Here is a 72,089-nt window from a genome sequence, read left to right as displayed (position 1 = left end):
AAAATGAAACAGTTCTAAAGAGAAGTTTTATTTCATCTGCATATTCACCAAAAGAAAACTAACCTGTATGTATTGTGAATTTAAGTTGGTGTTCTTGACAAAGTGGAGGCTGCTTGTAGTACAGGAGTAATCTCCCTTCTTGGAAGTGACTTCCAGTTATTTGTGTATAGGATGTAAAGAATGTTCTGCTTCCTTGGGCAGTGTTCTCTGTTCAGAATTGTGAGTTACAAGTTCATTGTTTTGTTTGTGATCAACAGGAGTTATGAATTATTCAAAGTTATCACACCTTCCAAGCATTTCAGGGCAGTAACATACAAGAAGAAGAGGCATATTTCCCTAAATGAATACATTTTCATTCAGTGGGTTATTCACTTAACCTGCATTAAGTGTAATCCTCTTTGAATCTCAGTGGTCACCTCCTACTCTTTTCCTGTCAGTCTTCATCTTCTGAAAAAGCATGAATTTAGCCTTCAAAAGAACAGTAGTTTGGCTAAATCATTATGTAGCTTTCTATAAGAAAACAAGAGGGATTCTGTAGAACTAGTGAAAAATAGCTCAAGGTCAGTAGCACCTAATATTTGCATCATAATTAAAGTATTCACATTTTGTTTTCTCTTTCCCTTTCTCTCTTTTTCTTTCTCTTCATCTTTTTCTCTTTCCCTTTACCATTTCCTTTTCCCCTTCCTTTTTCTTCTTTCCTTTTTCTTTTTTATATTTTCTTCTCTCTCTTTTATTCTCTCCTTTTTTTTTTTTTTTTTTTTTTTTTGAATAGGTATTTGTCTCAGTAATATAATATCATCACCTCTTTTTATTCTAATTTTATTTTCAGACAAGGCAGATCACAGTGCTGGCCATTGTGATTTACTGCACACCAGCTTTGCAGAATATAATGGAGCAGGACAGTATTCTTTTTGATGTGGTTAATCTCTGTTATACTTGTGCCTCTCCTGAAAACTGCACTGTGTCAGAGAGTCTTTTGTAGCCAATGGTGACAGGAAGATCAACAGAGAGAGGTTGCTCCATTAACCTCTGAAGTAATGAAGTTGCATTTCAGGCAGTCAACACTCATGCTGCCAATTTATTATCATTTAAGAGGAAGTGAAACTACTTCAAGCCACTCTAGTGTCCACATTTTGATAAATACACAGAACGCTAATGTTCTAATGCTAACAATCAGCCTCAAGGGGACCTCTAATGGCGTAGGATGCTGTGGCTGTGTGTCTTCTTGGTCTTGCAAAATGATCAGTCTTCAGCACCAAGAAAAAAGGCTAAGCCTACCTATTTCCACAGTAAATATGCAGATGTAGTTTTGCTGATAATGCCAGCTTTATCTGTCCGTGTGGAAATTCTGAAAGTAGATAAATAGGTTGATAACAAATCTGTGTAAACTTTCAAGGGAACTGAATTCAGATCTCAGGATTTGCTTTTATTTAATTCTGGTTTCCCAGGGGACACACATTTGTAAGGGGATTACTTTCCATCTTAGAAACAGACAACCAAGATCTTGGGAACACGTTTAAACCTTCAGTTTGTTACAATCTTGCAGGATTGTGTGACCTTATAAGATTTTCATGACCAATAGTCAAATCCTGTGGGAACAGCTTTCTGAGGAAGCAATAACATTGGTCTCCCCCACCTCTGCAGTAAAAGAGGCTTGTAAAAGAAAACACTGCAAAACTGGCATGACCATACCCCCATTCTTCCTGAGTTCTGCTCCTAGGCATGGTCTTTGGCACATACTTTTCCTGTTAAAGGGAGCGTAATTTACATGTCTGGCTTTCCAAAAGCAGTGAAAACACTTTTTATATATATAAATGTCCAGGTGATTTCATAGCCATATCATACATTCCTTTTCTCCCAGGGTGACATAAATAGTTATTTATCCACAGTATTTCAGAGACACAGAATCAAGGTGGTCAGTTAAGTGCAGTATGTTCCTGCTGGTGCCTTGCTGGATTTCTGATGTATTTGTATTTATCCTGTGGGTCAAGCTTTGCCTGAAGATTGGTGTCTGAGTGTTTGCTTCCTGGTTCTAATTTGATGTTACTACACTGAACTAATTTGAACGACATTATCTTCTGCGGGCTTTGGATGGATCCTTTTAGTGTCTTTCATCTGTGAACAAGAAGCACTTAGTAAAGCAGGGGGAATGGTACCTGCATTTTATAAAAGGATATTGTTTATGAGCAGAATACTCAGCCATGGCCTCGTGCCCATTGTGCGAGATGACTGTTTTCTAGCCTCTCCTGTCAATAGCCTGAACTACTTTTCTCTCCTTCCAAGCTGTAACTCTTCTTGCTGTAAAGCAGATTCTCTAGTTTCCTCCTTTTGTCTTGCCTCTGCATGAGAAAGGTGGCTGCCTCTCCTTGGGCTTTTTTTTCTCTTGAGCAATGGTTGCTGGACTATGTAGGCAATCGCTGGTGGTGCAGAGCTCTGCCAAGGGCAGGCGTCCTGGCTGTGGCCAGTACAGTTTCTCACCACTGGCTCCATTCCCAGCAGACAGTGTCCTGAGGTCTGTGTCGGTGCCACAGGATTTAGAGATGTGGTGCATTGCTCTGCTGTTCACCAGAATGTCTTACAAACCTAGTTCCAGAAGGAGCACCACAAGCATCTCCCATGTATGTCCCAAAGCTGTATCAAGAAATGCAGCCTGCAAAGCTTAATGTATTTTCTCCCATGCCCTTTCTCCCTCCTCCCCCCAACACGTTTCTCTGTGTACTGAGACAATAGGTATCTCAAAACTCTCCCTTTTGTGTTTAGGTAGGCGGGTTTGGAAGGGGCCCCCTACCAGGTTAGAGCACAAGGTTGCTGCTGGAGAACCTGAGGTGACACACGGTGGTTGGCTTTTTCAGCTGTTCTCAGCTGGCAGTGGATTAGAGCTCTGCTCCCAGCTGTGCGCAGCTGGTAGGCCTGGCAGGGCACTGCTGGGGAAGCAGTGCCGGGCAGGAGCACGGTGAGGGTTATGGCACTCGACAGCATTCCCAGGAAAATGTTTTGAATATGGGGGAAGAGAGGAGGGAATCTCTGCCACCTGCACAGCCGGTGGTGGCTGCAGAGCACTCAAACTGCCTGTACTGCATGCAGTCTTCAGAGTTTATGCAAGGACATGTCACAGAGGAACTGGAAAAGCTGTCAAGAAATGTGTGGCAATGCTAAAACGAGAGAAACTTGGACAACCCTCTGTGGGCCAGTACTATTTCAACACTCACTCTATCTCCCTTTCCCTCTCAACTCCTTGCTTACTTGATATTATTAGCATTCATAAAGCAAATGAAACACACAGTGTGTGTGTATGTGTATACAAGAAGAGAGCTGGGATACATGTTGTGTGGTATCGCAGAAAAATTTTGTTGGCAACATTATCAGATTTTCAGGCAGTGAAGATGTTTTCATTTAGCACAAAATTAGTTCATATTTCATATGTATTTTCAGAAAGGTGAGATAAGATTAGGCAATACTGCATTATAATTTGTAAATCTACAATTTGTTGTTGGTTCTTGTCTGTAGTCTTTCTATGTGATTTAAATATACAGTTCACTAATCTTAGCTTCTTCCCTACTATGTTTAGCCAAAGTGAACTGTTAAAGAATGTGAAATACATTATTTTATTGGCACTGACTCACGACTGAGTCAGTGAACTCTTTTGCACTTGCAACTAAAATTGGATTCTAACTTTCAAAAATTTATGACAATTGCTCCTTCTTGTGGCTTGAATGTTGACATATAATTAATTTAGGATTTCTTCTTGAGATTTCCTGTCTAGGTTTGTACCTGTCACAAAAATATCCTTGGAAGTTTATCTAACAGCTGGAACACCACCAGAGTCGACTGAAATTTAGCAAAGAGATTTACTGGGGCCAACAGGAAGTGCACAGAGCAGGATGGCATAAATATGCAAAAAGAACCATATTTTTCAGCTGTTTTAAAGGATCCCAGTACAGGCTGATAATGACATAATCCTGAAAAATGCTGGCACTGTGTCAGCAAGCAACACCAGCACAGAAAAGGATTCCACAGGCATGGATGTGGACTTTGTTGCATTATGCACAGAATGGAACTATGTCTGCTGCTTTCCCTCCATCCCAGCTACCCTGCAGGTTTCGGATCATTCTTTTGAGAAACCAGATATATTTCATGTGATTTTCCCACAAAATGGTTTGGAAATCTATTTCGTCCATCTTCAGGATCTCAGGAATTCTGAAAATTGAAAATCTAGGTTGCAGTGACTTAGTGACAGTACTGAGGTACTGGGCACTAAAATGACAGATGAGATTTCCTTTACATAAATGTAAAATGAAACATATGGGAGAAAAGCAATCCCAACTCTACACACCAAATGTCACGATGTAAATCAGCCTTTATTCTTCAGGATGGAGATGTTGGAATTATTGTGCATAGTCCTCCAAAAACCTTACTTGTAGCAGTAGTCAAAAAGGCAAACAATATTATAAATATTTAGGAAAAAAATAGATACCTAAACACAAGGCCATTTTTAGCCCCTGTACCTGTTCAAGGTTTGCCCACATCTTTGCTATTCCACATATTTCTAATGAGCTACTGAGAATAAATAGAGAAAACAGGAAAGACTAGAAAAGAAGGATGATAAGGATGATAGAGATTTAGAAGAGAGACTATTACGATCTGATTCTTCAGCTTGGAAAAGAAGTAGAAGTAAGAGAAATCTCTAAAAACAATCTGGAGGGTGTAAATACTAAAGGATTGGTAAATTTTCCTACAGTGTGCACACAGTGAAATGAGCAGGCAGTGGATTCTAGATATAACACAAGGCAATACTTACTCAAATATCATGCAACTGTTGCCCAGTCTTGCCATACCAACTATGGAGACCACAGTATAAATGAAATTGAAACAGTGCTGAAGCGTTTGTTGAAAGTATTGCTCTGTGGATGGTTGTTAAATGGAATGTTCCAGATTTAGCAGGGAGCCCTGAGCTCTCAGGAATATATGCATTGCAGAGAGCCTGGAGGATGCATTCCCTGGAGGGGAAGGGCAGGATCTGTTTCCTTCTGCGTAGGAGAAGTGGAAGGTGTGAGTTGTTCCTGATGCACACTTCAAACTTCTGAAGAGTGTTCAATTAGAAATTATTACTGGAAGAAGCTTCATTTTCTAGGAGTCTACAAAACCATTTGTGTTCATTATTATGTTGATGCCTAATGGTGGAAGATACATACCTTGGGGAGTTAAAATTAAAATTTCATTGAATGAAACAAAAATAAAGATCCCAAAACATTCTATTGGAAAAAGAAACCTGAAAAGGACATGGTTGATCCTCCTCCTCCTCCTTTTTCATGTCCCATGTTTGTGATCCTGGGACTTGCATGAGAAAATTAGTGCGTTTTGTTGTTGTTGTTTTTCAAATGACTGTTAATTGTTGAGCTCTGTTAAAAAGCTATTCCTGGCTTAACCTATTGCTTTTGATGATCAAACAATTAATAAATTACAGTTAAGGTATACACTACAGAAATTGACTTGTTCAAAAGCACAAATAGCTTAGTCAAATTAATAAAAAGGTAGTTTGATTTGATCTATGCAAATGTTTGTAAAAACAAGGTTTTCTTGTCACAAAAATTGCAGTGAAACTATGTTATTTGACTTAATCCTCACATTTTATATTCTAGCCCTTACAATACAGTACACTAAATTCAAACATGAATGGTCCAGCCATGCTTTTTTGCCGAATTTCCCACATCTTTGTGTCCAACCCTAATATTCTTTATATTGCACAATCTGCTGTGTCTCATATCCAAAGTGTATAAATATCAATGTGGAAGTGTATGTAGCAGTGGTGACCTATATTGTATCTTTAAGTTCAAGTAGAAAATAAGACAAGGCATGCCAATGTGAGGAAAAAATTAAATCCAGAAGATTAAAATTAAATGGGTTGCATGATTTCATTTGTATTTAGAAATTGGGATGTGTTCTCAGATTTGGTTTTCTGTTCTTGAATTAGAGCGTCCAGTAAGAATGAAGTTTCTGGAAAGCAATCCTGATACTCTATTATCTTTCTTGTAACGTGGTTGTTTCAGTGGAGATGATGTTGTTTAAGTACCAGTTTTATTGCTATTCTCTCTAAAATTAATGGAGTAACAAACAAAGTTTGGACTGCCATCATTTTGTTCTTATTTTCCAAGTTGTTTGTATGAATTGAGTTCCACTCTGGGCTTTACTTTTTCCTCAGTGGGTTTGACACATTTGTGCAAGCACAAGAACAGTATCTTCTGGTTTTGTTTTGCTGGTTTTAATTAGCAAATTGTTGACCTCAAATATGCTTCTGTGAATTACTCTTCTCGTGTTTTATCTTGTTCCAACCAAAAGAACTGCAATATGCAGGTAAAGTAGACGGTGATGATATAACACAATTACCAGCTATACTCCAACACCACCACTCAGAAATCAATTGGTAAGAGATGGGTAACAGAGACTGACAGTGGTAAAGCCCTGCTGCAGAGAATGGCATAAAAAAGAGTGCAGAGAAATGAAAGTTAAGCAAGCAGAAAAATAGAGAGATAGAAGAATAGAGAGGATCTGTGCTGTTGGAATGGGAGACTGAGAGGGGAAGAAAATGGGTATAGGGAAAAAATACTATTCAGTGTAAGTTGTGATTAATGTTGAATTGTAGTGATTATTTTTGCTAATAAATATACTAGTCTTATATTGCTAAATACAGTTTAATTACAATGCATCAAATTGTAAATGCATCAAGCAGAAGATGTTGCTCTTGTAATTTTACATGATTTCAGAATGAAGTTCATATTTTTAGTTATATATGTTTACCTGTAATTGGACACTTACACGGAAGGTCTGAGTATCTGCTTTGGAAATCTTGCAATCTAAGACTCTGATCTTGGTAACTGTTATGTACTTGCATGCTTTTGAGTTCATAAACGATTAAAAATACAGTGTTTGGAAATCGGGGGAGCAAGATTTTGCTTAAAAAAGTTGCTTATTGCTATTTTATTATTTTCTTTTAGGCAACAGTGATTTTTATTGGTATGCTGATAACTGTGCATATTGTATGCATGCACTTAGTAAAAGGATAGCCTGTAAGGTCCCTTTCAGGATAGACTCTTAAGCATTCTCTTAATGTTAGGTGCACGTTTAAGTCTCAGAGTGAAAACAAAAACATATACCCGTTTGCTTACCAGAACTGGTCCCTAAGTCTTCTCTATCATGCACTGAGAAATGCGTGGGCAGACCATAATTGTGGAAAAGCTTGTAATATTGGGGCCTAAAGTATAAAAATTATTGCATAATTAGACCACACAAGTTAGATTTCAAATGCTGCATGTTGTTTGGATGGGTATTTAAAAAATAAGTAGCTGTCAAGCATGTATGGTCATGTTCATGCTGCCACACACAGTCATTGTAATGCTTTAGCAGTTTGAGGAGTTTTAAGTGGATCCAGCATTGGTCTTACTTCAAATAGACCCAACCTACTAACACTTTCCTTAGCTGTGTCTCTTTCTTCTTTATGTTAAAAAGTGCAAATCTAAATATCACACTTCACTTTTATAAGTACATTCATATCATGAACGTAAAATAAAAACTATTTAGAATCAGTCGGAGGGGAAGAAGATGAAAGTATATCTCATTTACTGTGAAATAGGCTTTTGGTATATAACAAAACTCTGAGCTATCATTTGGCATATTGATTTCTTTTATATGATTAGTAATATAATAAGTATACCTCACAATGCCCTCCACAGCACAATTAGTATTTAAATATAAATGACAGGATAACTTTAAAGATCATGGGGCTATTAACTAGCAGAGCAAACTAATTAAATGGCATGTTAATAGTTTACCTAAATTATGAAGTATCGTAAATTATGAAGTATAGATAGGGACATACAGCTTTTGGTACAGATGTTCAGATCCACATAGCTCATTAGCTTATTCTCGGCTTTAGAAGATAAGGAATCTAATGTGATTGGAAAAGCAGACACAAGCCATTAGATGCATCTTTATTAATTTTATTATTATTATTATCTAGTTTAAAAAAAAGATAACCCCAGCAAACTTCTGCCAATTTGGTGGAGTCATCTGCCCTAAGGACACCATGCTATGCCCAGCACTTTCCAAGAAGTCTTGTCCTCTCTAGCCAAGAATTCAGTCTTTTCCTAAGGGAAGAAATAGGCCCACACATGAAGTACCTCAAACCTGCACTCAGCCGTCACCACCTCTTCCTCCTGACTCCATCCAGCCTTTGGATACTTCAAAAGAAGGAGTACAGCCCTTGTATGCCTGCTCGTTGGCTGGAATGCTTTTAGATTAAACTTCCTCACCACAACCACCAAATTTATTAGTATTTACTCTAGTAAAACATCTAATAACCAATATGCTTCTAACAACAGAGTGTGGTGACAGCCACAGTACCGAGGGTTATCCAAGCAAAACAACCAGCCAATTTTAGCTATTAAATATTGACTGACTCTGGTAGGATGCATGAGGTGAAAACCAAGTCATGCTCTCTACAACCAGACAAATATGTACGAGATTTTAAGAATTTCCTTCTAGTCCCAAACTAGCAGCAAATCTAAAAAGAGGACAGAAAAAGTAATTCCTACAAATTCTAGATATTCCCCTCATCCATAGATCGGAGCCACAGTTATAGCCTTGCTTGGCTCAGGCAAACTCCTAAGAACAGAAAAGAAATACCCCTTGACCACTAGTGGCCAAGAAAGAACGTGCTTTGCTTTGGATATCATTTTTGTCCCTCTGAAAGGAGTGGCCAGTCATTTCTGTGGATCAGCAAGCCGGAATGTCCTGAGCCCTCAGCGGTGCTGCCAGCAGCAGTGCGCTGGCTGCACCTAAAGGGTGACTACGCCTGAGCAAAACTCTGTTACCTCATCCAGAGAGGAACAGGGTGGGCACCAGGGAAATGCGTGTGGACAGAATGAACTATTGCCAACCCCTTCCCTCCTTCAGTTATGACCCGTCTTTATTGTTCTCTGCACGTTTAACCTCTTACATAAGCAGTAGCTCATTTGGGAATGAGGGCAGTGGCAACACCTCACAGGCTTGAGAGAGAGACAAATGTTGCAGATACACAAGTGTTCAGCCAAGTCATCATTTGCTCCATATGGACAGACTGGTAAGTCCTGGCAGTGATGAATCTGCAGGAACTTACAAAGCATGAGACCACAATGAAGCTTTGAAAGGCAAGCAGAACCTTCAGAGCTCAGAGACCATGAGCATTTGCACCAAAGTGCAAGAGCAACCTTGCACTGTTGCCTGAAAATAATTTAGTCCTTTGGGAGACAGGGTATTCTTCTAGTTTGTATCTCACATTAGAGTTTAAAATTTAAACCTACCCCTCAGTTACATCTGTAATATCTCCTTTCATTAATTTAATTCATCTTTCTTGTCCATTTCACAATCCATTTTTTAAAATCTGAATTAAATATATATATTTTATCTTATGAAAAAATAAGAGCACTGGGGAGTGTCATTTTAAATAAGTGGATGTTCAGATGCTCATAAGTGAAACTTATCCCAGCTGAGATTTTAGTGGGTTCATTTTTTTTTCCTGTTTTCGTTTTGCAATCAATTTCTAGCAACAAAGATTTCTCTATCCAGTGAAAATTCTCAGTCCTCTCTTTTAAGAGAAAACAGCATCTTGAGGCTTCTTTTTTTTTTTTTTTACATTAAACAAAACGTGTAGCAAGTTGCAATTAAATTTCAGTTAACAAATGCAAAAATACACCCAATCTCCATCTGCCAAAAATAAATAGTTTGAAAAGTAATTTCACATCCCTGACAATGACGACTGTGTTTATGACATATTTCTGGTGCCATATTCCACTCTCCTATCACTGCCAGCTTGCATCCAGTATTTAGAAATAAAACAGAAACACATTGAACTTGCTGAACTAGATGTTGCCACACTGCAACTCTAATGGGCTTAGTGACCACAACCTACAGGGGCCAGAATGTGTCAACAGCAAAAGGGCCAACCTCAATCACTGTCTGTGCTTTTACAAAGTTGTTACATGTTTAATTCTTTGCAGCTTAGTTCTCCTGCTGTTTTGGCTGCTCAAAACCAAGGCTCATATATTGCAGCAGCCTTCTCTACCTCATATAATGCCACAAAGGTCCCAGCAGGAGACCTTTCAGTGGAGCAGACAAGCCACAGGCTAGGGCAAACAGGGCATCACAACTTCCTAATAAGATGACTTATTAGATTGGGGGCTTGACACAGCTTTTATTTAACCACTTCTTTTCCTAGCCACCAGAAACACAAACTGTCTGTCTGCTTGGAGCACAGCAAGTGGTATGTGGCTTTTCAGCAAGCACTGCCACTTGCGTTCAGCCCAGTCATTAAGCAGAGCATGATTTCTCATGCCATCTTTATCACTATGCCAATACATTGCTTTTGCTCTTAATGTCAGATTTCCAGCCACATGATTTTTGCATTATGTTAAATCGATGTTTTCCCGCTGGATTGGTCACTGCCTATTCAGGACTTTGAGTGGGCTTGCAGAGGGCTGGCGGTGAACGAGTTAAAGGACTGAAAAGGCAGGATCGGTTTCCTGCCTGCACTTGCAATGGCCTAAGGCAGTGCCTGCTGTTCAGGAGGTAGAGAGAGTGCCTTGCCTTGTCCCAGGTGGCAGACAGGCAAACCGTGTTATTAAGAAGCAGAGATCGCAAAACCTTGATCTTCAAAAAAGGCCCCTAATTAGTCCCTAGCATAAGAATAAATGGCATTCCACATCAGCAAGGATGAAAAAGGCTCCTTCAAATTTCATTAAGTAATCTCTGCTATTGACAGTTTTTAGGATCACGTGGGGAATTCTTGTTGTTTGAACCACTTTACCAGAAAACTCTTCTTTATTTGTCACTTCTGTTTCATAAAAAAAAAAAAAAAAGTAATAATGGTGTCACATGCCACATCTTAAGGAAGTCATAAATGTCTTGACAAAGAGCTCAAGAACTCCATGCCCTGCCCTGCTGAGTCACTGCTGCTCTCAGGTCCACTGGAGTCAATGGAAATTCTTCATCATCTTCACTCTGCTCCAGCTCTGCCCATCAACAAGTGCTACTCTGGAGCCATCCTTAAGGTTTTCCATAACCCTCTTTTAATTCAGTGTGAAAATGACAGATTGAAGAATATGTGCTGAGTTTTCTCATATTTCTGAAGAGCTTTGATTTGGACTAGACCTGTTTGATGAAAAGAAAAGGTTTATTAAAAAAAAAAAATCTGTCTTTCAACTCATATACCACTTGTATAATTTTGATTTATAAACATTCACAGTAGAGAAGGCATCTTTGTCCAAATAGTGTCCAGGTTCATAAACTGAATCTAATTTCAACATATAATTGTACAGTAGTTTGCAAGGACTCTCACTCTCTAGAGGGCTTGAATCCATTTGATTTTATTCATCCCAATGGTATCTGCTTTTATCCCTAACTCAGATTAACAGTTCTGGCATCATTGCAATATGGAAAGTTCATCATATTCATGCAGTGATTCTACTACCAGCTGCAGATCCTTATGAAGTTTACTGTATAATGAATTTAAAACATAAATAGCAACAAATGGGGTAAATAATTTCTTTGCCAGAACTGGAACAAAGTTAATTTTGTCCTTATAAATAACTTCTTATACTGATGTTTCTTCTGAACTATTCAATATTTAATTAAATCACACAGTTTCTGGATCTTTCCTTTAAAGTATATTTTACTCATGTATTTACCATTTTTCAGCTTTATTGTAAGTATACTATAAATCATTGAAAAAATAGAAAAGAAAAATGGTTGTACTTTTACACTGCAGCTAAGAAAATATTTTCTAGCCTCTAAGAAATACACCTCAGAATTGCTTATTCAAAATCAAAACTTGTCATCAGAGATATTTCACTTTATTAGAAAAGAGAGATTTGTTATTAGGATTTTGTAAACTAGATTTGAGATAGTTATTTTCTGAAAGTGGATGAAGAGCAGAGCAGGACACCTTTGCCTAGGTGTACCTGAGTGTTGTCAGACAGTTGCAGATCTCCCAGGTAACATTTTCTTAAGTGGAGTTTTTAAGAATGACGAAAATTTGTTCTCCTCCAAGTAGGGTGTTTACTTTCTGTGTTCAGTGTTCTCCAGATAATGTGCAGTGCTGCACTTGCCGTTCCAACCAAGAAACTTCCTTTAGCATTACTTTAACCTGTGGGCTGTATTGATTTGAGATGTAAGAAATTGTATGCCAAAACTTTGGTTATTTTAACTAGTTCTAAACAAGAAAGACTAACATCAGTTTTGACAACAAACAAAACCAGTTTTTGTTCTATCGGTTATGTTTAAAAGATTCCAATTTCAAACCAAACACAACTTGTGGTTATTCTGTCAGATATTTATATAGCCACTGGGGCGCCATAGTTATGCACCGCATACATCATTGTATTTTTAAAATGTACTTAATGAACATTTTTTCTTTTCTGGTAACTACTTCATTGCCTTAAATGAATGCATTCCAATAGAATTTGTAACAAATGAGCACTTTGTGTTTGCATTAATGCCAAACACGTTTAACAAATTTTTAACAAGGAACACTGGCAAAAAGCCAAACTCCTAGAGGGACACTGAAGGAATGCTATAAACTTAAACTAGATTTTACCTTTTCACTCAGCTCAACAAGTGTCTTAGGTGTCTTTGGCATCTCAGCGTTGAAAGTTTTCTACATAGGTTGGATACAACTTCGTGACTTAATTATTTCTCTTCTTGGCCCTCCTTGCTAAAGATTTTCACATCAATGTAACAGGCTTTGACAGGTTACTGTGTTCTTTAGAAAGTGAGAGGTGGGCTTTCATTCTTTCCATGAGAATTAGGCCAGGAGGAAGTAGCAAAAACAGTATTTATTGTTGGGGTTCTAATGACAGAGAAGTTCAAATAGTACATATCATGCCACTTCCATGTCTTATGTGAAGGGCACATAAGGGACTCCAGCAGATCTGTGCTACCGAATATTGTTTCTTGTGCCAAGTTGCAAATATCTGGATTGTGATCATGTTTGCAACTGCGCTTTAGGGGCAGGGGAAAAGCAGTCCGCAGCACTCCCGCTGCTGTGAGCTCTGGGCTTGCACAGAAGCCACAAACAGATTTTTGGCTGAATCCAACATCTGGGGGAATTCTGCAGTTGTTGAGTTATGCCCACATGGTACATGTCATTACAGACCTTGGGAATCACCTAGTCTGTAATACATGTTCATATTAAAAGTGTTACAAGTAGCTCCACAAACCACATGCTTGCTCTTTACTTGTAACTTAATATATTAATTTAATTTTTACTATGTTATTTCAGTTTTAATCAAATGCAGAAACTGAAAAATAATAATACTTAGCACTCAACCGAGACTATTAAGGCACATTACAAACATTAAGCCTTGCAAATTCCTGTGAGGAGCCTTATGTTATCCCTGCTGTAGCAAAGAGCAACTTAGACACAGAAAAATGATATGACTTTTTCCTTAGTCAGACAATAAGCTAATGGCAGAATTCAGAACAGTACCATGCCAGGACTTTGTCTAAGTTAATTTGTCATTCTTTGCATGGTTTGGACAGACAAAAGAGAAAATTGAGAATGATTTTTTTTCTTCATGTCATATAGATTTTGTTGTTGCAAGAGGCACAGTTGAGTTCTGGGAGGTCACTTGAGGAAGACTTATAGCCTTATTTTTGAATTGCTGCTTTTCAGTCTAGTTATTCATTTCCAGAAAATGAAATAATTTCCCATTGTTTTTTGGTACTCTGTTTGCAGTAATGATGAATGAGTCTAGAGAAGGAAACTGAGGAATTCATCCTGACAGCTTTTAAAAATATGTCACACTATAATGCAGATGCCTTGTCATAGATTAAGGAGCCGAAATAGCCCTTAGAGGTTTTCATTAATTATATCCTTCTCTACTAACATTTGGTCAGATACCAATTCCCTGCAATAAACTGGCTATTCCCTCTCTTTCTGGCTCACTAATTACCATATCAGTTGTTGGCCTTTTATGTAGGTACCATGTGTAACAGGTTAGGAGAGGGCAATTTAAGCCTATGTGAATGGGTATCTGTTTTTGTATCTGGGTGCTTGTTGCAAACATTTGGAAAGCATATGGAGCATAATGGACATGAACCCAGATGTCAAAAATAGCCTGCATTTTACTACTGTTATTAAACAGTTTCCCCTTTAACCCCTTTGTGTTTACCCACCCTCTCCAGCTTGTTTCTGCAAATCACTGCTGAGAGGAAAGGATTGGAGGTAAAAAGTAGTAATCAGGCAGGTGTCTTTATCCAAAGGAAAAGCAATCTGAACAAATATTTGTAGGCTACTACACTTTTATATCTTCACATCCTTCTGCTGTTTTCATTGACTGGTATCTAAAGGACTGTCAGAGATGCCAAACTCGTAAGACATTAATTTCAGCTGGAGCACTGCTGAATCTCAGGCCCAATGTATGTTACTAAGTTTTATTTCTGTTTTAAAGGTTCAGTGACCTATACCAAGTACAGCATTGAAGAAACAAATATAAATTTAATTTACTCAACCTCAGTTGGTATTTGACAGCAATATCCTTTTATATATTTATTTGACTTACTTGAGAAATACTTTGCATTTCCTACCTGTGGTGAACAAGTTTTTGTTACACTTCCAATACATATATAGTTTCCTGATGAATGGGTGGGTTGATTAAAAGGGTGGGGTTTATTTGGGGGTTTCATTCTATGCTAAAACCTCAATTAAAATTTGGGGAGCAAGCTGGAGAGAGATCGTGCTTTGCAATTTGTTGCAGTTCCTCAGATTGGACACTTTATTCTGAGTTCTTATTTTTAAGAACATAAATGAGTGTTAATTACAAAGGAACTTCAGCTTGCAAAATATCAAGTATATTGAAGATTTGCTGTGATTATGTTTTAGCAAACCTGTTAAAAAATACAGACATTTTCGTGCTACAGTTTCTGGAATGTACTCTCCTCGTTAATTTATATGGGTGCTTCCTTTGCCTATATATCTCTTTGAATGATGATTAAGAAATACTCGGCACACAGAAGAATGGAAGCTATGCACAGTTCACAAAACGTAATGCATGCTCTGACTTACAGTTTTCATAAGAAGTTTGCAAAGATTTTATGTGCCAGAACTAGTAACATGATCTACTTTAGGAACTCCCTGGCTTTCCAGCTCTGCAGAAGTCGTTTTTTTCTTCATTCAGGGGCTAGATCCAAAACCTGTTAAAGTCAGTGGGAACGTTTCCACAAGTCAGTGGGCTTTGGATTAGTCCCTAAGTGTTTTAACCAGAAGAATTGTACTAACCTCCCATTGGAAAAGTAAAATTCACCTAAGTTTGTATTATATAAACCATTATATGTACTTGCCACAGAGACATGAACTTGAAAATAGGGATTTAAACTCATTTGCAAGTTTATTCGGTAAAAAGTGTTTCACTTTACTCACAAAATACTCTAGTAAAAATTCGATTCTAGAATTTACAGGGGCATTTTAGCCAACTAGTTTTATTTACAAAACATAACAATTTTTCAGCTATATACAAAAGTATAAGCACTCTATGGCAATTTATTTTTCATAAAATTCAATATTTTGGAAATTTCTAAGGTTACATAAATGCAAGGGCAATAACAGAGAATCCCATATATAATGCATTTGTACTTTTCTAGAAACAAAGTCAGTAGATAAATGAACAATTGCCTCATAAAGGAATCACTTAATTCCTCCCACTCATCTGATACACAGATTACGTGAATAAGACTAATTCACTGTTCAAGAATACTGTGTTGTTTGCTTGCAACAGAGCTAGTGTAACAATAAAAATCATTCAGGTCTTGCTCTGTAGTCACAATCGGACACAGAGCTTCACCCAAAGCCCGTGGAAAGCAGGCAGACTCTTTCCATTGACTGACTCAGACTGGCACCAGTCACCTCTCGCAGTGTCCTTGATTTCAGCACTGCCAGCCAAGCCATGAAGAGCAGCAGTCATTGATTAGTGACCGCATGGCTGAAAAACTTGTAACAGATTGGTGTATATTTTATTTTTCATAACTCCAAGGTTATTGTATGTGTAAAACCTTTCTCCACTGTTTTGTCAGTTAAAGTGGACTTAAAGAGCTTAAAATATAACAGTAAAATGTTTCAGTACCGTTGGTTCTGAAGAGTTGCTAGAGGCCCTAGAGATTCCCACGTGCTGTGGAACTGAATGGAAATAAATGCATGATTCCTTGAGTTGCCAAATAAAAATATTTGGTTTTACCAATAACATGTCCACTTCAAAGCTACTGTGCTTATAGATAAAATAAAAAAACCCCTCACCATTTACAGAATCACAAGCACAACAGAATTTCACATATTTGGAATTTAAAATCTTTCCCATTTAGGGGGAATCTTGTCATACAAATCAGCTGTAAAACTAATTGCCACCCTATGAACATAATAAGTGGGTTCAAATAAAATTTAAATCCTCACTTAATCCATAGTATCCGATGAAGCTTCTATGAGAAGCCTGATTACAGGAGCACTAGGATGTTTTATGTGCTTCAATCATGTTACTAATTGGAATGTTTTGTTCCCTTTTTACAGTTGTCAGAGGAACTAGTGAAAGAGGAAGAAAAAAAAAGTAGCACTGGAAGGTAATGATGATAATCTATTGCATTGGATCTCCAAACATGACCATGATATCCTGGAGAAGATCACAGGTGCAGAAGTGAATGCTAAGGTTGATATCTAATGAAATGCTGCATTAATTGGTATTTTCTCCATTATTTTTTGTAGTCTACCATGAAATTAGATACTTTGGAAAATAATGGAGACTTGAGTAGAAATTAAGAGCCTCAGTTCTGTTCTTAATGGATCTTGCAAGTTGTTCTGTTTTCACAAAGAAACCATCTGTCCAGAATATTATTTTTAATGAAGTTCAGTTAAACAGGTTATTTAACTAAATTTTGGTAAATTGATATTGATTTCAGTAAGTAATTCAGACTCTCTTAGGTGTGGTATCTGCATTTGCTGATTTTACTTAGTCTATTCTGAAGTATCACTTCTGTTGCACTAGATTATCAGAGAGGTCTTAGTAAAATGCTATATACAGGTGTTGGCATTAATCTTACCCCTAGTTAGATGTGGGATTTTCCAAAAAAGTAAAACCCAAGCCTTTACCCTCCTCTGTTTTCTTATATCTACTGATAAAAGAATAATTAAAAAAAAAATCAAAACAAACAAGCAAAAAACATTGATAGTATAACCGGTGTTAAGCTCTGGGCCAGGTTGGAAATGAAATCAATTTTTGGTACTAATAACTGATGACAAAGATTATCTTTATGAAAATATGGTGTGTGTCTCTGACAATGCATAGGACATCTAATTTGAGCATAAATATAAGATTATATACAAGATGTATCTATTACTAGATGGTAAAAGCTTGAGGTGTATATAAATACGTATGTATGTATATATCTGGACATATACACAAGGATGTATCAACCTTTTACCATCCAAACGCATACAGGTTTTCAACAGTAAAAGCTGGGACTCTTTAAAGAAAATAAAATAAAAATAAAAATAAAAATAAAAATAAAAATAAAAATAAAAATAAAAATAAAAATAAAAGATTGCTGTGAATACAGTATATGCACTAGGTCTCCTGTAAGTGAGGAACTGTTTGTTATTGTTTTCTGCATTGAAAAACAGTCTCCAACATGGATCCCAATGAATCTTAGATATTAAAGAAGAAAATACCAATGAACAAATAGCACTAAAAGGCTGTTTGTATCAACAATATGTATCTAGTAAAATGAATTTAAAGCACATGCAAGGAAAAATAAAAATGTGAAGTGATTACATTCAATGAGAGAATATAACTGATAGTCAAATCTCTGCCACTTCTCAAGGAGAGGATCCGTACAACTCCACGAACATTTTCGGTCAGTCTGGCAAACATGTGCAAATGTGTGGCTGTTTTATTGAGGCATCTTTTTGTCCATGGAAGAAATGCTTCCATGCTGATGGGAGTGGGAATAGAATATCTGCATTTTTAAAGGACAAACAATAAATTTAAGCATGGGTGGCCTTAATCCTTAGTAGTTTTTCTTTGCTGCTGTAAAAAAGAGAAATCTAAATGGATACTCCTGAAGTCTTGCACTGAATTTAGAAAAATTATTTTTTGAACCTGTGGTGCAATTAACCCTAAACATCCTACATGAGCCATACATATAGTAACTCCTTTAAAATTGTTGTCTAGAGATGATATTTTATTTATTTGTACCATAATTCTTGGTGCAATCAAAGAGCAATTTATTTGAGCAGGAGTCCTGCTGGATGCTACTGTCTTCAGTAAATAGAGTAAAATGTGTAGAATTAGTATAGCATAGATAATCCCAATTTCATTCATGTTTAAAAAGTTTGTCCTTTAACTATCAATGGCATTTTAGATCTTTGTTTTTGAAACAGCAAAGCTTTTGGGAGTGTATATTTAGCACATATGACAAATGTTGCACTTGGAAACTCAGACAACAAAACTCATGACAAATTTGTTGTCACAGTAGGGGACAATCGTCTGTGTCTCTTACGGTCAGGTCTTTACCTTAACTCTGCAACTGAATACTTGAAGTAGGAAATAAACTGGGGGGGTGGGAAGGGAAATAGGGTCACAGATACAAAGCTGTATAGTTAGATATTTATATGTATGTGCCAATTTTGTCACAGATATTATTTTAGGGGCATTTTTGCTCCACTCATATTGGTGAGAGTATTGATCAAAACTTTTATCAGGGCCTACAAGTTAGCCCCTAAAGAGGAAAATTTTGTCTAACATTGCTTTTTTCTTTCCTTTTTTTTTTTGGTTTCCTTTTCATTTTGTGTGTTACTCTATGATGTTTGGAGAAAATCCTTTCATATGCTAAAATAGAATCTCGGGGTTTACAATAAACACTGTGATGTTGGGAAATATTTTATTTGAGCAATGTTTGGTAGGTTTTTTTCCCCCTCTAAGTGTAAAGAAACAAATCAACTTTTGGTTAACATTTAAGATGATGATTATTATTTTAATGTGAGATCAGTCCTGTACTGCGCATTCTTTCTTTCCTTTAAATGTACAGTATGAATTTTGTATTTAATGAATTTTGTGTATCCAGTATGCACGTACCTGCACATTGACTTTCATTTGAAAGTGGGTTTCAATTTACTTTTTAAACAGTGTTTATGAAAAGACCTCAGATGTGTTGACACAAAGTATACCTGCAGTGTTTTTTTTGTGTGTGTAGGGTGACATTTGAATGTGATGTTCTGCAGCAATGGGTCAGTATTCCCTATTTACCTTAGATCCTCATTTGATAGTGCTGCTTGTAATATTTTTTTCAAGTGAGTGGCATGTTCTGGATTGTGATATTGATATATGGTTAAGGATATTGATATGAAACTAAGGAATTCCTAGAAATTACCAGTGGGCATGTATTAGACAGTCATTGTAATTTAATGTCTAGTAGAAGTGTAAAGTGCCAAGGTATTTAGAGTTCATAACATTGTTATCATGTGTATGGGAAGTATTTAGTGTTGATCAGCTTATTTATATTCATCAAATAAACTTGGTTTCTTTCTGAAATCAGTGTTGTGTCATTAAAAGTAGGTTTAGTGACTGTAAGAAAATGTGAGAGAGATGTTTTCCACATGGTAAATCTATCACACTCCTTATTTCTCTAATTGCTACCATTCAAAGTAATTTATCTTCCTGTTGTTACTATCACATAAACTGTTTAAGAAAGCATAAAAAGGAAAACGTCTCCTACACCATACTCCCAGACATGCTTATGAGCAACTTTACTGAAGTGAAGAACCATTTTCTAGATTGGGCTTTTAGAGAGCGATATGCTTTCGAGTGGCTTTCTAAAACATAATATTTTTGTGTGACCCTGTGTAATTGCATAGAAAATTACATTTTGTTTATGTACTTTACTGACCAAAAGCCGTAAGGTGTGAAATTCTCTGCACAGTCAGCTCCTTTTTCAGCTGCCTGGTAAGTGGTTCCCCGTTTCCATTATGTTCACTTTTTTTAGAAAAGGAACTTTTGTTAAACAGGAATTTCTTACCTCATAGAACTCCCTGGACCAGCTCAGGGCACACACAGCAGGAGAATAAAAGGTAAGTAAGTATGCATTTTACTTAGGTTATTTAAAAACACACAGTCTCTTAGTTTTAAGCTCTATTTCTTTACCTATAAATTAGTTTTCTTGGTAAGAGAGTTCTATGTACTAACATAGGATATTAAGTTTCACTTTTAACTACAGCTAAATATACATTTATTGTGTATTCCACTTACACCTACTTAGCTTTGGGTTGTAATACTATAAATTGAGTAGCAATTGCTTCTATCTTCTTTCTAGACCTGCACAGTTTTTCAGAATGGTCTTGTTCTATATTCAGGCAGTGCCTGTATTAGAGGACTCTCCATCCCCGTCCATTGGAAACATCCATTTTACTCTATTTTCAGCATTAATAACTTCCTGCTTTAAAAACAGCTCCTGCCTCCTTGCACTGTGAAGGGGACAGGATGTGCCAACATGTCTTACTAAGGACATACAGAAAGACAGCAATGCATCTGGGGAAATTGTGAAAGGCTCTTGATGCCCATTTTCTAGAAGATTGTTTTCAGCAAGAACTCCCCTCTTTCCTCTGGAGAAAGGGGTTCTGAGGGCCCTAGGGGAAGGGGTAGGAATGGTGTATTTGTGTTTGTGTCTGCTGGGTGTCACAAGGGCAGGGAGCTCCCTGGAGGGCAGCTCAGGCTGCAGGAACATCTTGCCTCAAATTTGAGTTCATAGAGTCAAGAACTCCTCCAGCCCTATAGAAGACAGCCTGAAAAAGAGTCAACCTCTTCTGAGCTTGAGGTTTCTTCCAAAGAGAGCCTATTTGTTCACTCTGGACTTAAAGCCAAAGTAGCTGGAGGTTTGAGCAAGCAAATGTAGAAGCAGTGAGGGACATTCAGGGGATGAAGCCTGTGTTGGCTTGCATTTCAAGCCAGAGACACTGTGAAATTCCCAGGCAGCTCTGTGCCCACATGAGTTGGATAAAACCAATTGCAGAACACCTACTGCATCTCCAAGTCCAGGATTTGATCCTGAAAGAGCCGCACTAATTATACACACTGTGTCCTGCCCTGTGCAGAAACCTGTCAGAAAGTACCAAACAGAGGGTCAAAGAACAGCATGGCTTGTATTTCACCTGTTGATATGGCTTCTCAAAAAAAACCCCAAACATTCTAATAACTAATGTATTAAATCACAGTGATGTTATTTCATGCTCCTACCTTTTCAAACAAGACATGTCTTTTTCAAATACACATTTTCAAACAAGAGGCAACCTCTGCCTTCACCAGGAGTAGCTTATGGCCCATCACTACAGATTTGGTGTGGCCTAGAGGCACTGATGTAGCAGTGGCCCTGTTGAGAAGCCCGCCCTTGATGGATGCATTTGCCAATCCAAGGACTGACTTGGTTTGATTTTACATTCCTTCCACTTCTTGCTCTTCAAAATTCCTCTACCTTCAGAATGAGACTATTCTAAAACCATATCACCACAGACACAGGGGAAGAGCAGGCAAAACACCAGTACACTCTAAAGACAGCACATGTATCCCTTTGAAATGTGCACTTGAATTTGCATTACAGACAGTTACACCATATATTCCCATGCAGCTACAAGTCTCAGGACAAATCCAAGAACTTTGAACTCGTCCAGTTTCTAATGGAGGCGACTGTCCAACTTTAAAAAGGCCGTGCTTTTGGTACTCACCCCAGCGAGGCCAGGAGACACCAGATGTTCTGGCAGCTGCAGGCTGCCTTGTGCTGGGGGAGCTGGGGCTGGAGGAGAGCAGCCAGCCCCCTCCCAATGGAGCAGGCAGCCCAGAGCTGAGTGGGAGGCTGCACAAGGAAGTTTGATAGGTCCAGATAGCAAAGTACTGATGATGTGTGGCTTCACATCACCTAACCAACTTTTGAGGGGCTGAACAAAAGAAGTAAGCAGCAATCCCCAGTTAACCTGAGTTCAGTAAGAAGTCTTCTTGTCGTGGGAAAATCAATAGAAAGGAAATATCTGTGCAGAATGCATGATAATGTAGCAGGGTAACTATTTTTTATTTGAATGTAATTTGGACAAATGTATTACTCATAAGTGAGTTATCCAGGGCTTGCCAAATATGTGGCTAAACAGTTATTATAGCAAATTACACTATCATCTAAACACCTCTGTTTTGGCTCTTAGTTGTCTTCTTTTGCAATAAGTGGTTTGTTGTTTTTTTTTTTTGTTTTGTTTTGTTTTTTCTTGATTATTGTTGTCCATTATTGCTGTATTTACTGCTTTGGTTACTATAGAAATAAATAATAGCATGAACAACAATGTGTGTACGAGTAAGAGCATTTTCTGAATGTCATGAGGAGAACACCCTTGTTAATGAAGACCTATATGGTTGAGTTAACGTAGTTCTCAAGTCTATTGATTTGTGTCCTCATATGCATTTTATTATGGGCTTTATATTTCATTTTGAACTTCTAAAAATAAAGAAAAACAGCTGAAGTACATTTTTTTAAATGGCCAGATTTTGGTTAGAGGTCAACATGGGCCAAAAGAGAACACAGAACTGCCCTGGAGCTCTTACAGTTTTATTTTGTTTTGTTTTGTTTTAATAAAAAGATCCTTATTACAATCCACTGAGGGTCACAGAAATGCAGTCATTACAGACCAGCTGTATTCCTCGTGCATAACTCTCCCACCCTCTGTACCTTCTCCAGCTTTAGATGAATCAAATGTGTGAAAGCAGGATTGTTGTCAGTGATGATAAGGGTATGCATTAAGGAACCAATCCAAACTTTACTGAAATGAATGGAAAGACTATTGAGTAAAAGTAAGTTTCTGATTGTACCCCACGTGCTTCTTTCTGGAGCAAATGCATACGTTTACAGGAGCATGAGGCCAAAGCATTTCCTCTATATATCAGATTTTGAGCTCAGTTAAATTCAGATGAACAAACTGCTTGACTTTTTGAGTGCTTTATGATAGGAAAATATATCTTAGGTTTCATTACTGAAATTCATTTACAACGTATTTTGTTTATAGTTGTCTTGACTGTTTTTCCAGGTCAGTGCTCTATCCCTACTAACTCTGAAGATTGTGTGTCATTATAGTGTCAGTTATGGTGTTTGTTACAATTAAATAAGTATCTTTCAGTCTATAGGTTAGTTTGCTGTTGCTATAGATAGATTTGCTGTTGCCTTAGGGAGTAACATGCATTATATCTGAGGAATCTGTTTTCTAAAGCAAAATAAATTCTGACCAGGCTTTCAGTTGGGGTTACTGCAGAGAAGAAAAAAAGAAAAAGGGACCACGACAATTGCTAATTCCAAGGGCTGTCCAGGTAGCCAGTTTCTATAGGATTTGTTCCAATTCTGATGCCTTTCAGCATGTCAGAGTTATTCTCACTGAACTGCAGTGTTTTGCACACCCAGTCTCGGTATCTGAAAGCTGAAGGTTGTAAATCTCCCTTGTAAATGTTGCCTGTGACAGACTTGCATAATTACCACTTGTACTTCCTCAGAGAACATGAGCTCAAATCTAAAGCAAGGAGCTTGGTTAATAAAACATCGAGTTCTGAAAACTACAGGAAAAGACCTGTCCAGCTCATAGGATAAGAAATTTTTTCTTGGTCACAAGAACATGAACACTTCAGTGGAAGCCTCTTCTTCAGACCTGATCGTTGTGCAGGTATTCATATTTTTTCTTTAGGATTACCATCGGTTATTGCAATTAAAAGGTAAATGAATTGAAATATCTCACAATCTTCCTTCTATGTGAAGTATACTGCACTAGATATAGTTATTTTGCTAAAATACAGAGAACTGTTTACTATTCTGCCTCTAAATATTATTATATTCATTAGTGTCTTTAAAACAGGTTAAGAATATAAATTCAGAGAGCTGAAGTTACACCGTTTCCATGAGTAATGCTACTGAAGTCAGAAGGAGTTACTCCCAGTCCTTCTCAAGTGAGTAACAAATATCAGTCCTTGGCATTTTTGGCTATAAATGCCCAGATAGCTTATGGAAGAATATTGAGGTGAGCAAATTTTTATAGGACTTAGATCCTGAAATCAATTATAAATGCTTTTTGGGTAATGTGAATGGTCATGGTCATACTGATACCTTTTCATAGCAATCCTTGTCCACATCTGTTCTCTACATACATCACAAGGAATGATTTCAGTTAAGATGTTTATGCTTTGCTACTATTCTGTTTGCTCTTCTCCATTGCAGGCACAGGGGCATATAGGACTGCTTTTTCTACTTTCTGCAGTGTTTTGCACACTTCTTAGCTTTAAATTCCCTCACACAGAAGTGCCATATGCAGTCTTTGAAAACTTCTTTTTGAAGGACCTCTGTGATTCTTCGGCTGTTTTGCCATCTTCACTGGGCATGCACAGAGGACTTTGCATGAGGCAGGAGGCACCTGAGGTAAGAGTGGCTGAAATTAAACTTGTGCTTCAGACTTGGATTACCCATAGGTCCTATTCTGTGCAATATGAAGATGCTCTCCTTCCTTTGCTTGCTGTTGGATTTGACTATAATCAGCATCTTGCACAATAGAGGCTGAAACATAGAAAGCATTATAAAATTTTCCTAATATACATTAGGTTGCCATCATTAGTGTCCCAAAGAAACGGGCGAATCAGGAAATATTAAAATAGGTTGTTTAGAAATACTAGTTTTTCAGAGTTCACTTGTCTAATCAGTTTGGCTCAATGACTATTTTTCCCTCTCAGTTTTGAAATTCCAAATACAAATTGAGACACGTGTACGTTTGTCAAACTCTGAGTGATCATTGAGAAATTGCACTGAAGAGACATTTTCTGAAACTGATTTGTTGGACCTCGACCCCATAATGAGTTCTGAGAAGAATTTAGATTACATGGCAACACAGACATTAAACTGCAGTCTGAAAATAAAGTAAATGAGATATTTGAACTGAGCCATCCATATGAAAGGAATGGTGCTTGATGTGTGATAGCCTAATACATTCAGGAAGGTCAAACACCAGGAGAATGGGATGAATTTAAAAAATCAGATGTTTTTATTTTGTGGAATTTCTTCCTATTTGCATATTCAAAATATTTCAAAGTCGCTGCCTTAAACCATGTTACAAACAAAACGGGAATTGAAGAGAAAGTTTTGATGTTATGCACATCCTACTTGCACCGCAGGAATGAAGATGAAGAGGATCCTTCTTTCAAGTGCCACATCTTAGTAAAGTTTTGTAATTATGCTACATGGACAATATTAACAATTCTTATTAAATACAGGATATAGTCTTAAAATGAATAGCAGATTTTTAGGAAGGGCTTTTTAACAAATATTTTTAAAATCTGATTTCACTTTGAATTAGCTTTCAAAATCTAGTCCAGATATATGTAAAGAATATAAAATGTAAATATATTTTCTAAAGTACTACAGTATGTGAAATTCATAAATTGTTACATGCTTTGCTAATGCAGCTGAGTGAAGCTTAGTCTCAGATCAGATAGAAACTTTTAGATAAATCATTTATGGCTGGATGACTTCTTATCCAAAAGTCAAACATGTGATCATTTACAGAGGTCACTGGCTGTATTCTGCTCTGTGTTCCACAATCAGCTGAAATAAACCCCAGGAGTCCCTCCTGATTGTATACTCACAGGGTCATAGTATCATAAAATGCTGCTCAAATTGTATTTCAGACAAGGAATGCTTTCCCCAAAACTATTCTGGTATCAGGGACAGGACTGTCAATATTCATTCCAGTGCAAATGGCAAGTATAAAGTCCAGCATTTTGAAGGGGAGCACCCTGCCTACCTAGTGGCAAAAAGCCCTGCTGTGACCCATTTAACTATTTAAGAGACTTTTCAATGTATATTCTATACTGCCTTTTTTTTTTTTTTTTTTTTTTTTTTACGGAGTCACACTGGGCCTAATAACTAAGGCACCTTTGTGATAAAGAGGAGAGATGCAAAGAAAATACTGAAAAACCTGGGAATATTTTCCTGAGGAACACAAGCTGTTATTGTGGGATAGTGAAGAAATACTATCAGCTTCTATGGAAACAGAGAATATCCTCATGATATCCTACTCATGACAACGTAGTGCTCACAATAACTTCATACCATGTTGTAAAAAAACAAAACCAACCAACCAACCAAACCCCAACAACCAAACAAAAGCCAAACAAAACACCCACAAACAACCTCCTCTCCCCCCAACCCCAAAAAAAAAAAAACCAAACTAAAACCAAAACAACAACAATAATAAAACCAAAACCATTACAACAACAACAAAAAAACACTCACAGGGTGATAAAAAGGCATGGGAATGCACTTCTGTTTGAAAAGCAGGTACGGTGTTAGCCTCTGGCATTTCCATCATTCTGCAGAAATACATGTAACTGATCTTGAAAATACAATAACTGTTCTGCATAAAAACTTACAGAAATGAATGAGATTTTGTTTTCCTGTGGAGCTCACTACAACCAGCAGTAGATCAGTACCACCTCTTTGCTGGATAAGTTACCCTGTAAGCCTCAGACATTCTGAAAGGAAGTGTTCTATGAAAATATTAGCAAAACAACTGATTAAATAAAGAAAAGTTGCTAAATTGGCAACCTATAATAAAGAGAATTAGATAAACTAAAGTGCAAGGACTATTATCAAGCAATTAAGTAGCTACTTCTATAGCTGTTGCTTTGCTTGGCTGCTTTATTACAAGTGATATCATGGAGTCACCACTGTGCTTTGAATTATAGGTTATTACTGAGTGCTTGGGTGGAAGAAATGCTGAGACCAGGACAGATGCCAATGAGGCAGGGCTGGGCAATTACCATCACTGTTCAAAGCAGCGCACCGGGCAGTAATGAGTACCTGTCATGCTCTCCCAGAAGCAAAAATACAGCTACTTGACAAAGAAGCTTACAGCATTCTGTACTATTATAAAGAACAGAAGACCATCTCCCATCTCCATGGGATTGTCAGCTCCAATAGCACAGTAAGACATTTGGATGGTTTTTATCTGCTTTTGAGTGAAGAAGCAGAACAAGAGGAGTCGCACATACACAAGCTCTGGACTTTGATACCAGAACTCAGGTAGGTCTGATTGCAGCAGAGGCCTCACTGCAGATGCCCTCAGCCACTTCATTGCCAGCTCCTGCCTGGAAGCACAGTAACACTTTCCAACGCAGTGGTCCTTGTTTACTCCAAGATTATGCTATAAGCACTATTTGTCAGGTCACTTTTCAAACAGTGACAGTTTACAGGCTCTAGACAGCAGAAGAGAATGAGAGGTGGTCCACAATAAATAGATTTCCCACTTTTCAAGGCTGGGTTATGATTTTAGCAGGGGAAGCACTTGCTGTAATTGCCAAGTCTACATATGTGGTCATTACACCTACTCTGTATAGAATCTCAGTACATACTACTCAGCCTGGTCCCATGTCTGTGCTATCAGTGTATCCTTGTGTTATTTACTGTGGGCAAACATTTGCACTGTCAGTGCCATTTTCTAAAGTTTTCACAATTTTCATTTAAATTGAGGAAAATAATGTAGAGATAATATGGTACCTTAGTCATTCCATGAAAAAATAAAGCCAATAGTATCACTGGGGCAACAAGTCACAAAGTTTGCCTAATCAAATACTTAAAATGAAGAGTTTGAAATTAATCTAAACCTTAAATATCTTTGTAAAATGAGTAGTCAAACAGTGCCATATTCTAAATAAACTGGTAAGAATCAAGGTCAACTCACAGACTATTAGGGAGCTTGAAAGATAGGGTTAAATTTATCAGATGTGTTGCTCATGATGCGCAGATTGATGGCTATGTTCAGAATTATATTGGCTTTAAGCAGTCATAGACAAATATACATTGGCTTAGCTGTTATGACATATCTTTAGTCCTAAGGAAATGATGAATTAGCTAAGGAGTCTTTAAGATAAGTGTCATATAAGGGCTAACCAAGCTCCTTCCTCTTAAACACACCTTACTGATGACAAGTGTGTGTACATATTTTAAAGAAATGCTTAGTGATATTTCAGGTAGGAGCTTCAGACAGCATCCACCTACATTCCTCCTTGAGCTGTGCAGACTGTGAGTATCTAACATTGCCACAATTATAAACTCAAGCTTAATCTTCTAAAATCTTCTCTGAGGCAACAAATGCTTATTCAGGAGTGGACACAGCCTCAGACAACCATACGTGGTCGATACCATGTCAGGAGTGGGTGTCAGACTGATCCATGCTCATGGGAAATCTGTGGTGCCTTTTCCTCTCTTTCTGCATGTAAATTTACACCCATCCATGGTCTGCTGGTTTGCAATCAGTAAAATCTCCTGAGAGTGCTAGTTACCTGTGGGTCATGAGCATGGCACAGCAATCACACCAACACCATGAAAATATGCCAGGCAAAAAATGGGATAAAAAAAGTTTCCTAAGGTAGGAGTACCATTTCATACAGTCCAAGGAGGATGCCGAAAGAAGAGTGGTGATGTATCACCCAGCACCATACGTGCAGCTCCAAACCACATCTCAGGCTGCCTGGGGTGTGTTAGCAGCATGACCAGAGTGCAATGGCTGTCTTCTTATAGGGGGTATCTGTTTAAAGAGCAGAGATCACCCCAGTGTGGTCCTGTACATCTACAGCTGGTGCTGGCCTGCTTCTGCCCTCTCTCCTGCTGCAGCTGGGAACCTGAAGCACACCCACAAGGCAGAGACCTGCTTGGGAGAACGGGTGTGCCAAAGGACTGATACAGGAGTGATACAGGTAGGCTGGGGGAAAAGCTGTTGTCCTGTCCTTTGCTGTTGTCTCCTGTGTGGACCTTCTCTCCAGTTATGGCCTTCCACGCTTCAACTATTCTGTAGCTCTCTGAGGGAGAACTAGGAGACTGTGCTGGTCTGTAGTCAGTGGGACAAAGCTCCATGCCTGGTCATCTCTGGAAAATGAACTCTGTGTATGCCTTTGTGTGTGTGTATTAGAGTTATGTTCAGGCCACTCAGAAGGAACATATAAGAGCTCTCCAGAGTTTATGGGAGGTGCCTTTGGCCTCAGTGAAAGAAGGAACTGGTAGCATTAGGAGAGGGAAAGTACTCTGTTGTTAAGGAGTGGTGGTGGGATTGTTTATTTTTCCTCCCATAAACGTTTTTTTTTAAGGTCCTAATGGAAACAAAGCAAAGTATTATTCCTCTAAAAGCACTATTCTTTAAGTAAACCAGACTCACTACTTGAAACATTCCAATGACATATGGTGGCAGCAGGGGAATGGCCGAGATGTGGATGGGAGAGGTATCACCAAGCTAAAGCCCCACAGCTTGTAGGCAAAAGCACAAGGCGCGAGGAGAGGGACACCTGCCCTGGACAGAGGAGAAAATAGCAAATGCTTCTGGGGGCATGAAGTTATCCCTTTCAAAATTACTTTCAACAACCTTGCTATTCCAGAGATAAAACTAAAAAATGCCAGAAGTTTCCCTTTCATGGTCTCTAATACCACAGAAAGCAGAGGTCTAGGCAGCTTTCCCGTGTTCTGTTGGCTGTGGAGGAGTGATGTCCTCCTTGAACACCTCCTTCAGACACTTGCAGTTGCACCAGCACCTGCTCCTTCAACTCCCTGAGCTCTGTGTGCCAGAGCCAGGGATGGGCACCAGCAACTGCCTGTGGCAGCAGACCTCCTGGAACAGTAAATTAATCATCACCGTGGGGCACCAAAATGCAGCCTTCCCTGCTCTTGTGAGATGACATTTTTTGACCATCTACCACCTGGCTGAGTTCACAGCAGTCAAGCCCCATGCTCCAATAGACATGGCACCAGGTTGGCATCCTGGTTCAACAGCTTTTAGAGTTACTTCTCATTTTTTAAAAAGAATTTTCTCATAGCTTTATTTTTTTCCATGACCCGGCATAGCAGCCCAGTCCAGCACACCATACCCAGCCCAGTGTTGTGCCTGGGCTGTGTTTTGTGCAGTGGCAGCAATGTTTAGTAGACCTCAGTAGGAGGGAATAAAAAGAATCCAGCTGTGTTTTGCACATTACAAATAAAAAGTGAGTCCACAACTGTCTTTCTCCAGCTGATAATGCAGATGAATGCTTAGTGTTTTGAGGGGGCTCTTTGTTATGTACTTCATTACTAGAAATAACAAATTGATATAGTTATCATCAATTCAAATATCAAATGGTATTTTTTTTCTACATACTTTGCAGATTTGTCGATCAGTGTCTTTAGCAGAAACTGTGATACTTCATTACCTGTAAACTTTGCTCTGTTGCCTGCTGCCTCTTATTTGCATCTCACTGCGTCTAAAATACGTCTTTACCTGGTAAAGACAAATGCTAATCTAGACTCTATATTTCTTCCTCTCTAGTAGCTATTGCTACTCCCAAATATCCTGGCTTCTTTTAACATGATGAATTTGGGTTTTAGGGGAGGAAGAGGAATTACAGTACACTCTTTGTCTTCTAGTCTCTTAACTTGAATTGTCCAAGTTTCTTCAGCATTTAGGCTGGAAATATAAAATGATTGTTTTAAAAGGGTGGGAGTTTCTCATGCTATTTCTTGCCTCTAGTAGCTAAAGATATAAGAAAATAACAGTTATTGCAAGAGCTGGTATAAAATCATGATCTTTGGCTTTTCTTTTGTAGTATAGCCATCTTTGGGATTACAGGATTGTCTGTAGAAGAAAGCAACAGCATGTTTTTGGAAAAAAACAAACAAACCAACACCAAACAGCCTTAGGAAAGTGCAAATATGATTCAAGGCAGTCACATCTATGTCCCTTGGAGCTTAAAATAAAAAGTCATCCCTGGAGTAGATGTGCTGGTGGGCAGTGTGCAGGTTACAAGTTCAGAATAACATGACATATTTGATCTGTCAGATGGTCATCCTGGTACTATGTATGGCACTCACCTAAAAAAGCATATATGCAGATACACTACACATAGTAAAACCAAAGCAGCTGCAGATGGCTTATGCCTTCACAAAGGTTCAGTGCGGTATGTGTAATAATTCCTGTACATTCAAATGCCATGATGAACTATTCCTTCGAAAGTTCTGCTTCCCAAACAGGTTCCTCATGATGGAAAACGGTGCCTAACAGCCTCTGACTGCATATTTGCCATTGGCCAAGGTGTAAATATAAGAATCACACAGCACTACACGTTAAAATGAACACACGGGTACAATATTCCAATGTGACTAGTTCTTTGTTAAAATGCATTACCCTGGAGAAAGATGGCAGAAACCCATCTAAAAGACCAGAAATACACTACTTCTGTCTTACAGGGAATTGCAGACTTTCATCTCTAAAATCCTGCAGAGTTTCTGTTTGAGGTTCTGCTGTTCGGACATTCAATAACATCTTTGCATTTCCTATCACATGACTTTGAGAATTTTTTTTTTCCTCCAGGGAACAGCTCGATGTTAGCAGTAAAGCACACCGGATCAACTCCCCGTTAACTTAAGAGCTCCATCACAAGCAAACCTGGAAAACAAAAGCTTGGGCAACACGAATGCCTGTAACATTTGTCAATACTTCTCCCTTCTGCCCCCTCTGGCTTCACCCAGCTGTTTTAAATAGCGAGGAGAAATTAAAATTCTTAAAGCCTTGCAGGATGTTTGGATTTCTGCCCTTTATTTCCACTTCTATGCGCCATGGCTTGAAAATTTGCCCGTGATTTATAAATCCCCTGTTCAGATTTCTTTTTAAAAGCAACGACTAGGGATCCCGACAACACAAATGATCTGGTGTTGGCTTTGCCTCTTGCCAAGCTGCTGCTCAGAGCTCTGCCTGCTTGCCTGCCTGTATTGATCGTCTTGGGCTAGGCGTTTTCCTCTGCCCGATGACATTATGCAATTACATGATGATAAACATCATTCGGGAATACAAATGCGAGAGGTAAACAGTTCGGGGCTCTTTATTAGTTTATTTCAGGCGATCTTTCTTGTTTTACTGCGCAGCTCCTCCCCTTTTTACAGTTTTCTGCTATTCTTTACTAATTCTAGTGATTTGAGAAATGACCTTTAACCCACGCAGTTTGCAGACTCCTAAAGGGGATAATTGAAATGCCACAGTAAACCAAAGGCAATAAAATATTATTTACTAGGCATAAAACTAAGGTTGGTCTTCCTAAAAGGAACGAACAACCCCTTTATTCCTTCTCCCCTCCCCGGACCTGGTGCTAAACCTAATTTATAAATTCCTCACCAGCCGTCCCGAGGAATGAATCCCAGCCCAGGCTGTGAGGATGCTTAATGGACCGGCACCGAGGATACTAGACAGTTAAATAAATCTGCCGGGAGCGATGGTGCAGCCTCAAGCCCCGTCCTGGCAGACAGGTGCCGGCGGGGGCGGGTAGGATCCCGGGCTGACCGCCTGTCCCCGGGACGAGGGGGATTCCGCGCTGCCTTTGCGCATCCCTCGCTCCATTAGGCAGTGCCCACCTTCCCAAGCCGCCCCATCTCTCCCTGCGCACCTGCGGGCCGCGTTGTCCGTTCCTCGGCTCTGGGAGCCGGGTACCCCCTTCTCGGCGGCCTCTCCGGCGCGTCTCCCTCCCGGGGAGGCGGCGGGCGCCGCCCGGCTCGGCGGGGAGCGGTACCACGGGCAGAGCGACAAAAGGGGACGGTCCGGGGGGCGCTGGGCAGAGGGGGGAGCGTTGCGATCGTGGAGGGGAGCTGCTCGGTCAGCGGTCGGGCGAAAGCCTGCAGTGGTCGTGGATACCGGTGGAGGCTGCGCTTACCTGGCGGGCAGCGCCCGTCGGGGCGGGCGAGCTCTTGATCCTAGGGGCATGTGTGCAGCAGCAGCACTCAGCCCGGCCGAGATGTGTCTTTCCCCACGTTGGGCTCTTGAAGGGATTTTATTAGCCCTGGAATGGCTTTGAATGAGTGAATGCATTTATTGATAGCGGAGCTGGTCTCGCAGCCTGTTTGGATTTCCCAGGGCTTCTTCGGTAATGTGCCCCCTCCTCCGCACTCCCTCCTCCCCCCCGTGGACTCGCAGTCGCAGACGAATGCAAGGGAAATAATGCGGAGTTATGGCATGGCTGGGGGAACGCTCCTATTTCCTGTACTTGGGTGCATATGAGACGTGAGAGGTGCAATAAAAAACCTTTGGCTGAGGACTGCAGAGTGGGGAAAGAACTCTGAAGTACAAAGGGTTCGCGAAGCCCTCCTCGCCTGTAGCAGTTGCTGGGTCTTACATGATTTAACCTAAACAGTTTTGTCAATAACTTGCCAAATTTACAGCAGAAAAAAAGACGCTGAAGAAGGAGGACCTCAAACCGTCGAGCCCACTCGGTCCCCCAGCGCTTGGCAAGCGCCACACGCGGCCACCTCTCGTGTCTCGAAGCATGCGATAAACAAGACTTGTCAAGTGAGCCACTCATCAGGAATGCTGCAGCCCCCTCCGGCTCGGCCATGTGCGCCGCACATTGCACGCACATGTATGCGAGGGGGAGCCTCCGCGGGCTCAGCCCAGCAGATCATGGTGTCATCCCGCGCCCCAGGATAACCGGCCGGTAGTGTACGGTGGTGCTGGCGGCACTGGGTAGACTGCGCACCCCCACATACACTCCCCTAGACAGAGTGGGCGCAGTGGACACCACTTTTGCTGCAAGGGTTTGTGTTCACGGGGTCTCACGCCGGGCTTGGCCACCGAGAAGGGTCCGGTGACGGGGGCGCTCAGCTGGGGCGGGCGCACTTCCAGGAACGCGCTGCGGCCGCAGAGCCCGGACGATCCCCGGACGCCCCCCGCCCGCCTTGGGGCTGCACAGGGGTCCCGCTCATTGCCGTACAGCTTTAAAATCCAGCCCAGTCTGCAATAGGTCGGCTCCGGGCGCATGCGCTCCGGAGAAAGTTTTTCAGCTGCCGTTGGCTCTCTAACTTTTTTTTTTTTAAACAGTTTTAAGCAGCGGGGTGAAGAGGAGTGAGGGAGAGACGCGGGGGGATCTGGGCCGGCAGCAGCAGGCGGGGGTAGAGCTCCGAGGGGGAACGGTCGGCGTGCGGCGACGTCTGCTCCGGCTCGCTCTCTCTCGCGCGTAACTTGTTCCCCTGCGCTGGGTGCCTTTGCCAGTGATGGATTGGGGGAGCCACAGCTCCTGAAGCCCCGGACTTCTCCCCTCCCCCTGCCCCTACTCGCCTTGCAGGGTCAGTCGCCCCGTAAGACAGACACACGCGTGCACAACGTCCCCCCTCCCCCCTCCTTGGTTGTGCAGAAACTTCTTTTTCTGTTGGGCTTTTTTTTTTTTTTTTCTCCTTTTTCTTCTCTGTGTAAAATGGAGGGAGCCAGCCTCAGGATCGCTCTGCAGCCGCGGACACCCGGCTCCACACCGCCTAGTCTTTAAGCAAGTGAAGGGGGGCGGGCAGGGGGAGCCCTGCGCCCTCTCGGCTCCACTCATTCCCCCCCCCTTGCCCCGTCCGCGCCGAGACGCGGAGGGGGTGCGCCGGCGGCCCGGACGCTGCCGGGGGCCGGGTGGGATCGCGGGGAGCCCCGCGGCGGCACCACCTGGGCTGGTGGGACGGATCGTCGCCCGCGGCGCTTTCGCTGCCGCTTGTGAAGATTTTTATTTGCTTCCGCACAATCACGCCCACGGGCGCTGTGTGCGTGTGTTGGGTTGGCTTTTTTTTTTTTCCTCCTTCTTCTGGTGGTGGAAAGCCCTAATTACTGCGATTGCTGATGGACCTTGGAAAGAAGGCTACACTGGTGCCCCGCTCCGCAGTCGGACACGCTCAGCCCACGCCGGACAGAGCGACCGCTCGCCCGCCGCCCCCCGCCAGCTCCGCGGATCCCTGCGCTCCCCCGGCAGCCGCCGCCGTCCCGCTGCCTGGGAGGATACTGCCCGGCTCCTGCGATCCAGGATTTTACTTTTGCCTCGCCCTTTCCCCTCCTGCTCTGCTTGGATTACTTGGCTGCTCTCGCTCGGTGATTCCACGGCAATGGAGGTGAGTCCGCGCGGGGCGCGGGCAGCTCCGCGCCGCAGGGGGCTGCCTCCGCGGGTGCGCAGGGTGGGCAGCACCTTGGCGGGGTCCCCGGCTGCGGGACGGCCCTCTCCTCCCCGGGCTGCCACAGGGTGCTCCCACCTCTCCACTCTCACCCACCGCGGAGCTGCTATCCGCTTGGAAAAAGTTCTTTTATTTCCTTTTTTCTTCTCTTTTTAAATTCCCCCCCTGAAGAGAGGCTGCCTGCCGGAGGGACACTTGCTGGGCTTGCCGTGCCCGCCGCGTCCCCGTGCATCTTTCTGGCAGGGGCTCCTACCGCGAGTTTAAAGACATCTTTCCAAACTCCCCAAACTTTCCCGAGGACGATCGCTGTGGAGGACCTCAACGTCGGCGCTAATGGTGGCCTGTACCTTTAAGGAGAGCTGGCTGGGGGCCAGCGGAGGACCCGGAGTCAGCCCCCCCCCCACCCCCACCGTCCCTCCTTTTTAATTTTATTCTAAGTTTCTGGAGATTATCACTCTGCATCTGCAGAGGGTCCCGCCTGGGTCAGAGCGGAGGAGCGCGGCTCCTTGGGGTCCCTCTGGCGCGGCGAGGACTCCATGTTGGAAAGGCTGTTGGCTTTTTGTTGTTTGTTTGTTTTTAATTGTCAATTGTATGCTAAATCGGTTTCGCTCGGAGTGTCACGGAGAGTTCAGTTGGGCTGAGAAGCGAGGCTTTTCCCCGGCTGGAGCTGGCGCGGAGGGAACGACGGAGGTGCGCCTTAAACTCCCCTGGAAAACACTCTCCTCCGTCTCTCCGGTAGCAGAGAGGCTGGGGAACTAGCGAGTGCCTTTCTCTGCAAACGTGAAACCTGGTCCCGCCCGTCCAGAATGGATGTAAAGCCGCAGCGGGGAGCAGGGGGAGGCCGGGGGTTCCCCGCGGAGCTGCTGCGCCTCCCGCGGAGGCCGCCGAGGTTTACAGCCCCCTGGAGCCGGGGCTCTGGATGCCGCCTTCCCGCAGGTAGTGCTCCCAGAAAACCAGATGCCTTCGCAGGCTTTCCAGACACCCCGTGTAAAACGGGATCACAGGCGATCCCGCGGCTGCAGGATCTGTAAAAGCCTCCCTTTTCATCTCAGCAAAGAGCGTGGGCTCCGCATGGGGTGTGTTAAATACCAAAACCCAATCTCAGCGGTCCTACAAAGTTGAACATGGTGCCTCACGCTCCTGATAGCCAGTGCTGCCATGCTGCCGACGAGTGTTTCTTCTTTTTTTTTTGGCGTTTTGTTTTGTTTTTGATGGCAGCTTGTCAGCTGCTGCCTGCAGAAGGGACGGGCTGGAAGGGGCTGGGCCCCAGCCCGCGCCCCCAGGCGCAGGTGCCTCCTCCCGCCTCGCCACGCAGTGCCGTGTCAGGAGGATGAGGAGGGCGATAACAGTGATGATGAGGAGCGGGAGGTGCCGTCGGAGGGGCAGCAGCCGCCTGTCCCCGTCGCCTCGCGCGGCAGTGATGGCTGAGGCCGCCCCCTATTGGGAGCGGAGCGGCACAACTCCCCGGGGGCCGCCGGGTCACAGAGGCTCGGGGGCTTTGGGCCGATGCAGCGCTGGCTGCGGCGCGGCGACGGTCTGGCCTGGGGGGCACCCGGGCCCTTTGAACGGGGCAGAAGGGTTTTGGCCCTGTCGTCCGGGTCTTGCAGCGGGGCCACCGTCCCGCTCCCCGCGGTGCCCCGGCCACCGGTTCCCTCTGCTCCCGGCGAACCCCGGCCGCCCACCCCACCGGGGCAGCTCGGTGTGCCTTGGCCTGGCTGCTGGTCCGGGTAGCTGCGCATCTGTTGAGGTCCCTCTTGGGCAACGGCGTCTCCAGGCTTCTCAAGGCTCGGGCAGTTCCATGACACGTTGTTGGTATTATTATTGTTATTATTTATTATTATTATCAGATGAAAGAAAAAAACCCCAACACATTGGCTCTTGGGTGTCGTAGCGAGCTCCTCGCACACCTTTCTTCGCCTGGCCCCTTGCCTAATGTGTCCTCGGTTTTCCCATCTTTCACGGGATTGACCACATGTAAACCGGACGGGCTCCTCCTGATGCGGGAGACCGGCCCCCGTTCACTCACCCCCAGTAGTAAGGAACCAGGGACTTCCCCCCCGGGCGGGAGGTATTTAACCCGCAGGAGGCGGCCAGGGACGAGAGGAGGCTTCGGTCCTGGCGCTGCAGCCCCTGCGCGGTGGCGGTGAGCGGCGCAGCGCTGCGCACGCTGCCTGCAGCCTCGCCCCGTGTGTGTCCGGGCAGGTTTCGTGTCAGCCCGACTTCCCGCTGCGGCGGTGCGATCGGTCCTCTCCTCCCGACCTTTCGCAAATAGAAATAAATTAGAATTAAGAGCACCTTCAATTCAGCATCAAGGGCTTTCTGAGAATGAATAGGGAGCCCCCAAGTGTCGAAAATGTCTTTTTTTTTTTTTTTTTTTCCTTCCGAGGGGAAAAAAAACCTGTGAATGGCACTGGTTAGCGAGTTAGAGTCCCGTGTGAGGACGCAGACGGTGATAGTGGGACCTGTCGGAGGAAGCGTTTGACTTCCAGGACAGCAGCCTGGTTGTTGCAGGGGCCGTGTCGGGACGTGGAGCTGCTCCTTGTCGCTCCAGATACCGCCTTGGGCTCGTACCGAGCCCGTCGGGGCCCGGGTGCTGTCGTCGGGGCTGCCAGCGCGGATCTCGGGGCTGCCTCAGCGATTGCGGAGAGCGGTCGGCGGTGAAGCACGGAGGCTGCGGCGAGATGGTTTAGGGTGCAGCGGCGAGCGTCTTCCCGGGCCGGCGGAGAAGGGCGAGGACCGGCCACATCGTCTGGGAGCCGTCCGGCCCCGTCGCGGCACCGTCTCCCCCGTGGTACCGGCCTCCCCCTGCCGCCTTCCTGCTCGGGTCTTTTTGCAAATCTGAAGCTTCCTTTAGCCAGCCGGGAACGTTTTGTGTCCACGATACTGGCTCCGGAGCGGGGAGCGATGGGGTAATGCCCGGCCCGGGGCTCGCAGGTCGCCTGTAGTGCCGGGGCAGTGGGGGGGTGACCGGACGGGATGCGGGAATGGGGTCCCCCCTATGTCCGGAGCAGCGGTCCGGTCCCGTCCCGTCGCGGGCGGGGTACGGGGAGCGGCGGGGCCGGGACAGAGGGACAGGCGGGCGCGGGTCGGTGCTGCGGCCGCCCCGGGAAGGCGGTGACCGCGAGGGGGTGGGGGTGCGTGGGTGGGTTTTGCCCGGTGGAGCGGGAGCCGCGACGTGTCTGCGTCTGGCACCAAAGCCTCGGCGGAGAGAAGGACAGGCGAGTCAGAGTAAAGTTAAAAGGAGCCCGGATGCTTCCGTTGTTTAAACTTGAATGCTCGAAAATGGTCTGAGAAGCAATAAACGATTTGATACTTTTTCTCCCCCCTCTAGAAATCCACTGCAGTATTAATCCAAGGAGGTGCTTTGGGGACAGTTGGCAGTACAATGGCTTCTCAGTACCTCATAGTGGCTCTGGCCATTTTCTCCTCTTTTACCCAGGTTGTAATTGAAGCCAGCTCGTGGTGGTAAGCATCTTGTATCGACTTCATTTTAAAACGGGATGTCAAGATTTGCTTGGTTAAATGTCTATTTACTTCTTATTTATTTTGTTTCTGAGAGAGTACCACATGAACGAGACAGCAGGGGAGTAATGTTTTAGTTGTAATATGTTATGTAGTAAAATGAACCATCTCTCAAATAAGTGTAAATGTGCAACATCTCGTGGTGTAAAATTCAGTTTTTTAGAATGCTGTGCAGTAGATTGTCTATGGATTTGATCATCCTTAAATTACTAGAAATGCTTCTCTTTTAAAAGAGTAATTTCAGCTCATTATAAATTTTGCATATATGAGAGAATGCTGATTTACAAGTAAAAACTTAAAGTTTCAGTTTGAATGTTTCTGTAACGTAAATGTTTATTAATACATTTTTGTTACAAAAAAGTACATTTAAATTTATGCTTTAGCAAATTATCAATTTCTCTCTAGTGTATGATGTTGGGAGTTCTTGAAACAGATGTTTCTCTACCATTTCAAGTGATCATTTTTGGATTAATGGACACTTTTAAAGTGAAATGTATGTTGTGAAGAGCACTTTTTAGAATTAAGAAAAAAAAGCTGATTGTGTTTATAGTGAATATACTTCCCTCTGTGTTTTTGTGTGTAGTTTGGAAGAAGCTAGAAGTGATCTCTAGCAAGTTTCTAACTTCTGACTTGTTAAAGGTTTCCCTGTTTATGGTAGAACAGATTGAAAAGTCCACACTTAAATCTAAAACGTATTTTGAAATAAACTGGGGTTTGAGGGTTCTTTTTAAATTTTTGCTTTATTTATTTTCTGGCCTTGCAGTTGTTTGAGGCTTCTGTTGTTTTTACTACATCCATTAAGCTGGGCAAGGACTGCCTAGATGCAAGTCTTCCAAGTCTGCATCTTACTTCAGTCCCTAACGTATGGTGATAGCTACATGGATGGGAAGTAATAACTTCTGTTCTATGCTGTCTTTAAAACAAAAGTTTTATATTTAAGTTTTTTTTTTCCTCACCTGTTAGCAAAACCAGGTGTTGTATACTCATGTACAAGATACAATTCTGTTTGGGATTTAAGACTCTTTTTCTTCCCCCTAATTCTTCTCTTTATTAATCCAAATCTTTCTTTATGCAGGTCTTTAGGGATGAACCCTATGAACCCCATGAACCCTGTTCAGATGTCAGAGGTATATATAATAGGAGCCCAGCCACTATGTAGCCAGCTAGCAGGGCTTTCCCAAGGACAGAAGAAACTCTGCCAGTTGTATCAAGACCATATGCAGTTCATTGGAGAGGGTGCAAAGACGGGCATTAAAGAGTGCCAGTATCAGTTCAGACATAGAAGATGGAATTGCAGCACTGTGGACAACAACTCTGTTTTTGGAAGAGTCATGCAGATAGGTAGGAAGCAACATCTTTATAATTAAACTCTTGTCTAAGGATGTCTATGGCACATACTGTTCTGCACTTGAAACTCTTGCCAGGTTCTTACTGAGTACTGTATACAATCAAGTGTTTTTAAAAGTTGGCAAAGGAGCTGAATTATTTTTAGCTGGAGGTGATTTCCCACCACTGTCCAGCCATATGTCTTGGAAAACAAAGTAGGAATATATATTTGCATATGGGAGTAGAGGAGAAAGGAAAACATGGCCCTGAAATCTCCTTTTAGAAAACCTGAGACAAAATGAAGGCAACCTAAGAGAATTAAAACCAGCAGCATCTTGTAAAATTAAAGATGTCCATGTCTAGTTCCAGAGTTAGCGGCTGCATAATAAATTGCTCTTGGTCTGGAGGTTAACTGAAAATTGCTACTCTGCCTATTAGTGTTTATTGGCAATGCCTTCTTGCTTATTTCCAGGTATGGTAATTTCTTTCTCCTATTGAGAAAGGTAGATTTATGTTAAAAAATAATGTAGCAGGGTAATTTTTATGAAATCAGCTCTATCAGGACAAAATGTGCAGTTGTTCTTGTAACTCACATTTAATGTACTCATCGCTGTTAAGAGAGACATTCCTGTTTAACATCTTGTCACAATTTGGTGGGCACCCAACACTTTCCCTATCAGATCCTCTTTGAAATCTGCTTCTCCAATGCTCACGTGCTGCCCACTTTTCCTGTTGTTTAAGGACCTCATAGTATTTTTAAGTCCTTGACAAAATTTTAACCAGTGCTGCTGAGCTGAGTCTATGGTGAGACCTTCCTCTGGCTTTCCCAAGACAGATTGCTGATTCTGTGTAAGCAACTGAAAAATGCCAATTTTTCTGGGTGACGGTTGTGATCTTTTCTATAGTGATCAGTACACTGACAAACTCAGCAGTGCTTTTTAGTTGGAGATGTAAAGTACAGCTTTCATGTCAGTGTTTTCCTGTCCTACTTAAAAAAAAAAAAGTTTTAAGATCGTACTCAAGCTAGGTTTATCTGTAAATGAGCTAACTCCAGTTAAGGTTGAACGAATACATCAATTCGCATTTGGTCTGAATTTTTGTTGAAAGAAGTTTTTACTTGGAAACTGTCAGACAAATAGAAAAAAATCTATTGCATAAAAGTACCTAATTGGAACAGCTGATTTTTAGATAAATAACCTTCCTTAGGCCTTTTTGTAAGCACAGTATTACCCCCCCACAGAGTTTGTTTTCTTACCCTACCCAAGAACAGGTCTAAAAGCACATGAAAGAAAACTTTTTCTATACACTTTTCTGTCCTAATAATCTAACAAATGTCAGAAAAATATCCAGTTTAAAATGTAGGCCTTTGTCCTTCAGCCCTTATTTATTATCCAAGTAAGTGAAAATTAGCTCAAGGGAATTATCGGTGTGAAGAAATGTACAGGATTGGGCCCATGATTTGTGGTGTCTGTCTCCAGAATAGATGTTTCTGCCCTCCCCAAGTATGATGGATCTATTTAAAGGTGGTTTCTTTCAAGTTAAATAACTTTACTCCACCCTTCTGCTGAATATGACTGTATTAGCTGATGTCTACACAGCAATTCATCATGTAATTAAGCCACTTATTCTAATTGCAGTTGGAAGCAAGGTTAATAGCCATATTCAAGAGTTAAAGATCCTAAAGAGTGTATTCACTGAGAACAAGAAAGGTGTTGTGGGTAACAGTTGTATTATTTCATGCCGACCTTCAGTAACGACGCATTGCTGTTCCCCTGAGTGGAAGGAAAAATGTTCTTTTGGAGCCTGATTCACTTTTATTTCAGCCCGCCATACCCTGGCTTGTCAGGGACTGTCAGATACTCCTTACTCTTACCAGCATAAGAAGAGCACGGTCAGGGTCTGAGCGCACATAGTCTGGGGGGATTTTGTCATCTGAGCTGAAGCCGGCGCTGTCGCTGGCTGTGCACAGGAGAGCGCTGGGCAAAGCACTGACTGACAGCACAGTAATTACCCCAGTGGATAAATGGACAGTCTTTCTTCCAGGATTTATCCTGCAAAGTTAGCTAAAGCTGTACAAATAAACCTAGCATTGGGTTTGGAAACTTGCTCTGTGGCTTATTGAACTGCAAAATTTGAGGGTTTTTGTTCTCTGCTACTCTCCTTTGCTGCTGGTTCCCAGGTCAGGCCGTGGTCCTTGCTGCCTTCCTGCCTTGTGCCATCTCCTGGCTTCGTGGCCGGCCCTGGGCTGGCTGCGCTTGGGCTTTGCAAGCAGCTAAGAGGTGCTAACATAACATAAAATACCTGGACCCTCTCCCAACAGCTCGGTGCTGTTGGGGTCCAGTTTATTCATGCCTGCTGCCTGACGTTGAATGCTTTTAAAATACAAGACAAAGAACATTTTGTATCTTACTTTCAGGTATGAAAAAAATTGTTCTGTTCTTGCAGACTTATTCATATCAAGTGTAAAGCTCAGCGCCTGGCTCTGTGGGTGGCTTCCTATAACGTGTGTATATTGAACAGTTCCATTTCTATGTTTTATATATATGGGAGAGAGGGGACTCAGAAGTGTTTGGAATGTGTGTTTCCTTGCCATGGCTACAATAGAGAGACATGCTGGACTGTGGGAAAAGACATACGTTTGACAACGCAGGAAAGCACAGTTGTGCCTAAAGCCTTAAAAAAGAGAAAAAATTCAGAGTAGCTCATCCGTGTGGAACCATCATTCTTGATGTGTTCCTGGGGTGGATGACTTGAGACAGTGTTGACTTATAACCTGTGGGGACTTGAAGTCTACTTCAGCAGCTAATGCTATTTTATAGTTTGCCTAAAGTTCAAGGAGGAAACTTGCGAGGGCAACTCTCCTTTCTGTACCCCATCTTTTCCTTCGCTTTTCCGCTAAGAGTAAGTTCTTCAAAATATCCTGTAGGGTAACAATGAAAACTAGTAAAAAAAGTCACCTTTATGAGTTTAAATCCCTCAATAAACAGTATAGTTAACCACGTGAAAGCACGAGCTAGCTAAACATGAAAAAGAATAAAATGTAATGGAAGAGGCAAGTCCTGTGGTCCAAAGCAGACCACGTTTCTTTCCTCTAAATCTAGTGGAAATTTTGCTTAAGGAATTGATCCAAAACTGTGTGTTACAGAAGAAACGGGAATGTTAAAATCTCTATGAGGTTTCCCCTGCTATAGTTTGCAATAAATGCAACATAAGTCACTGCATAAAGCCGAACCTTTTTTAACTGAAAAGGCTACTCCTGTAACCCTTTATACCCCTAATTCATCTAAGTACTTCTACAAGCAGGTGTCTATGAGAACAGACCATTGTAAGTAACGGAGCAAAGTGCTTCTGATCTTCCTTAAATGCGATCTTTCCCAACGGAAGAATTCTGATTTTTGCCATTTAAATCCAGGATCTCTTACTAATATCAATTCAGTGGATGACAGCAGTTACATTAACAAAGCTGTTCTGAGCATGGTGTCATCTTAATGTTAAATATGGACCAGACTGCAAATCATTTACTTTCCAGAAGTGCTTGAAAGCTCCTATTAGACTTGACTTATTATGGTAGGTCTTAGACAAAGAGTTTCTGCCTCAAAATTTTGCTACCTAAATACGTATGTCCAAAATGCAACCTCTTAAAGCCCTAATTTTAGAGGGGACCATGCTGTTCCCTAAGAAAACACTTGTAAAATTCAAACCTAGCATGAGCTATTGATTGGACTGAAGATTAGGAATAAAACATAATTCATATAGATTGAAAATTTTAAAAATTATATTTAGTCTATTCTTAGTCACCCTGGAAGTCTTCTGTGGAAAACACCCGGTGGAATGCTGTCTCTTAAGATAAAATGCAAACTTCAAGTGGGCTCTCTGGTGTAAGTTTTGTTGGTTGGTTGGTTGGTTAGTTTGGGTTTTTTTTTGTTTTGTTTGTTTGTTTGTTTGGTTTTTAAAGCTTTTTTAGGTGTAGTTAGAACTTGTGGCATCCTTGGAAAAGCAATAGGGAAAGTCAGGTTCTAAGTAAGGGTGGGGTTAGATACTATCAAGAGGATGGTATTTGCCCATAACTTGTGTTGTGGATATTGTAACTTTTTCTTCTGGAAGTTTGAAACTTGAGATTTTCACTTTCCATTTAAAGGCACCAGATGTAAGAGAAAACCTTCAAGGCCGCCTTGTGCCAAGGTTTTTTTCTTCCCTGTAGCTTGTAAAGATGATTGTCTATGGACTCACTTGCCACATTCACATGAGCTGGAGAGGTGGATACTGAACAGCACAGGTTATGGGTTTTAAAGAGCCTCCCTACAAAAGTGCCTGGCTTACATGTAGGGTGAAAAGTTGTGTGTTATTCTGCTACATGTTTCTTTTGATACCAGGAGGCTTTGTAAAATGCTATAACTTTAAATAAATTGGAACAAGTTGGTTAAGTGCATAAATCAAGTTTGAGAAGTAGTAATTTAAGAACCAGACTTTTAAAAGTTGTATTTAACATATCTTTTTTTTTCTGAAAGACAGGGAGTCTGTTTCCCTTTCTGTCCCTCACACGCAGGCACAGTTGCTTCAGCTCCGCTGGCATCGTGCTCCAGCCCTGATTCACCCCCTGCCCACTCCCTGGTCCAACACCAGCATGCATGAGAAGTGACTCCTGCTCATCAAAAACACCATATGTGCTCTAGTTGGATTAGATTTGCTTGGTTTTTTTGGAGTGAAGACCTTTTGAAGAGCATGGCTCAGGGTTACTCCAGCTTTTAATAGGCAAATGAATTTTGGTAGCTCCTGGGGAGCCTTTGCCTTCCTGGCTCATCGATGGGCAGGGAGTGGTGCTTGTGGGCTCTTCCCTAACACGGCTTATCTTTCTGTGCAGGCAGCCGGGAGACGGCGTTCACCTATGCGGTGAGTGCGGCCGGGGTGGTCAACGCCATGAGCCGAGCCTGCCGGGAGGGCGAGCTCTCCTCCTGCGGCTGCAGCCGGGCAGCACGGCCCAAGGACTTACCCCGGGACTGGCTTTGGGGTGGCTGCGGGGATAACATCGAATACGGATACCGCTTTGCCAAGGAGTTCGTTGATGCCCGAGAGCGAGAGAGAGTTTACCAGAGAGGCTCCTATGAGAGTGCCCGGATCATGATGAACCTGCACAACAACGAGGCTGGGAGACGAGTAAGTGGCTACTGAACAGCACGTCCTTCTGCCCCTGTCTGCGTCCCTGCTTTTGGGGAAAGATGTGCCTTGGTAAGGCACAGGGCAGCACTAGGTGACGAACATCCACTAAGGCTTGTCTCCATTTCGATGCACAAAATAAGAAAATAGCAAATACAGGGTGTAGGCAGGTGGGAACTATATGAATTTGTGTTGCTCCTGGTTGTCTGACAGCCCTGTTGCCTTTGTCATGGGGGACGATTGAGACTGAAGTGTGTTGTGTTCCCCTCCATATTGTATCATTAAAAGTGCCCAGCTCATATGGATTTTCTGTAGAACAGAATTGTATTAGTTTGTATTTCCAACCAGGACAGTGTGCATTGGCGGGAAAAAGGACACGCTGGGTTTCCCAGGCTGGAATCATGCAGCAGGACTGTTCTGACTCTTCTTTTCTTTCCATCCTTCAAGAGGATGTGAAAAGCTCCTCCATATTATTAGAAAACATGGTCTTCTGTGGTTAAACATGTCTTTATGGTTTCTTTAATCTCAAAAATGCCTAAATGAATGGGTGTAAACTTTTCTTTTTTTAATAGTCTGAATATGAAGAGCCAAAGTCATTATTTTCCTAGAGCTTGATGTGCCAGAAATAGTCGGCTGGAGACTTTACACTTGTGTTCTAAGGTGAAGAAGGATGAAAGATAATTGAAAATTAATAGTATTTAAACTTGAGAGGAGGGTGTCTGAAAGCAATGGACAGGCCAATGTACTATTAGCAAGAAGAAAAATGACGCTTTCACAGTTGCTTACAGAGACTCGAGCAGTTTTTTCCTTCCTCAGCCTCATCTTTGCAGTGCCATTTGGCAGCGTTAAGCCTCTCTGTAACTGCTGGGTGGAAGTTGTCTACAGTATCATCTGATGTGTCAGACCCCAGGATTTTTGGGGCAGTGTCAACACTGACTCTTATTTCTATTTGTACAGGGCAAATGACTGATATTTCACTGCCAAAGCTTTGTAAAGAGGATATTGCTATGTAGTTCTGTCCCCCACCCATAGGTGTTTGGGGGTTTCTTCTTGGATGAAGTCTCTCTTGCAGAGCAGTATTTGGGATAGGAGGAGGATGCTGAGCCAAGAGCAGACAATCAGCTGCAGCTGAGCCAGGAGCAAGAGGAATCTTAACTCTTTCCCTAATTGCAGTCTCAAGCAGAGATCAATAGAGAGGGTAACTCAGATAGAAAATAAAGGGATGTTTCACATTTCTCAATGAAACAGCAAAATCCTTTCCTGGCGTGAGAGTGAATTCCTAAAATTTGACTGCAGCCTGACTGATGCTGCTGTCTGGGCTGTGCATGCTGTTGTGGCTGTCTGCACTGGGGAGAGGCTGGCGAGACTATTCCTCTCCTCCTCCTCCCTAACAGGGGTGCTGGGGGTGCATGTGTGTCTGCTCACTTGTTCTTCCTTCCCACCCTATCGCAGGAGGGAGGAGGATGCTAAGGTGAATATTGTGGAGGACCGGGAGGGAATGTGACAAAGCACAGGCACTGAGGGAAATAAATGCTTTCATAGCCATGCTCATCTTTCATCACCCTTTTTGCTTTCTCTCCCTGCCCTCTCCAGACTGTGTATAACCTGGCTGACGTGGCCTGTAAGTGTCATGGTGTCTCTGGTTCCTGTAGCCTGAAGACCTGTTGGCTGCAACTTGCCGATTTCCGCAAGGTAGGCGATGCCCTGAAGGAGAAATACGATAGCGCAGCTGCCATGAAACTCAACAGTCGGGGCAAGCTGGTGCAAGTGAACAGCCGCTTCAATGCACCCACCATCCACGACCTGGTCTACATCGATCCCAGCCCTGACTACTGCGTGCGCAATGAGAGCACTGGCTCCCTGGGCACCCAGGGCCGCCTTTGCAATAAGACCTCGGAGGGCATGGACGGCTGTGAACTCATGTGCTGCGGCCGGGGGTATGACCAGTTCAAGACGGTGCAGCGAGAACGCTGCCACTGCAAGTTCCACTGGTGCTGCTACGTGAAATGCAAGTTGTGCACAGAGATTGTGGACCAATTTGTGTGCAAATAGGGGACGGATAAGGTGGGAGGAACTGCAGCCACCTGCCAGCAAGGAGTGCAGGCCCCTCTCCCTTTCCACAGGACTATCTCCACTTTATTTATAGAGTACAATGAGTTGTCATCTTTTTTTTTTTTTTTTAAAAAAAAAAAAGGGGGGAGGGGGGAGGAAAAAAAAAAAACAAGAAAGAAAAAAGAAAAATATAAAAGTTGCAAAGAGAAGTGCCTGGAAACCCTCTCTGTGTCCATCCCAGAACTGTGTGCGGCTTGTATTTTTGGCAATAATGGGGAGAACCTGAGAATATTTATTTTACGAAGTAAAAAAAAAAAAGACTTTTCTTAAAAGCAATAGGGTAGTTCCAGGGCAAAATCCAACATATCTTAATTTAGTCCCATGGGACGTAATACATGTGCAGTAAGTAGGCAGAGCAACCTTGTAATGTGCTTTGGATGTTAGAACCATCCTTATGGATGTGAAGAACACACAGACCTACCCATGACTTTTAGTTTCAGACACTAGAAGTTATCACAACAGGGTATATAAAACTGTTCAGTACATTTAGGGCTCTGTAAATAATGGGTATATTCATCACAAAGTGTGGTGTCTCTTGCATATCTGAATGTGCCTGCTTAATGTCATCGGAGGGTAAAGAGCAAAGGATCATAAAGGCTTCAACTGCGCTATTCCGGAGTTGCCATGTCTGGTTCCAGAACCTAACAAAACAAAAACAAAAATTAAAAAAAAGAAAAAAAGAAAAAAAAAGAAAAAATCTGCCTTGACAAATAATAAAAGTAATATTTAAGGCAGAATTTGGCCTTATTAGCTAATTGTGACATTGGAGTGGCTCGTCCTGTGGAGCGGTACTTCACTGCTGCCGAGTGTGGTTGGCGGCCAAGGTGCAGCCTTCGTCGGGTGCTGTAGCCGGGTGGAGGGAGCTGCAATGCTTGCAAACAGCTTCGGTCTCCCAGCCTGGAAAGCCCATAGAAATAGAATACCCCAAATTCGAAAATGCCTTAAAAATGGTGTAATAGCTGGCTGTCTTTCAAAACACAGCTTGACAAATAACTCCTCTAATTTTATGTGAGAAAATAAATCATTAGATATCCACCCTTGGAATGATTGGTTGGTTTGGTTTTTTGGTTGTTTTTTTTTTTTTTTTTCAGATTTTGGGAATGCTTTCACTCAAGGAGACAATAATTTCATATTTTAATAACATTAACTATTATAGTTCAATGAAATGTTGCAGCAATACCAAATTTATCATCCTATGTCTATAATACACATGCTTTAGATAATATATTGCAGATATATGCTACAACTGTTCAGACTATACTTGAGCAGTTACATATATATGGGAGAACTGTGGTCTGTTGGTGTCTGATATTTCAAAGCTTTTTGTACATATATATTTTAATGATTTAAGAAATAATAAAATGTCTAAATTACAGGGGCAGTTCACCCCCGTTATCTTTTTCAGATCTCTTCAGGTTTTTAGATTGATTCTAACCTTTTGGTGGTTTTTATTTTTTTAATTATTTTTTAAAAGCTTTTATCATTCAAAAGTTTTAGGTATTATCACAAAGAAGTAAACCTCTCCCCAGCTTTAGGACTTTCTTGGGTGGTTGGTAGAGGTCGCACCATGCACTTGATTTGATACAGGTTCGGAGATCGTTTCTATTCCACTCTCACATTCAGGGCATTATTGATCATTGCTGAAAGGAGACATCTTGCAACTCTAAAATTTGCTGCATTTGGCCCTTGCTTTTAATTTTTTTAAAATGGAAATTGTTATTTGTTGAACAACATGTGTTCCCCCCAATGCTGTGTAGTTACACAGGATTTCATCACTGGTTCAGATGCCTCTTTCCAACTCAGTCCCATCCAACAGGTTAAAGAAAATGGTTTTGCAAATACCAAGTGAAGAAAATCTTTTCACTTTAGCCTAGTTGTACTAAAGCCTTAACTTTTCACGAGCCTTTAAGCTGTACCGTTAAGTTCGTCTTGATCATTTATCATCTTCTTAAATGGCGCTTTATTGCTCTTAATTTATTGTACAAGGACATATTTACCCCTCATCTTCAGATGTTTGCAAAGAATATCATTAAAATAAGAAAAATAAATAAAGCACTAATTCATTGAATATGTCACTGGTTTTTATTGTACAAAAACCATGGTCTTTTTTCATTTGCTGAATCTCCTATTGTTCTTTTTTAGTGACTTTTGTCTGAGCAGAACTGAATCTCTTGATCCTAGCTATTAAAACACTATTTAATGTAAAATATTTGACTTGTCATTCAGATATGTAAATCTTCTATGTCCTTTCCTCTGTTCTGTACATTTAATGTACATATTTCTGTCTTGCGTGATTTGTATATTTCACTGGTTTAAAAAAAAAAAAAAAGAAAGGATTATGCCATAATGGAAGATAGACTATAAAAATAAAACTTTGGTTGTATATTGGGAAGTGGTTTTAATTATCTTTCAGAGGAGAGTTTGTTAAAACAATGAATGGAGTTGATTTTAAAATTTACTACGTGGTAAAACAGGGAAGTGATTGTTCGCCAAACATACAAAGTACATCTTGAAGTTTTATTTCTGTATTAACAAGGCATACAGATATAACTACTTCTTAAATAGAAGGAAATAAAAACCCAAGATCCCATCTCAAATCCCTGCGGCTGAACCAGAAAGCATTTTAGAGATGGGTAAGTACTTAATTGGCGATGGATAAGGACCTGGGTTAATGTTCTTTGTGTACATATGGTTTCCAGGGCTGTTTGTAAGTGATTCTGAGACAGCAGGGCCTGATCTGTGACCAGCTTCCTCCAGTAACCCTGGGGATGACAGCCGGATTCTCATGTGAGCAAAAGTTTCCAACACAAAAAGTTGTCGGTGCCGGGTTGGATGCAGTTTGGGTTGCATGTGCAGTCGCTGCGTGTGGTTCCCCCACCGTCAGTCTGCACCTGGGCTGCAAGGTGGCAGCTCACCAGTGTTTCCTTAGACTTCTCGCCCAGAAACTGAGCATGGGTGGAGGGAAGAGTCCTTAAAAAAAAAAAAAAGAAAAAGAAAAAAGGCAAAGTATGATGAACTATTAGTAGTAATGAAGTAAAGCAGAAAATTAAAATTAGCGTAAAAAACCAAGCCTTCTGTGCTGAAAGTGGCTTTTCTTTGAACTGATTTCCTGGGTAAGTCACCTTTTTTTTTCTGCTATGAAGAGCATGAGGAATCAGTGGCCTTTCTCTACCTGTCTTCTACTTTTTTTTCTTTTTTCTTTTTTCTCAAGGATAACCTTCTAACATATCGAAACTCCTTCTGGCTGCCAAGAATCTATTATCCCACAAACCAGTAGACCAACATCGTGTGTTTAAAATAGCAATTCTGGGCAAATGCAACGTTCTGTGGTCCTATTACTGACATCTGGTTCAGTTTTCCTTCACTTATATATTGACCAGTATTCTTTATTGCAAAAACACAGCCCCTATTTAGGAAAGTCAGCATTTTTTTTGACTGGATTGTATTCAAGCTCTTCCCAATAACAGAAAAGTTACCAAAAAATTTCTTTATTGGCAGCAGTAAATATCTGTATTCAAAATAGTCATTATGGGCTCAGATACAAGAGAATTGTTTTTAATTTTCAGCAAAGTTTATCTGCGTAATTTTGTTAAAAAGCTGTTATCCCCTGCTTCTGCATTTTGTATTTTCAGTAATCTCTTCAAATCTTTGTGTTCAGTTATGGCTTTGCCAATACTGATTTTCACCATGTTTTCGCAAAATATTTAAGCCGCAGGTGTTAGCAGGAAAGTATACCAGGAGCAGGGAAGAAACCTGAAGAAGTGAATGGTAGCTTCACGTCAAGCCCTGCGTGCAGAAAACAAGCTAAAATTCCTCTTTTTTTAGGGATGTGTTTTATAGAACAATCTTATGAAGATGATACAAAACTTTTAGAAATTGATACTAAAGCTGACAGAAAGCCTGCTCTTCTTTGGTTAAGGAATCTTGAGAAACAATGTCTAAACCATTAGGATATTCATTGTAAAATGCTGGTTTTGCTGAATCAGCAAAGACTTCTGTCTTTTTTCTTCTGGACTATATGCTAGAAGAAACTATCAATAGAGGAAAAATAAAGCTCTCTTAAAAAACCAGATAAATATATTTATTAATGTATAGCCTATGTATGTACTTGCTGACTGTGGTAATCTTAAAATTGCTTATCTATTATTGAAGTCAGTTTGGAAGGCAGGCCAGATCTTTTCTTTCAGTCTTCAAACTGTATTTAAAATCTTCAACAGGGAAAAAAAAAAGAAAAGAAGAAAAAAAAAAAAAGAGAACTTTCTCCCCTTCTGCAGGCTCTGATATGTCTGTTTATGTTGCAGGAGCATAAATGAACCACATAGCATTGTGAGGGGTTTATACATTAAATTTTGCTTTTTTAAAAGGTGTGATTAAAAAAATCCAATCTGTCTCATGCTTTACTCTTACATGAGGTTGCGTGTGTGCATTTGTATATACTCTGCTGGTATTTTCCAACTGTGTTGGCCAAATTCTGCTTTTAGTTATGGTTAGGCATCTCTCCTGACTTTGGTGGTGTCATATGAGCCTGACATTTTTCGACCAGACGTGAAGGCCCCCCTTGCTCAAAGAGAATGCATATGAAATACATCAGCCTTTCTTCTACTGGCTGGTTATTTAAACATGGGTAACTGAATTATTGTGAAACAAATTCTGAGGCTGCAGCTGCAAAAGCAGTAACACAGTATATTCATAGTGATGTTTCTACGCTATACCTCCTAATTTCCCAGTTGATTTCTAGTGCAGACAGAAAGTCTAGAATGCATGTAGTATGTTCCTCATAATATATTTTATAAATGTAAAATAATTATTTGTCAATTACTGTTTCTATTATAGAGATAAAAGTAGGTATTTTGGGCTCTCATGATTTTTTGAAGGCCTCTTACCTTTGGCTTTATTGCATGTTGCTGCCTAGAAGCGTCATTGAGTGGTGTGATGTGACATTGCTTTTGGTAGCGTCTCTAAGAGCTGGGCTGTGCAGTATGAATATTGGTACACTGTGTGCTTTTATAGCCAATGTTGGTTTATGTTGTGTTGTCTTTCCCAGCGGTCCCGCTTTCTCAAATGGTAATTGAACAGCAGCAGTCAAAATACTCAGTTGATAGAGAACCCCTGGACACTCCATGGGTAGTTATTCAAACACTTTCTGAACCAGTTTGACCCATTGCTGATTTATTCCAGATCCATTGAGAGGAATTTAAAAAATGCAAACTGTAGTGTAGGGTTCATAGTGTGGTTCACAGTTCTTTTTAGGTTTGCTTTGTTTTTATAAAGCAACCCATTCCAAAGTGCAATTATTTTAAAGTTTTTGTTTGTTTGTTTGTTTTTGGTTTTTTTTTTTTTTGGAAAGTCCTTCTCTGGGAGGCATACCCTGAGCAAAGGAAATGGTCTCTGCAATACAAGATGATAGTCTCTGTGCAGTCCCTTCAGTGACTCCCAGGTGAGAGGTGCCATGGTGAACACCACTTTCAGAAAGCACCCACTTCCCAAGGTGTCCTCCTGTGTCTCGCCAGCAGTTAATTAGCAGCAGCTGCAGCTCGTCAGTCATTACAAAGTTGGCTGCTGCTTTCTGCCGCTTCTTTCTACTACAAAAGGAAGCTTGTTTCCTTGGTAGGTTTTCTTGTTGTTTTTCATAAAAAGAACTGCATCATTCCACAGCTTTTCTCAAGTATGGGCTGCGATTTACTTACCGTGATTGTTGATTTCAGAAGAGGTAATGCTCAGTATGCAAACAGTTTTAGCACCTCTCAAGTATCTCTTTGCTTTGTGAATCGGCAGCCTTGGAGGAATAAAGAGAGCAAACTTGAACTGGCCATTACTTGGAGCTGGGAAGTAGAGGTCACTAATGCTGTAAAATGCTGTTCAGCTGTATTTTTGTGCTTTCCCAGTGTGAAAAAGAAAGTTGTTATTCAGCTAGATGTGAACTAATAAACATCTGAAGAAAATGGGGAAAAGACCAGGTTATGGTGTGCAAATACATTGATTTTGTTAGCAGTCTTCATTGGTGCTGATTGACATTCATATAAAACAGAGGATCTTTATGTTTTCAGGACAAAAGTATTCCCATAATACTTTCTACTTACGTAGTACATTTGTGGGCAAAGAGCCTGTAAGCAAATGAAGTTTGAGGACTTAATGAACTAGAAGTAAAACCATAAGCAAAGAAACAGCTCCAAAAATCCACTATAAAGAAAATGAATAGTGGAAGATATGTCAAACAAATACTTTTTTAAGAGTTAGTGTTACTAGTTCTCAAGCAGGCAAATGGTTACTTCTGTCAAAAATATACGTTGTCCATTTTAAGTGACACCGCCATTTGATTTATACACGTACAACTAGACAAATGCCAATGATAGTAATCTGGGAGCAACTCCTTGGTAGTTATGTGCGTTATATGGAATGCTTACTAGTTATGACCTCTCGCAATCCTCAGTATGTGTAACGACATGCTTCTACCTGAAAATAGGTGATAAGATTTTTTAAAAGCTTTGTAGAAGTATTATGATTTGCATTGCATTATAGATAACAATTTATTTTTTTCTACAGCCTCCTAATATATATGGGAATCTGATTGGCTGATAAAGATTATGGGAGGTGGTGCAACACCTTGGCATAAGCAGCAGCTGTGCACAGCCTAGGGAATGTGAGCTGAAAGTTTCTTCATCCTGATCTTGTGTCCTATAACAAGGCAGTCTGTATCGATCCTGCATGACAGATACTTTGGAAAAGACCAATAGGAGGACTTCTCGAATGGAGAACATAATTCACTCCAAGTAAGTACAAGGTCTGATGTACTAGCATTGCCATGTCATTTACATGCAATATATTTTTCTATTAAAACATGTCAAATTCTAAGATCTTTACTCAAATGTAAGGTCTTTATTATAGCAGATTACATCTGGCTTCATTAGAGCTTATTCTGCTTTTAATAGGAACTGAATATGTCCCTTGTTTTTACATTCCAGTGGATTTTGTTGCTACCTTGTTAAGATTCGAACCCTGTCTTCAGGATTTGGCTGAGTGAAATGATAGTCATTGTGGAGGATTTTATGGATAATATATCACATTCTTCTTTTTTTTTTTTTTTTCTTTTTTGGAAGGGACGATATACGCCTTTTCTGGAGGGCATTTTTATCATAGAATCTGCTTTGATTTGTAATGTAGTTTCTGATCCTCTCTGTGGTTAGAGAATATGTGGAAACATCTATGCCTTGTGCAGACTTTGTCATCTGTCATGTCTTATTGTCCTTCTTCATGGTGTATATTTTGAACACTTTAAGTTACTATGGCTTTACTGTTTTAAAGCCTGACTATTGAAAGCAGAGGTCTTGTTAAGACCCCTGGCCTGTGGACCTTACCATAGGAGAACTTTGCCAAGTTTAGTGGAACTACTTGGCACAAATAGGAGTGGCAAAACTTACCCATTCACATGAGGATCCAGCTTGGCTCTACGTTTAAAAAAATCTAGGCCAGCAAGATTAGGAAAATATGTGTTTTATTCACATTATTCTCATGAAGAACTGAAGACATCTATCCTCCATGTCTAGGTGAACTTCTGGAAGGAATAAAAGACCAGTGTCAAATGGTAGCCAACTCTTTCCCACTATGTCATGATCCTAATGTACTTTTAGTATACTTTGAGATCCTCAGGCTATGTTGATCTGCTAGATGATTATATAATGCTCCAGGACACCTGTGTAAATAGCAAACAGAGAGGCTTTTTATAGATACTAGATCTCAGATAAGTGGCTCTAAAAAGTAATATTGGATCCCAGCTGTAAAACCCTGCTATACATACCATGTATTTCTGGTTGTTTGTTTATTAAGAGAAGTACAGAAGCTGTTCTTCATAACATAATTTTTGTAAGGCTTACATGTGTAAATATTAAATTTGCAAATATTAAATGGAGAAGCATTAGAGAAATTACTAAACAAATAGCTTCACATTCCTCATTCCTGATTCTGAAGCCGATTTCCTTAAATGTTGCTCCACTAACATTCAAATCTGTGTGCTGTTTAAGCCTCAGAGAGGAACCATGCAATCTCTCAGCCCTGGCCCTCTCTGGGTGTAGATCTCAATCCATGATCTTTAATGGTAACAGATGTTTGCTGGAATCCTCCTCAGGGCGTTGATGTTCTGGGTCAGGAGCTTGTGGTGCTAATCAAAGCACCCTGTCCATCAGTTCTGCCAGTGCCCACTGAGGATCTGGCCTCCGGCAGGGACCGTGTTTTTCAGGGCGGTGATTCTGGTGTAGGATTCCCCAGGGACAAAAATCAGTAGGAACTCTCCCATCTCAGTGCCATCCCGCAGTAAAAATGTTCTGGTATGATTAACTTGGTTTGTGATAATGAGAATGGACTAGAATCTGGAGGGGGTGTCTTTTTGTTTGGTTGGTTAGTTGTTTTGTTTTGTTTTGGTTTGCTTTGTTTTAGAGATCAGCTAACTAGTGAGGAGCAAACTTGTTCTGATGGTCCTTGGTACGTACTATTCTGGTTGCCAAAGCATTACAGTCCTCAGATTCCTGGAAAAAATGTCCCTGAAATCATATATTGAATAATTCCTCCTCTAAACTTCACCAAGATGATAAGGAACTTCAGCGGTGAAGGAACTGTTGTTTACCAGTGTTTATAGAGGGAGGTTCTCTTACATTATTGCTTTTTAAGTACTTAATCGGGCACCTATTAAGAATGAATCATATTTTTTCTTCTGAAAGCAGGGTCAGGAAAGTTGAGGAGAGAATGCAAAAATGTGAATGTGGCAATATTGGCATGATATTTTTCCTGTTTGCACAGTGTTTGCAGATGATTCTGCAACCACGTAGTTGTAATTAATAGTCTGTGTGTGGCTTGCAGCCGACTGATCCATGACTTCCCATGGAGTCAAGGTTTCCTTATCCATTCATTCTTTGCAATACAGTGAAGAATAAATGAGTCACGTGGGACACTTTAGTTGAGCACCTCAATTAACAGGAAAGTGTAGGGTAAATTTAGTGGCATTGATTAAATTTCTCTTATAAAGAAGCTGCGTACAAAGAAGTAATTTAGATTCCAGATGCTTTGAATCTCTATGTGCATTTCTTAAACTTAAATGATCCAGAAGTAAACTAGTTATTCATGATCTCATTATTACACAAACCGAAATTTATTCAAAGGTGATGATAAGCCTTTTATTTTGTAGGGGCAAATGGGCAATAACATCAAACATGCTGAGTTAAGAGAAAAACACATTACACAGCATGGCTTATAGGACATGAAGTGCCAGACCCATCAACGTATTAGAATAAGTAACAATATGCCACAATTAATTAATCCAAGAAGATTTTTTAGCGGTTGTTAATTTTTTCCCCGGTACTCAGACCAATTTGTCATGTTAGTGTTTATTAATTTAATATTTGATCTGAAAAAAAATCCCCAAACTTCAAAGTTCAGCCTGTTCTTTAAGAGCAATCCAAAAATATGTTTCTTCAGGCCCCAGGCATTTCTGAAGTAGCTGGAGTTAAACAAAAAACATTTCTCTCAAACTCTGCAAATGTTCTAAAAACTTTAAAGTAGCTCCTCACAGGGAGCCAGAGCAGAGAGGGGGACCTCTGGGTTATTTTTGTTGCTGTACAGTGGTGCATGGTTTCCTGGAGGAAAGCTCCAGAATTATCACTTTTCTATGTGTTTGTGTATGTTTTTCCTTCCTCTTTTCACCTCTGTCATTGAGCTCCTCTCTACTTCTGTGCCTGGATCCCCTGTTGAGAAAGTCTGGAGAAGGTAGGGGTTAGATCATCCTTCCAGCAAGGATAAACTGAATTCATGTCTGAATGAGAAGATGACTCATGTCAGATGTGATTTTTTCCTAAGCTTCGTGTTGGGAGGGATGAAGAAGGACTCTCTTTTCCTGAGGAACTGCACTATCCTGCTGGGGTCTGAGCAAAGTATTTCCTTTCTGTGTTTCACTTTCATAAACCGGGTTTCTGCTCTGCAGTAAAACAGCATTGGTAAACCAGTCTGTATTTTGCTGGTTCCTTTTGCTGTTACAACAGCATCCCTGAGGTTACAAACGCTGTCGAAAACTCTTCACTGGAGTAATTTTGGTGTGGCCTTAATTCATTTTCCCAAGCAAAGACTGGTATTCACATAAGATGACAACATGGCTAATCCGCCTTAAGTGCAGGCTCTGAACATATAGAGGCATTTCGAAGGGGATTGCTTCATTGCTCTGAGGAGGCCCAACCCAAACTAGTAATTCTGCATCTAGTTTGGTTAATATTTGTGTTCGTTTAAAGGTTTTCCATTCACAGTTCCCTTCTGGAAATTTCTGCCCGGTTCATCCTGCCTGGCCCTTTCAACGCTGTTTTAAGTGGACTAGAACACTTTTCAGGACTTGGTCCTCACGTAATGCATCTCGCAGTGGGGAGTCAAATTAACTTCTCCCAGACAATTGTATTGTATGTTAAAATATGTGCTGTTGCACTTACATCATACAATAGCTAGTTGTGCCACATCACAGAGAAGAGTTTGACATATGTTGCAAAATAAAAGTTGCCAGTCATGGACACTTTTTTGGGTGTTTTCATCTCCAGCAGTGCTGTCATGATCTCTACCAGCAAATTGTCTCCCGCTGAGAGCATAACACAAATACCGCCAAAACCCTGCTTCCAGATGTGTTACATGGCATTAAACCAGTGACAAATGTTGCTATTTCAATCTTGCGTTATAATTGACAGCAAGAAGGGCACCTTGATATCCTCAAATATCAAGCTTTTTCTGGGGGAGTCAGTGACAGTAAGGGATGAGGCTTGTTTTCTGTTGCTAATCACCTGCTTTTTGCCAGATGTGGCCTTGGTGAAACCAGTCCTGACTGGGACCCCTGGCATGACCTAAGCTCTCACCTCACCCACCTCCCAAAACCCTAAACAGCCTCTGTATTTGTGTGCTCAGCAGCTTTGGTTTGCATAGGCAGTTTTCCTGGAGAGCGGGAGGAGATCCACAGCTCCTCTCCAGCCACACTGCCCTCCTGCCCTGCCACAGAGACATCGTCCTCCCGACAGTGGGGCTGGGAGCGTGAAGGTAAAGCTAAACAAGACCAGGGTGAGTTGAGCAGCGGGGTGCAGAGTGGGACATCATGCTGGTGGCAGGCTAATAACAGTGGTATGTTTTATACCACAAGCATTTAGCCTCCTGCTGCTGTTGTGGTGCTGATGTAACACCCGCTGCTATGTGGACCCACAGAGCTCCAACAGCCTTTCCTGCTGCCTGCATAGTTCTGTTCAAATATGCCCTCTGGCATGCAAACCCTCTTATTTACACCTGTCAATGAAAAAGGGAAATACTAAAATTTACGTTTTTTGTACTTGAACAGAGAAACTCAGGTCATGTAGAATGTGAAGGGCCATGCATTAGCTGTAAATTGTCTTTAAAAGAGCTGTTTTGCCCAGGAAAATGAATTTGGGTCCTTGGAAAGCAGTGAACAAAGTGGGATACCCTGAATGCTATTTGCTAGTGCATTCTTGAGCTATTCACTCTGTTTTGGAGATCACTTCTGTAATGGTGAGCAAGCTGAGTTAGTGTGGTCACAGCCTTCATGTGTCAAATGAGTTGTGCTTCCACTGAAACAGAATTTTAAAAAATGGAGGCTGTAGTAGGGACTGCAGGTTTGGGCATCCAGTCTCCTTCTTCATGTATTACTGTAGAACAGCTCTGCTGTGGTGGTAGTACCTTTGTCTTATACTCACAAGAGGAGTAAATGAGCTTTATTTGGATTTTCTATGGAAGAAACAGCAGTGCTGTTTTACTTGTGGCATTTGAATGAGCTTTTCAGAGCTTATTTGACTGCCTGCTGCTTTTGGGACAGGCAATAGAGCCAATCTGGTTTTGTATGTTGAATATTTTACAGTAGTAAGAAATATGTAATTAGAAGGGAAAATATTTAAAATAGCTGTATGTCTTAGTGTCAGTTCAGGTTGGCATTTGTGCATGCAGCCTTCCTTTTATTTTTCTTAGTCATTAATCATTATTAGTGAAGATATGTCATAATTTATAGTCAGATTCAGTTCTTACTGTGTTTTTCATTTCTTAATAAGTTTTGTGTTCTGGAGCTCTGTGAAAAAAAAACCTATCTGCTTTGGGTTTTGTTTTTTACGGTGCAACAAAGTGACTTGTGGCAATAGATAATTGAATTTCCAGTCTGTTTTCCTCTGGGAGGTTAAAATAATACATTGGATAATGCATTAGTGATGATGCTTTAAGTGCTGTAGCCACCAGTGTGAAAAAAATGGACAAGGGTTCACATCTGAAAATCTCTGGTGCTGCCTGAGATAATGTTGCTATGAACCAACCATTCCTTTCTAACATGGGTCTCCTTTGGGCTCAGCAGATGAAACTCTTAAAAAATAATCAAACAACAAAACAAAACAGATGAAAATAGACCAAGAAGGTTACAGGTTAAAGTAGCTTAATCAGGAAATCACACTGCAGGCTTTTTTCTCTTTTTCTGCTTTTGGTGCCGAAGGAGCAGAACACCCTACATTAGGGAGAGAAGTTTGCTATATTTGGGCAAATATTTTTGTGAAAGCTGAAGGAAAGCCACCTCTCAAACTTTCTGTGTTATTTTCACTTGTAAAGACTGTAGTCATAGTGTAAACCTTTCAAAAGCTGGATGGCAACTGGGGAGGTTCGAACAGTTATCCAGGCATTCACCTCCAGGTTGGTGTCCCCTACAGTTGCCCATTGTATGCATGGTGTCTTAAAGCCAACATGCTGTTCATTACTCATGATAGTTCTGCCGACAAGGATGGAGAGACAAGTGAATCCACATGATTGTTAAGACTCGGCTACATAGCTAATACAAAATCTTGCCAGTTGTCTGGAAAAAAAAAGTCACAGTGGGTAAACTGTACATGCAACTGTATTTTTACCTACTTCTCTGATTTTTTAGAAATGTGATTTCAAAACAAAGTATTTAGTAGAACTCAAGCTGACTTCATGGCTACATATTCTTTTCTTCCTCTCTGTGTGATATTTCATCCATGGTTTGCTAAGTGGTGCAATTTTGTTTTTTCTCTTAACAAGTCTAATGAATGAATGGTGATAAGTTTGTAGCTTTGAAGAGATCTTCCTGGCAGTTTCAGTCTATATTTCTGACAGGAAATCATTTTCTCCCTTGAATTATGATTGCTGGGTTACATGAGTGCAGTCTAACCACTGCTCAACTGTTGTTTGTCTGCTGTCTTTCTGGTCTTATGAGAAGGCCAAACTACCCCAATGCGAAACATAAAATTAGATGAATGCTGCAGAGAGAGAATAACAACATAATTTTCTGTGATCTCTTGTGATTTTATTTTACCACTTCTTATCTGAAAAGCATCTTCAATCCCACTTGGAGTCAAGAATTAAATTCGTTTAGAGACAGTTCTTCCCATATATGGAAGATAAATGGAACTGACTCCATTTGTGTGGTTGTTTTTAGTTGAAGATCAGTGTGTTCTGCTACAGATGTTTGCAAATGAGCAGACTAGCAGAATATGTGGACCTTGTCTTAGATCTACAGAAATTTGCCCCATAATATGGCCTGTATCATTTGTCCAAATCTTATGTAGTTCACATCAAGTGTGTAGTCCTGACCTTTCAAGGATATAAACATATTTGGTGTGGTGTTTGTCTACAAATTGCTGTGTGTCCTACAGTCCTTCTTGCTCCTGAAAATGAATAAACTTAACTCTTAGTAATCGAAGCACAACAAGCCTTTGGACGTAAATGATTTAATACAAAATATTGTTACAGCGGAAAAGTATATAAGTATAATAATGAATAACCATGTAGACAGACAACACAACCCATCTATTATTGCAGAGTTATGTCCACAGTTTTACTGTCAGCACCCTGGGCCAACTGCTGAGGCTTCAGGTGTTGCTGTCAGCAGTATGCAGGTAGCAATACAGGTACATCTCCCGATGTACCTAACCAGTGCCAAACATAAAGCAAGACTACCATTTGTACCCTAACTTTTTTCCCCAGTGCTATTTAATTAAAATCTTCATGATACTAGTGTGAGTAATGGCTGAGGAATGAGAGGGAAGAGGGGCTCAGCCCTGGTGCTGCAGAAGCACTGTCACCGGCTTCTGCGGGCTACTCGCTGCAGAAAGCTGCAGCTGTCATCTTTGATGCTCTATTGAACTTGCTAACGTAATTGTAAAGATCATCTTGAAGTAATTTGATTTTTGTCTTGGTAAAGTCACGCAAGTGTTGCTGATTTGTGTACTTGCTGTGTTTATTTTTGTTCCAAGTTCAGTTCTAGTCCATTTAATCAGCAGGCCAGAGGGTCATCTCCCCTCGCTCTGCACCAAGCCATCAGTAATTCCCTGTACAAAGTATAGGCAGCTTCAACAGCGGGGAGCAAGCTGTGCCTTTGCTCAGTGGGTGCTGGAGGTGATGGGTGGGAATCAGAGCCTGGAGGGGCACCTGTGCTGGGGTCCATGCCCAGCCACTCTGGGCACAGGTGACAGCGGGCAGGGCAGAGCACAAATCCCCATCGCATGGTCCCTGCTGTCACCTGGGAGATGTAAGACCAGTTAATGCAAACAAATCTTGTTAATTCTCATGAAATGCATGCACTTATAACCCCGTTAACAGCACAGTATTAATTAACTGAGTGGTGCTTGGATTAGGTACTTATTTAATTTCCCTAACACAAGTTCATAACCCATAGCAACACAGGACACATCATGATCTGGAAAAACTTGGAATGAGAACTGAAGCAGGAGTCTTGTAGATTTTCTTAAGGAAAGAAAATCTCCACCCTGAGTAGTCCAGTAGTGTCTAAGCCCTGTCCTTAATAATTTTGCAGTCCTGCCCAGTGATGCAGCCTGCATTTTCCCTGAGAATAGAAGCGGTAAGCAGGCTGCAGAAACTTGAAATCTGGAATATACTTCTAGCTCTTCCAGCTAACGCATTTCTTACAGGCTGCCAGTCTCAGGTTTCTGTGTGAACAGAGAGGATGATTGGTATAAAGTGGGGTATAAGAGAAAGAAACACATGGAAGGCTGAGTCAACCTAATAGTAGAGGTATACATTAATAAGCATCTTACAACTAATAGTTTCTGGCTCAAATACAAGCTCTAGTCCTGTTTGCTGTTCTTCCATTAGACTTGCCTTTATGTGGGAATATTTTACTTCACTAAGTAGGTTGATACTTATCAAATGAAAAAGGCTTTTGTAAAACACCATTCTGACACAGAAATTATTGTGAAGGCTCTCATGACACTGGAATTTTTCTGTAATGTTAAACATTTTCATGACAATGGGATACAATATGTTAATGTGGGTTTTACAAGAATTGGGAGTTTCCTAAAGCCCGTAGGAGAACATCAGGCCATGCAGTCTGCATTTTCTGGACTGTTAAGACTAGTCTGCACAGCACAACCCGGACAATGAGTACTCAGAATAACATGGTTGTAGTGGTGAGGTGCTCCACACAAGCTGATTAGGGGAATTTGGGAAATTAAACTGCAGGCAGACAACAGGAAGCCCCCAGTGCTGCCTTCCACAAGACTTTGCTGGTAGCTGTGAGCTGCTGCAGTGTGGTTTGCTCAGGTGGGTGCAGTGGCAAAGTGCCCCATGGTGCAGAAGAAGATGAAGCTCCCCTAGCCCTACTGACCTGGTTTGGAGAAAGGATTTCTGGTAGCTTAAACGCATCCCTGACCTCTCTGTTTTTTTGACTTTGGTTATTAAGTGAGGATAGGAGAAGAGTAATTTCTGACCTGTGCGGATGATTGGCTAAATCCTTAATGTTTGACATTATTTGAAGTGTGAGTCTGCAGGAGTCTGGAGTAGTGCGTAGACAGTATGGACAAACCTGTTCTTATTATGTCATGTTTTTATAATTAAAAAAAAAGAGAGTAAATGGCAGTGGTAAAGGCAAGCCAGGGCAGCGGGGAGAGGCTGTGGCAGCTATGGAGTGAGGACAGTGCTGTACTCTCCTGAGTCTTGAAAGCAAACCTGCAGCACTGCCATGGGCTGAGGGTGCCAAGTGGAAAGGAAAAAGTGAGAGTGTGTGTGTGACTATCTGTCTACTTTTCATTTTAGACGATGTATCTGCAAAGCTGGAAAGTTACCACCAAGAGATTATTTTTTTCTGTGTGTTAGTACGTAAAATCATCAATCAAGACACCTCTCAGGTGCTTCCTGACTCCCATGCCAACTGAGCCACTTGCTTAGCTTTGTAAGTAGATGGTGAGATCAAATATGCAGAGAGCATCACATTAAATGATGGCAAGTGCCAGAGTTTGCAGTATAAATGTAAAGACTTTGAGGAACACTGCTGAAATGTTTATTCACGGACAATGAATAACTTGTTAGAAAGCAAAATACGGTAAAATATGAGTCTCTTAATTTAATCAAAATTCTTTCTTAAGTTGTTGTCCTGGTTTCTGAGTTAAATCAATACCACCTTATTTTAGAACAGTGACTACTCATTTTCTGTGGAAGTTTCACTTCAGTGCTTACACATTTAGTGGCATTCTAAGTGCATTGAATAAACTACAAAACCAGTACCTTTAAATAAGGAATAAAAATCAGAGATAAAGACCACTTTTGTTCTGAATTGGGGTGAGTTCACTAAATACCTTGTTGGTTCATTTCTGATTTCTTGCCACTGGTGGATTTGCAGCCTTTAATACAAAGAACTACCACTACAATTTTTATTTATTTGTTACTTTATTTTTAAAATAAAAAATATTTTAGAAAACAGTTGTGTGATGTAAGATTTGCTTTAGGGTTAGTGGGATACTGTTCCAAACTGTGTCATTAAAGTGAGCATAATCCTGTGGTTGGCGCACGCTTGAGTTAGCAGTATTACATGCGAAGAGACAGAAATCTGGTCTTTCTCAAAAGATAGTTACCTATGAATGATGTAGATGTTAAATACTTCTGTGCTGTTACAGATCAGGTTTAAAACAAAACTTTTACAAACCTTTTTTTTTTTTTTTATCACTGAATTTGAACAAGATGCGATCTGTGCACCAAGTAGTGTGAATAGTACTCTGCCTACTCGTATACGCTTTTAAAAAGCACAAAGGCTCGTACCAACGTGGGTAAGAATTATTTTACTCACAATGCCTTTTCAGTCTGACTTCTGTTATACAGAGGTATTTGAACTCACAGGGTACTAAGAGAAAACACATGGTCAACTGAAACATGAGAGCGCCTTTTAAGCAGCGTGTCTTTCAAGTCTGTAGCCATTCCCCGTTGGCCTGGGAGCCGCCAGCTTGCGGGCCAGGCCATTGTCTGGAGAGTCACCAAAATGGGCACATCAGGGAGTGGGTGGGCTACCGGGAGATAGCGCCCTCCCGAGTCAGGGCAAAATTAATGCTTAAGGTAGTGGTGGTTTTCCTAAGGTGCCATCTTCATGACAGGGTGGTCTGGATACCTACAGGTTTTAATGCCATTTTTGTAAAAGTGGCATCCTGGCTGAACCCCAGCTTAATCAATGTGGAATGGGAAGCGCTGACGACTCCACATGTCTCCCACCTACTTTCTCCTTTCATTGGCAGAAACAACCAGTGAAGAGAACATGTTTTCTTTCCCTATGTAGAAGCCTCAGTTTAGGGTGGAGGTGCATTTATTTGATTTCACAGGAGACTTTGATGATGTGCCAAGCCTAAAAAAAAACCAAAAAAAAACAAAAAAAAAGGAGATGCCATTTTCCTACTATATTGTATGTCTTAGATCTGATGAGAAAAAATGATTTTCTTAAATTGCATGGGATGTTTGTGGGATTTGATCCCTGGGTAATAGCATGTGGTTTTAGGGCTCTGCATGTCTCATTAGTTTTACATAACCTCTTGCTCTTTCCTGATACCACATCCCCCAAACTTTTCATCCTTCTCCCACATACGTTCCTATGCCTTGTGCTGTCACCACCCACCCCCTCCGTTTGCCATAACATCTTCCCATTTTTGTAGTAAACAGACACCTACTTTTTCTTTCTTCAGGAAGTGTCTTTATAACAAATCCTTCATTTAAGTTTTTTGTTGGTAAATCACTTGGATCTGTACAAATTTGATGCTAGACTTTCAAGAGTCTAGTGGTTATCTGTTATGTACCATGCTGTCAGCACATTTAAAGACCTAAAAATGTTTTATTAACATAGGGCTATAACACAATTCAGTAACAGTGCCTTCACAACAAAGAGCAGAGCATGTTGTAACATATTTTGGATACAGTGTCCCAGTAACAGTACATTTTGTGGTGTGGTCAATCTATACTTTCCTTGGGAAAAGAAATAAATGGGAACTATGTACTCTACAGAGCTGAGAATTTTGCTGGTACTGGATAAATTGCAAAACAATATAACTGGCGCTCCAGTGCTAATGATCAGAGCCATCCTTAATTCTGCTAGTGCCTTGGGCAAAGAATTTTTATAGTGTCGTTACTCCAGCTTGAAAGACCACGCTACCCACATCCCAGTGCAGACACAGTTATTGCCCGGCTAACATCAAGAGCCCGCTTCTCATGCAGCATCATGGTATGGGCACACCTCATCCCAGGCCGCCTAAGTCCTGTATAGGTAACGAAGTTTCTGTTGAGGGCAGAAAGATATATTAGACCTAATTTTGAAGTGATTACAACTGAGCATGAGAAATCTTTTTGTTTCTACTTCACTTAGCAAAATGCAATCAATTCCATATTTCTCTGAAACAATACTCAAGATGACATCACAAAACCAGTCTAATGCCTGCAGTCCCAGGCAGATTTGGTTGGAGACAGATTTTCTATGTAGCCCTTTTGTACAGCCTCAGGACACAACCAAAAATCCCAGCTCTTTTGAAGGCAGAGAATAAATAACTTTAAATATTTCCCATTGAATTTTGACATGTTTCTTTTATTGCAAAACTTGGATTTTCATGCCCTTATTTGAATTGTACATTGAAATCTGTTACTTGCCAGCATCCCACCCACATATAGTACTACGTCTCATGGAAGTCATCACTTAGTTGGAAATGTGTGCACCATATGCATACTCTCAACTCCAAAAGTAGCACCCAAGGGTTTTTTAAACTCAGCCCATAATCTACAGACACTGTAAGAAAAATATAAAAGATAAAAGAGAATATTTTAAGATGCTATAAAATGTTTTAGAAACTATTTTAAACCTCTCTCTGTTACAAAGAATCTGAGGAACATTTATTTTTCTCCTCAAACAGGAGAAAAGATAGGAGACTGTCCAAAAACTTCTGCAAGCATTTTTATTGCATTTCAGGAATAGGAAATGGGAGGTTTGAAGGGAGCTGAGGCAGGGGAGGGGTGTTGTTTGTTTTCCCAGCCAGAAATATCTAAAAGTTTGGAATCCTTATGAATAATAAATACACTGACATATTTCTGATTGGATGATATTAAAATAACAGACTGTGTGGAAGCTTCTAATTGCATTGCAACATTATAACTATGCCATTTAAAAGAATGCTGCATATAATGCTGCTGAGGATACCTTTGTAGCAGCTGCACTTATTCTTGCTTAACGGAGAAGGGTTTCCTAGTTCTACATAACATTTCTGCAAATCAGTCACCTGCTTTGGGACCCATCGTAGCCTGCTGTTCTTTGACAGAGAGGAAGAAAAGCTGTCCTGGAAAAATGACTTTCCCTTTCTGACACTATGTGTTAGATAAGAGTTTGTTATTCTTTTGAAAATTACTTAAATACTACAAAGAGGTTAAAGAACATTTATAAGAGGACTTCAGAAACAAGAAGAGGGAACATAGGTGTCAAATATCTGCATTGTGGGTAGTTCTGGTTGGGTAACATTTTATATCCTGTTGGCTCAGATCTGTATGACTCTGCAAGGTAAAAGGTAATGGAAAGTAAGGCAAGTAGCATTAAACAATGTTCACTTTATTTTGATAGCTGGGTGTGAATCTTTTGTTTGAAGCAAGAGATCAAAACCTAATTCCATCACCATATCAACGTGTTCTGCCTCTTTGCTTTCCATCGCTACTTAAAAACAAACCAACCCCTGACAGAAAATATAGAAATGCACTCCAGGAGATGAAAGAAGTTGGGGTCAGTGCTAAAAAAATTCAGCACATTTTGGTAACTAATGGCCTCAGTAGTAGCTGGTGCCAACCATACTGGTGATAAAGGCTCAGCTTACTGCTCCCAGCTTGTACTCTGGAGAGGCTCTTGGTCTTTAGTGAAACTGTTTTTCTCCTGATTTTCTCTCTCCCAGTCACTTTGTATTTGTTCATGTGTTTTTGCTGTTCCAGGCAACAGCTTATTGTTTAATCAGGAAACCTTTTTTAAATTATTATTATTATTATTTTTATTTGTTTAAGGGTACACTCACATGTGTCATTCATCAACTCAAAACTGAGAGGTGGAAGCTGCTTTGCCTTTTTTTCCAAGTTACATGCATGATTTCAGTGACTCTCTAGCAACCCTGCTGGTGACAGTCACCTGAGTGCTCATTAACTTTATCAGTCTTCAAATTAGAACTTCCAGGTAATTGTTAATTAAACCTCCCAAATTAACAGGTCTTGTCAGAAGCATTTGTGCAAAAAGCATGTCTCCTAGACAGGTATTACAATTAAATTATTGCATATATTAAAACATAGCCAAATGCACTTAGAACAGATGTAGATGCAGACATTCTGATCCTAGACTAAGGGTTTGGAAGAATTTGTTCTTACAAGAAGATTGCTCCATAGCTGCTCAGTACAGCCTTTAATGCCCAATATTTATCCCTGGGGGTTCCCATTTGTGACAGGTTGCCAGTTTGAAAAGGAGTCACTTACCACCACCCTGTGGGTACAGCCTCTCAGTCAGTTCCCCAACCACCCCACAGACCACTTGTCTAGACCCTAACACATCAGTTTCTTGAGGAGGAGGCTGTGGGGAACTATATTGAAAGCCTTGGAGAAATCCAGGTAGACAATGTCCACCTCTTGCCCCACATCATCTGCGCAGGTTACTTTGTTGTAGAAGGTGATCAGGTTTATCAAACACCCTATACATTACAAAAATTAGGGTGTGTCTTTCTTATGCAAACAAATTTTGAATCTGTGTATTTTAGTCTTTCTTTAAGTTGTTTTTCTTTTTGAGAAGGTAAATTACTGAAATATGGTTTGCACTCAGTTTATGCAGTTTGCTGGAGTGTTTTCGAACTGAAGTGTTCTTGGATTTCTAAGAAATATATAGAGGCTTTCTTGCCATGATGTTATTACCAGCTGTCTACATTTTATGGGCATTTTGCTCTGTTTCAGTAGTAGAAATCCTGAGGGTGCTCTCTGCAGAATTTTGTGAATTGACCCAAATGTTTTTCTTTTCTTTTTTATTGTGAACATTATATTCATTTGTATAATTGATGTGGTCTTGGACTACATAAACTTTTTATATTGGCCAGAGAAATTTGTGAATTGGGGAGCATAATCGTCTTCCTGCTACTTGCCTTGATATGACCCGTAAGAGTCTCTGCAGCTCTTGGAAGGCTACAGGCTCAGTTACAGGCAAGCTGTGCTTGACTTGGAAGAACCATGTCAATACAGATGCACAAATGGTGTAGCCATGTGTGTCTCTGCTCATAACTGCTTTGGGGGTCTGGATTGTTCTTTTAGCTGCTTTAAACTATGTCATGTGGCCCTGGGGACTCTGGAAACAGTTTCAGCAGGTAGAAACCCTTTTAGACAAGGAGATACCTTTTTTCTTGGAATGAAACAATGCAGAGGCCAGTCAGTGTTGTATCAGGACATCTTCTACCAACAGAGCACACTACCCAGCCTCTGGATATATAGTTCTCTTCAACCTTGATGCAGACATGGAAGGTAAATTGTGGCTCTTTTGCTCAGCTCTGAACACATCCTGTTGTTTGAGCAGCAGAGAACACATACTGCAACAACCCCGTGGACACAGAGACAGTGCATTGTTCAGGTCTGTACTGTGGCTGTGGCACTGAGGGCTCCACTGAAGTGGGTGCCTTGTTCTTTCATAAACACAGGACATCAGGGGATTAATTGGAAGCAAGTTTGGTTCTTGGTTATTTCTGTGAGAAAATAGCATAGGCACAGATGAGTAAAAGATCTGATGTCTGTTAAAGCTCCTGTTGAGAAATAGCATATTACAACTGACTTAATTCGAGCACAGGAATTTGGAGGAAATGTACAAGGAAATACATATAACATATCAAATTATGTATGCCATCCATGGGGAAAATTTCTTAAGCACTGAAGTCTGTATACTTACTGCATTGCTTTCTTTTAAGAAAAAAAACCACTTGCATTCTCCTTGTAACACATGGTGCTGTGTTTGGATTACTTGTGTTCTTTTTGTCACACCCCAGTCTGTGCACTCCTTTTTTTCATCTTAGCCTGATTAAGAAGCAGGGTTCATACCCTTATATGTTCCTCTTCCATTGGAACTGAATTATATTTTTAACATTTAATTTATTCCTACCTTATTTACATAATATTCATCTTAATTTTCTCAGTTTGATCTGAAATAGTAATTACATCATGATAAAAGTCAGGCATAGTTTTTTCTATGCATTGCTTGTGTTTATTAGTGAGTCTGGTGTGTGGGGGTTAAAGATTATTTTCACTTGATTTATTATTGTTATTATTTAGCTCTTATTATTATATAGCTCTTTTTGACTGTGTATGCATATCTGTATATGCATATAAACTCAGGCACGTTATGTTATATAAAAGATGGCAGTGTATAGTAGTAAACACATTTCTTGGCATGAACTTGGAATGTCAGCAATACTCATGAGTAGCAAATTTAATTCTTGTCAAGCTAACATAAGACCTACAAATATTTAGCGTTATATACAGTTGTTTTACGGGCTGTAATCTACACACATATTCTCTTTATACTACTTTTGTTGGGAGAGGGATAACTGTTCCTTCAAATTAAAAACCTGAATTGAAATTCTGTGTACCCAGGGGAAGTTTTCACCAATGATGGGTCTTTTTCTGAGGAAATTCTTCTTGTTAGTGATGGGAATTAGCTCAGCTGAAGACAAAGAAAAATAGGGAGAGTTTCTCTGCTGCTTTCTTGGGCCATATCAACATCCAAGCCTGTAAATACTTATGTATGTATTTAACTTTGGTACTTTGAGTACTCCTAATGATTCAAATGAGATTCCTCATGGCAGAGTAGTTAATCATGGGAAAAAATGTTTGCAGGTTTGACTCCCAGGGCTGCTTTTCCTCTTCAGCCGCACCATTTCAACTTCTTTACATTCTCTTACAGCCCTCATGTGTGTGAGTAGTATGTAACGATCAAGTTGCAACATGTTTTACAAAGAAATAGCAACATATTTTTGTATGTAGAAGAAGTGATTATTTTTAGTCTGGCTGTCTATTGTTGATCTAAATATTGCTTTTAATTTAACTGATCTAAAACATCGATTAAATATATGGGAGAACAATAGAAACCCTAAATGAAAATTGCAGGACAGGGCCGCTCATTGGAAGAGAAAGAAATACGACATGTTACCATGATGAAGTGGCTGGTTTAATTCTTTATTTTTAAACTCTCATTTAACTCTAGTGTGCTGTCACATGCTCTTTAGAAAAAATGTTAATGCTGATTTAATATGCATGCAGTAATCAGAATCTTGCAAGCCATTGGTGATGTTTGGGTTGATAGGACCCGGCTGTTCGATGGCATTTATAGGTATGCTTAATGCAAATATTTAACCCTGCTTCATCTAAAGATGATCTATTAAAAACCAAAATGAAACATGGTGGATAAAATAATAACATTTCCTCCCCTAAATGTATCAGATAATGTACTCTTAATTAGATACTTGTATTTTTATTTATTTATTTTTAATTTAAGTAGTGCTCTAAGGGAAATGCAGTGCTTGTATTCTCCTACATGTTGCACTGCAAGTGGTTTTGTGTGTCATTGTGGTAGGCAGCACAGTGCTAGAGCAAATGGACTGCTACTTCAAATTAGCTTCTAAGTGCTTTTTAATATCTCTTAGAGATGAAGGGAAAAATGGAGATTTTGTGATTTTCATTTTGATTAACAGGACTGTGTGTAGAATTTATGAAATGCTCTAGTTTAATATTGAGTTTGTTTCATCAGCTATTTATTTGGAGAATTGTTGAGAAATGTTGCACATGCCTTTTGGGTTACTTTAAATGGACATATTTGCTTTAAAAAAGGTTTTAATCTTTATCACATCTGTGGTGGATTTACTATGCTTCCTGTAAAACATTTTCTAAGGTAATGAATGTAACATTAACAAAGCCTACTTTTTATGTGTCAGTCAACATTACTTGATTTTTTTTTCCCCTCTTATTCCATTAGCATGTTTTAGCTTTTCCCTAAAGTATATATACTTGAATGCATTTTTAAAAGTAAATTAGAAGAGAAATATTTTTAAATGAGCCATCTGAGGCAGTTAGTAATATAAACTTAAATTGTGATTCAAGCATAGATTTGAGTTTCTAGATGAGGTTTTAAAATTAAAGAAAATAAAAACAGATATATTACCTGTGACTTAGAGTAGCCTTGTACTTCGCATTCTGCCTATGTTTGTATCTATTCCAAGAATGTATTAGTCATTTCTATATCCCTGTTTTATAAACACAAATAAGAAGAATATAATAGATGCAAATAATATTACATGGCACATGCTTACTTAAATATTCTTATTATCATCTGGATAGTTTTTAAGGGACAGTGCAGAATGTGTGTTCTTTATATGCAGCTCTTTGTGCTAGAGGAAAATATTGCTATTTTGCACTTGTCCAGAGTTGTAGTGGCCTGAGTTTTCTGCCATTACTTTCCCATCTGGAAATTCAATACACCTTCCCATGGGCTGCCTCTTCCCCACTGAGTGGCTCTGAAAGGTGCTGGTGGGGGGAACTGGCCGTTTTCCTGTTGCTGCAGAATGACATGCTGTGATTTAACTAATCCATCCTTGAAACATGGACCTTTCCTT

At 40.8% G+C, this 72,089-nt stretch overlaps 1 protein-coding gene across 2 annotated transcripts; it reads left to right on the top strand.

The window, feature by feature from the left end:
• The first annotated feature begins 38,416 nt into the window (after positions 1-38,416).
• On the top strand, positions 38,417-47,515 carry WNT5A (Wnt family member 5A). 2 transcript variants are annotated; one of them, XM_080350732.1, is made up of 4 exons: positions 38,417-38,511; positions 39,644-39,909; positions 44,756-45,048; positions 46,642-47,515. In XM_080350732.1, exons 1-4 carry the CDS (start codon positions 38,432-38,434, stop codon positions 47,098-47,100), a joined length of 1,098 nt encoding a protein of 365 aa, XP_080206858.1. In that variant the 5' UTR covers positions 38,417-38,431; the 3' UTR covers positions 47,101-47,515. The 2 variants fall into 2 exon arrangements, with proteins under 2 accessions (XP_080206858.1, XP_080206857.1); XM_080350731.1 differs by having other exon boundaries at positions 46,609-47,515.
• The last annotated feature ends 24,574 nt before the right edge of the window (positions 47,516-72,089 follow it).

Source organism: Nesoenas mayeri, assembly GCF_963082525.1.
Source record: "Nesoenas mayeri genome assembly, chromosome: 10".
Taxonomy (NCBI): Eukaryota; Metazoa; Chordata; class Aves; order Columbiformes; family Columbidae; genus Nesoenas; species Nesoenas mayeri.
Note: the sequence above shows the minus strand (reverse complement) of the source record. Positions and strands in the feature narration are given on the sequence as shown.

What these genes read in the sequence shown, in the direction of transcription:
- WNT5A (XM_080350731.1), top strand. Translation starts at nt 38,432, where the DNA reads ATGGCTTCTCAGTACCTCATAGTGGCTCTGGCCATTTTCTCCTCTTTT. An exon ending in TGGAAGAGTCATGCAGATAG is followed by an intron (nt 39,910 to 44,755) that starts GTAGGAAGCAAC and finishes CTTTCTGTGCAG; the next exon opens with GCAGCCGGGAGACGGCGTTC. An exon ending in ACAACGAGGCTGGGAGACGA is followed by an intron (nt 45,049 to 46,608) that starts GTAAGTGGCTAC and finishes TCATCTTTCATC; the next exon opens with ACCCTTTTTGCTTTCTCTCC.